Consider the following 72,089-nt stretch of genomic DNA (forward strand, 5'->3'; position numbering starts at 1 on the left):
CATATTTAGCTGATTATTGCTGGTGAAAATGGTCAATTATTGTCATGTTTTGGGCTGTTCTGGGACTGGGAAAAACATTTGGAGAACTATAGACTGCCAAAAGTTACAACAAATCAAGGAGAAGAGTGCAAAAAACTCACAAAAGGCGTTTGTGGTTGGCCAAACTGAACCAGGATTTCCAGGGCAAGAAATTTGACAAGATTCATGTTTGTTCCTATTATTTCCGATCAGGTAGGTGAAATATTAGGCTAATATTTTAATTAATACTACTCATATGTATATTTACCACCTGTTAACTTTAGTTTGTCAAAATATTGCACCTATTTATTCTCTATATGATTTAGCATGTTTTTTTCTGTGGTTCGATAGCATAAATTAGCAGAACAACAGTTCAGTAGTACATTACCATGCAATACATGTTGTTGTTTACATCCGAGTATCACCAATATGGCCATGCATCTGGGTAACTGACCAAATCGTGACATAAGTGCAAACTAACAAATTAAGATTATTAAGTTCTCTAAACTGTTATCTCAACTGTACACATTTTTATTTAGTTAATTCATTTAGTTAATTTTCAAATTCATTCACAAATTAACTTACTGTTTTGATAGTTGTACATATAGTCTTACAGAACACCCATGCTGTCTTTGCTGTCTGTCTTCATAAAGAAACAATCATCCTACAAAGCTAAGATATAGTTTTAAATGATTGAACATAATATAAACTTCGACACGTCATACGCAAACATCAAGAACTGTGACAATCACCAAATGTAAATGCAACAAATAACTAACAATATGACAAAATAACAACGAAAGTTTGAATGAAGCTAGCAAACAGCAAAACAATAATAATCTTATTACAGTAACCACAAATGAACCAAAAATGAAAATTCTGTTTCGTTTACTTACCCTCAAGTTGAGTTTCTTTCTTCTGTTAAACACAAATGAAGATATTCTGAAGAATGTTGGTAACCACACAGTTGCTAATCCTGGTATAGCCATTAACTTCCACAGTTTTTTTCCACACTGTGGAAGTCAGTGGCTATGTGCACAACGTTAGTATCATAACTGGTGAAAACTGCGGCTCGAACTTCTAAATTCTTTAATGTAGTTTTACAAGTGAGCTGCTATGAATTTAACAATGTCGTCATGTTCGCGGCACATAAACGCACATTGTTTGACCAAGCCAATAATAATAAAAGTTCCGTCAAATTGGAAAGGTTACGTTTTTATGATTCTTACTGGTTATGTAGTACTATGTTAATGTGTGTGTTTTTTGTTGTTGTTTTTTTTTTTTAGTCCTACATCCTATGTGGCAGTTTTACAGACATTCTGTGGTGGAAAATCTCGGCTTTCTATTTAATAATCCACCAGTAATGTGCAAGGTGATTGCTGAGGTAAAAAGCATGGCTCCAAAGCAGAATGTAAACACTTACTGAGTGTGTCTAGTTAAATAGTGGCAATTTATGTACTTAGTGTGAATGTTTTATCAGTTTAGTATTGATTAGAATAGGGCTGTCAAATGATTAATCGCATGCAAAATAAAAGTTTATGTTTACATACTATATCTGTGTGTACTGTGTATATTTATTATGTATACATGAATACACATACACACATGTATATATTAAGGAAAAATATGTTAGATTTATATATTAAATATTTAAATTTATTTATAATCTAAATTATATACAAGTATAAATATATATACATATAAATATTTTTTTAAATATATACATGTATGTGTGTGTATTTGTGTATGCATAATAAATATACTCAGTACACACAGATATAGTATGGAAACATAAACTTTTATTTTGCATGCGATTAATCGCGATTAATCGTTTGACAGCCCTAATTAGAATATAAAAGCATATCCCTTAAGAAAATTAATCATGGTTTTACTGTAAAACCAGAAAAAAAAACATGGTACACCATGATAACCACAAATTAACCATGGTTTTGCTAAACTAACCATAGTTTAATCATGGTATTTGTAGTACAACAGTGGTTATACAAATAGTAATTAATTGGCTATGCCAAAAACATTTTTACTATAATAAAACTATGGTTCATTTTTGTAAGGGATAAGTTTATAAGTAGTTTTATATTCCAGGAGGTTACTTTTGTATAATTTGCTTAACTTTGTGATATTGATTTGCTTTCAGTTCAATATCACATGAGTATTGTTTTTGTCCTGAATAGCAGCAAGTCAAATGTGATATTTTAGAGGCAACATTGGCTGGATTTCTTATGGCAGTAATATGACAAAATGTTCATTTTTGGGGGGATAAACTATCTCAGGAGACACCAAAATAAACATATATCCTAGTGAGACACTGCTACTAGAGTAATATCTGTATTTAGTGTGTGTGCGTGAGTGAGAAGATAAAGAGAGGCAGGCTGATACTCAATCTCCACAGAAACTTGCTTTGATTATAATGATAATGATGACCAGATGATGTCCTTTTCAGCATAATGGCTCTGTAGGCTGTTGTTGAGCTGCATTTCAAGACCACCATGGTGTTACAAAGCATGTTGATTTGGATTAATGGAAGCCAATCCTGTCACATACAGTAACAGGATGTGAAGGTGTGAAGCGCCGTCATTGTTCATTGCCCTTTTAATATACAATGAAACATAAAGAGATGCCAGAAAAAGCATGTTATCATCTTTTACCATGATTTAAAAGGGTAGGTAGTCTGTATTTCAGAAAAAATGTCCACATAGCCAGACGCTTTTGTGTTAAACAAATGCTTTGAGTTTAGTAAAAGGTGCTAAAAGCATCAGCCACATTCGTGTGTTTTGTACTCGGTTTTATTCAGACTTATTAGTGCTTCAACTAACGTCACATTCTTGTAAACATGGTGCATTTGTGGGAGGGTGACACAAACAGGACGCATTTGTAAATTAGGCATTACAAATATTAATTGCGACAACAACCCTTGACACCAATCTGCTTCGTTTGCTATAATTTTCACTTCATATTCACTGCAAAATTTAATTTTATACAGACTGTTTCGCAAATTAGCCTGGCTTTTATGTTCAATATGTACAAGATTTTAAAAATTAGTTGATTTTCAGCACAATTATCTAGCACAGGTCTTTTTTCTGTAGTTTGTACTTTCAGTTGTATCCTCAATTATGTGTTATTTACTAAGGGACATCTTGTGCAGGCAATTAATGGTTGTCAAATAACTCCTTTAATATATGCAGCACACAGCATGGGAGTTTTGACTTTTAGCTGATGTCTGTTAGCTTTTAGATATCTATATGCTAGTGTCTTTTTGTCTGGGAAAATGGACCAAAACTGAAGTAAAACAATAGAAAGTGGAAACTAAAAACTCACATTATGAAATAAATGTTGGCTACAATTGTTGTATGTTGGCTACAATTATTGGCACCCCTAGAGTAAAATATGTCTAAAGAATATTCCCATTCAAATGTACTTTTTTCAGGGTGACTAATAGCATGAAATTGTCCAGCCATGACTTCCTGTTCCACAGGGTTATAAATATGAGGAACACAAAGGCCAAATTCCCTTAACCATCCATCACGAGAAGTAAAACCAAAGAAAATAGTTCTGATGTGCAAAACAAGATTGTTGAGCTTCACAAAATAGAAAGTGGCTGTAAAAAATATCTGAAGCATTGAAAATCCCTATTTCCACCATTAGGGCAATAATTAAGCAGTTCCAATTGACTAGATGTTACAATTCTGCCTGGAAGAGGATATATGTCTATATAGTCCTAATGCATGGTGAGGAGATGAGTTTGAGTGTCCAAAGACTCTCCAAGAATAACAGCTGGAGAATCACAGAAAATAGTGGAGTCTTAGGGTCAGAAAGCCCCTACATCACCACATGTTGTCTGGGAGGGTTTCAAAATCCTTCTCACCCATCCAAAAACAAACTACAGCATGTTCAGTTTGTACCAGAGATCGTGGATATCTTGAAAAAATCTAAACCTGACTGCCTCTATTAGAAATCTTACAATTGGCCATGGCTGCATCTTCCATCAGGGCAACAATCCAAAAACAAATAAACACAAAAATGTGAAGGTTCTGCCATGACCGTCCCAGTTCCCTGAGCTGAACCCTACAGAAAGAGAAAAAGCACCAACATGGAGCTGGAAATATGAAGATCTGAAAAGATTCTGTATTAAGGAATGGTCTCTGGTGTCTTGTCAGGTGTTTTCCAAACTCATCAGCATAGGAGAAAACTCAGAGCTGTTATCTTGGGAAAACGATGTTGCAATAATTGGGTGCCAACAATTGTGGCCAACGTGAACTAGAGATAAACATTTATTTCATAATGAGATTTTCCCCTCACTTTCCATTGTTTTACTTTAGTTATAGGTTAGAATTTTGTAAATTTTTTGAATGGAAAATTAAAAAGGATGAACAAATTTATTTTCACAGCCACTTCTGCTTATATTTACCAAGGGTGCCAATATTAATGGTAGGCAATGCAATTTGTATAAGATGTACACCATATGTGACCCTGGACCACAAAACCAGTCTTAAGTAGCACGGGTATATTTGTAGCAATAGCCAAAAATACATTGTATGGGTCAAAATGATCGATGTTTCTTTTATGGCCAAAATCATCAGGATAGGATATTAAGTAAAGATATTTAGTAAGTTTCTTACCGTAAATATATATAAAACGTAAGCTTTCATTATTAATATGCATTGCTAAGAACTTTATTTGGACAACTTTAAAGGCAATTTTCTCAATATTTAGATTTTTTTTGCACCCTTAGATTTTCAAATAGTTGTATCTCAACCAAATATTGTCATATCCTAATAAGCCATACAATTGAAAGCTTATTTATTTAGCTTTCAGATGATGCATAAATCTCAATTTACCAAAAAATGTACCTTTATGACTGGTTTGGTGGTCCAGGGCACACATATTAAAGGTGTAAGGAAATTACTTCCTACTTGACGGCTACGTCATGAGGGGAAAAAGAACGTTGATGCAAAAATTACATTTGTAAAAATGTATGCACTGTTAAGCTAGATTTTTGAAGGATTCCTCCTGTTCATCATCTTAGACATCCTTATTTGTCATTGACCAGCTATACCCAATTTTCACATACCTCTTCTTCTCGTCACATTACTAAATTGTGCCACTATTTGAGACATTTCTGTGACCTGAAAGAGACAGAAAGAGAGGAGAGCTGCAGGAAAATGTCAAAGAACAGTGATGGAGTTTTCCTCGCCACTGTGAACTCATTCTCACTTATTCTCTTTCCCTCTTTTTCACTCCCTTGATCTTCCTCTATGTCTTTCATCATGAGCTCCTCCAGCGTGTCTTAACTCACTCGCGGTTGTATGTGTGAGCCGGTCCACCCGTGACCTGCTCCTCTTTCACAATCCTCCTTTTTTATCCCACTGTGTGCTGTGCTCCTGCTGGCTCTCACTTTTTGTGTATCTATTCAAGGTCCATTTCCCCTGTCACTCTTTTCTCTTCTCTTTCACTCGCTTTGCTTTCCTTTTCAATCGTTCTGTCATTCTTCTTGCTTTTTAGTACCTAATTTCTATTCCATCCAATGCTGCTTTAACCCTTCTAGCATTGCCTATATGACCAGAAGAGCACATCACATGCAGACAAGCAATGCCCATTGCTTTATGAAAAGGCTTTTGCTTTGGCGTCAGCAGGTGTCCTTATGGAGATTACAGCAGTAAATGCACTGCTTACCAGGGTGATAGGGCTTTGAAATGCTTTGTAGATAATGTAATTTCCCTTTCTCCTCCATTTGATGTATCAAGGTTAAGTATGTATCATTAAAGCACAGAACCTTTATGCAGTATGTGTTAAAATGATTATATTCGTCTGATGAAATAAGAACCATTACACTGTAAACAGAAAGCAGCTATACACAAAGATATTAAAATTAAGCTTTTACTCAATGATTAACAAGCTTTACAGAAACAAACATGGAAAAATGGTGCAAAATGGTTTATGAAAAATTCAATTTAGCTATAATGCAGCACTATAGAGAATAGCGTGATTATTTGGCTCAAGTAATTCAATTCTGATTAATAACAGTGTCAGTGTCGCAAAGATAATTAATTTTGAAAAAACTTCAAAAGCAGCTCTAGAGAAGAAAATTATGGAAGCCCGTTTCCACCACTGAATAAAAAAAAGGTAATTGCGACATTTTATCTCACAATTCTGACTTTTTTCTCGCGATTGTGACTTTACATCTCGCAATTCTGACTTTTTTTTCTCAAAACTGCATCATATAAACTTGCAATTCTGACTTTTTTTCTCAGAATTGTGAGATATAAACTCACAATTGTGAGAAATAAAGTTAGAATTGCGAGATAAAAAGTCAGAATTGCAGGATATAATCTCACATTGTGAGATATAAACTCACAATTCTGACTTTTATTCTCAGAATTGTAAGATTTAAACTTGCAATTGTGAGTTATAAAGTCAGAATTGCAGGATATAATCTCACAATTCTGAGAAATAAAGTCAGAATTGCGGGATATAATCTCATAACTGCAAGAATTGCGGAATATAATCTCACAATTGCGAGAAATAAAGTCAGAATTGTGAGATAAAGTCAGAATTGCGGGATATAATCTCATAACTGCAAGAAATAAAGTGAGAATTGCGTAATATAAACTCGCAATTCTGACTTTTTCTCGCAATTGCGAGTTTGTATCGTGCAATTCTGACATTTTTTCTCGCAATTGCGAGTTTGTATCGTGCAATTCAGACATTTTTTCTTGCAATAGCGAGTTTGTATCGTGCAATTCTGACTTTTTTCCTCAGAATTGTGAGATATAAACTCGCAATTGTGAGAAATAAAGTCAGAATTGTGAGATATAAAGTCAGAATTGCGGGATATAATCTCACAATTGCGAGAAATAACTGGACTTTATAACTCGCAATTGCGAGTTTATATCTCACAATTCTGAGAAAAAAAAGTTAAAATTGCTAGATACAAAGTCAGAATTGTAAGTTTATATATCGCAATTGTGAGAAAAAAGTCAGAATTTTGAAATACAAAGCCAGAATTGGGGGATATAAACTCACAATTGCGAGAAATAAAGTCAGAATTGTGAGATAAAGTCAGAATTGCGGGATATAATCTCACAATTGCAAGAAATAAAGTGAGAATTGCATGATATAAACTTGCAATTCTGACTTTTATCCTCAGAATTGTGAGACTTAAACTTGCAATTGCGAGAAATAAAGTCAGAATTGTGAGATATAAAGTCAGAATTGCGGGATATAATCTCATAATTGCAAGAAATAAAGTGAGAATTGCTTTTTTTCTCGCAATTGCGAGTTTGTATCGTGCAATTCTGACATTTTTTCTCGCAATTGCGAGTTTGTATCGTGCAATTCATACATTTTTTTCTTGCAATTGCGAGTTTGTATCGTGCAATTCTGACATTTTTTCTCGCAATTGTCTCGCAAAAGTCAGAATTGTGAGATAAAAGTTGCTTTTTTAATTGTTTATTTAGTGGCGGAAATGGGCTTCCATAGAAAATAGTGTCATTATCAAGCTCAATTCAATTATTTAATATTCAAAGCAGAAACATACTGAAAGCAGAAAACCAGGGCCTTTTTATTTGAGGAAATTACCAAGGTGGTCATTTTTTTCTAAGATACATCTGGGCTATAAACACCTGTACAATTTAGACCCATTTGGTTTAAAAATGGCTTGAAATGTCCCCAGGGAAAAACACACCATAGTGATTGTTATTAGCAATAACACAACTGGGAGCTTGGACTTATCTAGCCTTTGCAAAACGTTCCATCTTCCAAAATAGAGATCTTTATCTCTTTCTCTGTTTGAAACTACAAAATTGAATGGCAGGGGAGAGAAGCCGTTTTATTTATTGTCTGGGCTCCTGTGTTCGAAATTCTCCTCACAGTTTTGTTTTCTTCAGCATTAGCTGTTTTTATACATTGCTAGGGCAAACACAAAGCCATTTGTATTCCAGCCGTTCGTGTTATTAGCCTACCAGATTTGTGCTTAACATCGCATTTGCCTTTTGGATGATCAGGGGCACGAGCTGCCTAGCTCGAGCTGTGAGGAGGTGCAGGGGTTAGTGTTTTCTGTCCTCTCCTTTTCATTACTTTCTTATTTAGTTGGCATCACCATGGTCGAGTCCTACAGCAGGATGTTTGCTCTTTGTGAGCAAACAGATTGAAGTCAAAGGTGTCTCAGCGTCTGCATGTCTTCTAATTGAAGAGGGGGATGTCTGAGAGAGCTCACGGACACTCACACTCATGCATCCACAATGACATGGATGACAAATATATCTCACTTCTAATCTCTAAATCCATTTCATATCCAGGGCAAATAGGTATGCAGACACAGACAGGGACGAACAGGTGTCTAGGAATAGTTTTTTCTTAATCAGTAATTTCACCTTTTCCATTAAAACTGTGGTTACACTGTAGTACAGGGTTCAATTCTCACTATTAACTAGTTGCTTATTAGCATAACATATTGGCTGATTATCAGTACTTACAGTGCCTTGCAAAAGTATTCATACCCCTTCATTTCAGCATTATGTTAAACTGCAATTTACACTCCATACACCATAATAATGACAAAGCAAAAAACAGATTTGCAAATTTTGCAAATTTATTAAAAATAAAACACTGAAATAAGTACATTGCATAAGTATTCATACCCTTAACTCAGTACATAGTTGAAGCACCTTTACAGCCTCAAGTCTTTTTGGGTATGATGTGACAAGCTTTGCACATCTGCATTTGGCAATTATCTGCCTTTCTTTGCCTCACCTTTTCACCTCTCAAGCTCTGTCAGCTTGGATGGGGGCTGGCAGACATTTTCTAGAGTCCTAGTTGTTCCAATCGTCTTCCATTATGGATAATGGAGGCTACATGCTTCTGTGAACCTTTAATGCAGCAGATTTTTTTCTGAACTCTTCCCTAGATCATTGCCTTAACGCAAGTCTGTTACTGAGCTCTACAGGCAGTTATCTTGACCTCAGGACTTGGTTTTTGCTCTGATATGCATTTTCAACTGTTAGACCTTTTCTGAGAGGTGTGTGCCTTTCTAAATCATACTCATTCAAATGAATTTGCCACAGTTTAACTCCACTCGAAGTGTAGTAACGTACAGAAGCAATATGAATGCTTCTGAGGTAAATTTTGAGTGTCCCAGAAAAGGGTATGAATACTTATGCAACAGGATCTTTTCAGTTTTTTATTTTTAATAAATTTGCACAAATGTTAAAAACCAATTTTTTGCTTTGCCATTATGGAGTAGGGAGTGTAGACTGATGTGGGAAAAAAGTAATTTAAAGTAGTTTAAAATAAGGCAGCAACATAACAAAATGTGAAAAAAATGAAGGGGTATGAATAATTTCGCAAGGCACTGTATATAAAGCACATATTCTGCATGACCATATTCTACATCCCTAATTCTACCCGATACCTAAACTTAAAGAGAACCCCGGGTATTTAGACTTGTATGGCTTAATATAACATAAGTCTCTTACTGGAATATGTAATATAAAACCCATGAAAGATTTATGGTATTTAAAAAAAATGCATATTCCTTTATATACAGACATGTGAAAAAGTTAGGACACTATTGAATTCCATGGTTTTCCGCATCAGGGGAAAAAAAATGGTCCTTGGCTGGTCTTAAAATTTGGAAAATAAAACCTCAGATGAACACATGATAAATTGCACCGTGTCATTATTTACTGAACAAAAATTAAGCCAAAATGGAGCCATGTGTGATAAAGTTAGGACACCCTTACTGTTAACATTGGAATTAAGAGGGTAAATAACAGTCAAGCACTGCTAATCAAATACCTCTGATCATCAACAAGTCTGAGCGCTTCTATAAAAGCATAAGCTTTGGCAGTTTGCTGGTCTGGAGCCTTCAGGTGTGTGTTGACACAATGCCAAGAAGGTAAGACCTCAGCAATCATCTTAGAGACTGCCATCAATCTGAGAAGAGTAATATGGCCATTTCCAAACAATTTGAAGTTTAAAGCCATTAAAAACAGACACCTCTACTTCCAGGACATTTACCCCAAGATCAGACCGTCTAATGCTCAGAATAATGACAGACAACCCAAGAACTACACCATAGACTCAGTTAACATGTTAAATTTTGATGTTCATGAAAATATCATTAGAAAAATATGGGACAAAAACAGCATGTTTAGAAGGCTTGGCAAAAAAAAGCCTATTCTATCTTCTAAACAAACATGGCAGCACAGTTTAGGTCTGCAAAGTTGCATCGGAACAAAACAAGTCTTGAATAATGTCCTCTGAACAGACGAGAGCAAAGTGGAGATGTTTGGCCATAATGCACAGCACCAAGTTTGGTGAAAACCTAAAGAGTACCTCAGCACAAACACCTCATACCAAAAGACAAGCATGCTGGAGGAGGGCTGATCATTTTGGGCTTGTTTTGTAGCCACAGGACCTGGGCACCTCACACATCCTGACTCAAATGCTGTGGTGAGAGCTGTGCATAAGCAAATGCCCACAAACCTCAATAAACTGGAGCAACATTGAAAAGTAGAATGGTCCAAAATTCCTCCAGAACAATGTGAGAGTCTGATAAAGTCACACAGAAAATGAATGCTTCAAGTTATTGCTTTATTTGATTTATTTTCCATAATTTTTTTTATTATGTCCCGATACAGAAAACTATGGAATTCAATTGGGTGTCCTAACTTTTTTTACATGACTGTATGTTTTGGACCATGGGGGGTGCCCTGGTTGCACTCTACTGTGATCTACAGGCACTACACAACTCAAAAAAATAAAATACTGCTAAAATGACACCACATCTATTGAAATAGCTTACAGGTGGTGATGGATATAAGCATAGGCTTAAAAGAAATGCCGTACAATTGATTTTTCCCCACAAAGAGTCTTGCCCTCAGATATCGAGTGAAATTCACATTGAGAAACTCCTTTAGTGGCTGTGGTGTCATAGTGTCGACATGTGTACATTCTGTAAGCTCTTTCAGTAGCTTTGGTCAACTATAAGCCTCAAGGGCTGAATCGGAGAGTAGAAGTTTTATCCATTTACAGGCATCTTTCTATTCTTTTCACCTCTTCTTATTGCTAGGAAAGCAGTGAAATCTTACACTGCTTCTCTTGTTGCCCTTCGACTGAAAATTACAACCAAAAGCTGCATAATGTGGCATTGTATCAGTTTTTTATTTTCAGAGTTGCGGTAAAAATAGCAACAGGTAGCGCTAGTAGCTCACAGAGTATAACCATTTCATGTCATAAATTTTAACGTAAATTTTTCATGGGTTTTCTACTATATATTTCACTATGAGACATAATTTACATTATATTAAGCCATACAAGTCTTAATACCTGGAGTTCCCTTTAATAACTACCTTATTATAACTATTAATAAACAGCAAATTATGAGTTCATTGTTATTATTAGTCAATGGTTTGTTAATAGAGAGAATTAGACCTTAAAATAAAGTGATAAAGATAAAAAATGCTTAAAAATGCTTAAAAACAGATAAATGAGTATAGTAAATGATTAATTATTTACTATAAATTGGAAAAATCCTGACAAATTATTCTTTCTAACCCTTGTGCTGTTTTGAAAATTCTTTATCTGAAGGTCAAAAATGCTTGTAAATCTGTCATTATGCCTCATTATCACTAAATCTTGGATTTAATCTTTTTATGCACTTTGGTTTTTAAGTGAAAAAGCATTATTTTTGGATAATTTAAGAAATATTTACTGAAAATCTAAGGTGCATAAACTCAGTCCAGTGGGACCTACGATCAACGAACGTACCTACAACCGGGAACACCACAAGTGTAAAGGGATGGGAGGAAAATCCCTCAAAAAGTACAAAAATGATCAAAAAACTTTTAGGAAGTTATTATACCCTGTCCAATGCGATAACATTAACTAGCTTTGCAGGGACAAAGAAATCCTCTCCAGGTCAAAATGTCTGAAACACATAAGGGTTAAACAATAAAGTCAATTTATCTTTTTAAAGGGAACATCGGATGCCCATTTCCCACAGGTTGGTATGATTCTTTAGGGTCTTCATGACATGTCTGCAACGTACTTTGATTAAAAGAGGAAATGGCAGAAAATGGCACAACTAGCTGAGGGTGGACATATGCTAATACAGGACAGTCCATCAGCAGTCGTGGGCGGGGCCTTAGTAATATGACATCAGACTTCTTACAAGATCAAAATAGTTTGATGATTGAGACTGTTTTGTTTTTTTAGGGGGATTAAAAAAATTGTGAATGGATTTTTATCAGTGAAGACACATTTATATGCAAACACCAAGTAAAAGTAATTTTTGCATCTGATGTTCCCCTTAATTCCTTGCTTTAAAGATGTTTAGATTTTTTGCAGTGAGCAGACATCCCTTCAATAAACCTTCTGACTGCCATCAGTGCCTTTAACTAACATCTTTTTTTTCTTTTTATAGATCTGAACGATACCACGAACAAAGGAATACCAGCGAGACAAAGTCAACTTAATGTATTAGACCCAAACTCGTCCAGCAATCTCTCTATTATGGTGGTTCAATGGAACAGCTTCAAATCCAGATGAACTAATCTTGATTTAACAATATGCTGTGGATCGCATTCTCCACTGGGAGGCTGTTCTTGCGGTGAGAGCACACGGAGAGTAACGTGGTAATACTTTGATTCTCAGACTCAATTTCTTTTTAATGAGCTGGAATGCCTTCCCTCTGCCAAGAATGAGAAGTTGAATGATGCTTAGCGAGCCATGCCCTTCAACACCTGCACACTCTCATAGACGAGCACAGGTCTGCTTAGGAATCATAGAGGAATTCTGCAGATGCAACAATTTCGCCTTCGGATTCCAATTTTTCTGCTTATTATCTCTGAGTTCTGAAGGAAAGGGGGTCCCTAAGGAGATGGGGATGAGACCCATGTGAGGACCTGCTGATTGGTTTGGTGCAAGACATTTCAAGGACACTTGAAGGTTGAAGAAAAACAACACTAAGACATTGAGTGACATTTGGAAATCACATATCCACCTTTTTCATCTCGTAAGAGTGGGCGCCGCCATTTGTAAATTTTATGGGTCTAGCTTCCGGTCTCATCCGCATCCAGCTATTTTCAGATGTACAAAACAGCTCGTTTTGCTGTTTGATATTGCAAATTGGTGTGTCTTACCATATTATTTTAACATATTATCTTAATTATGAACACACTGGCTTGTAATCCTGCACGTTGTTATTCGTCTCATTATTTCCCTATAGTGGATAATGAACTGGAAGTCTCATTCATAGGCTTACTTCCACATTAAAGAAAAAGGTGGATAGGAAGGCCCAATTTGGGTACAACATATCAATTCAATACAACATAAAATGGCTGAACTTGCTGGATACAATGGCAGCGAGAGCTTCGTGTTCTCAACCGGTCTGCCTTTCAACTCTACTGGCGATTACGAGTACTATGATCCAGAACCCGATGCCAGCAAGATCATCATCCCCTCCATCTATGCACTTGTGTGCTGCGTCGGCGTCACAGGAAACGCTATGGTCATCTACGTCATCCTCAAGTATGCCAAGATGAAGACAGCTACCAACATCTATATTCTCAATCTTGCCATCGCGGATGAACTCTTCATGTTGAGTGTCCCCTTCCTGGCAACTTCGGCTGCAGTGCATCACTGGCCATTTGGCTCGTTAATGTGCCGCTTGGTTCTCAGCGTGGACGGCATTAACATGTTCACAAGTATCTTCTGCCTGACTGTGCTGAGCGTGGATCGTTACATCGCAGTGGTGCACCCCATCAAAGCAGCTCGCTACCGTCGCCCAACCGTTGCCAAAGTAGTTAACGTTTGCGTGTGGGGACTTTCGCTACTTGTAATTCTCCCCATCATCATCTTCGCGGACACAGTCCCGGCGCAGGACGGAGGAGTGGACTGCAACTTTCTCTGGCCTGAATCCTCCTGGTCAGAAGCGTTTGTGGTCTACACGTTCCTACTGGGTTTTTTGCTTCCAGTTGCGGCCATCTGTCTGTGCTACTGCTTGATTGTGGTGCGCATGCGAGCCGTGGGTCTGAAAGCGGGCTGGCTGCAGAGGCGGCGCTCTGAAAAGAAGATTACACGCATGGTTCTCCTGGTGGTCGCCGTTTTCGTGCTCTGCTGGATGCCGTTTTATATTGTGCAGTTGATTAGTGTGTTCCGCAAGCCGCCGGACCCCATGGTGACTCAGCTATTTGTCATTCTAAGCTATGCTAACAGCGGCGCCAACCCCATTCTCTACGGATTCGTGTCGGACAACTTCCGCCGCTCGTTTCAGCGTATCATTTGCTTTCGCTGGTTGGAGAACGGACTGGATGCCGAGCAGGTGGACTACTGTGCTGTGGCACTACGGCGTCAGACCACATGCGGCCCACCGGATTTTCCAAAGGAATGCTTGGCCTCTGACATGGTGTTTCGTAATGGAACCTGTACATCCCGTACCACCACTCTGTGAGAGGGTATTCAGTGAAAGTGAGTTTAAAGGGATAGTTGACTCAAATGAAAATTATGTTATTATTTATTCATCCTCATGTCATCCCAAACCTTTATAGATATTTTAAAGAATGCTGGGAAACAAATAGTTTTGGTTACCACTGACTTTCATTGACAAAAAACACTGAGGGGTTTCTCAGAACATCTTCTTTTATGTTCCCTAGATAAAAGCTAAACAGATTTAGAATGACGTGAGGGTAAATAATGACAACATTTTTATTTTTGAGAGAATTATTTCTTTATTGTTTCATTCACTGACATGAAGTGCTGTAACAATTGACAAATAATCGTTACACTAGCTAAAAGCTCATAGCATTCATTTTTAAAGAAAAATGAAGAGATGTAGACAAATCTGAGCAGTTGTAAACACAATTACAGTAGATTTTCATTTACATTAAGTTAAAATTGTTACTGTTCCCAATATTTCTTACATTTATTCAACATAATTCATGCATTGTTCATTCATTTCTTGTCAGATACAGTGCCTTGCTAAAGTATTTAAACCCCTTATATGAACTGACTTAAATTACCTTTTTTCCACAACAATCTACACTCCACACACCATGATGGCAAAGCAAAAAACATTATTTTTTTAAATAAAAAATAAAATGATTCTATTGCATAAGTATTTATACCCTGTATTCATCTGTGACAGTTGACATTTAGAAATTTTAGAACTAAGACGAAAGGCACACATGTCTTAATAAAAGGTCTAACAGCTGAAAAGGCATATCAGAGCAAAAACCAAGCCCTGAGGTAAAAACAAAAAAACAAAAAACTGCCTTTAGAACCCTAAAACAGGATTCCGTCAAGGCACACATCTGGGGAAGAGTTTAGAAAAAAATTGAGGGTTCACAGAAGCATGTAGTCTTCGTTACGTTAATGGAAGAAGTCTGAAACAACCAGGACACTTCCTAGAGCTGGCCTGCTGGCCAAACTGAGAAATTGATGGAGAAGGGCTTTGGTTAGAGTGGTGACCAAGAAGCTTATAGTCACTTCAGTTGACCTCCATAATCATATGTGGAGATAGGAGAAACCTACAGAAGGACAAACATCATTGCAACACTCCACCGATCTGGGTTTAATGGTGGTGTGGCAAAATTCAATCGTCATAGAAGAAAAGCTCAGTGCACCAAAATACAGAGACAGCCTTAATAAAAACCCGGTGCAGAGTATCAGAACCTCAGATTGGGCAAAAGGCTCACCTCCCAACAGGACAATGACCCTAAGCACACTGCAAGAGTGGCTTATAGACAACTCTGTGAATGTCCTTGAGTGGCCCAGCCAGAGCCTGGGCTTGAACCCACTCAAATATTTCTAAAGAAACCTGAAAATATGCATCTGCCCCCATCTAAACTGACAGAGCTTGAGAGTATTGAGTTAAGGGTATAAATACTTATGCAATGTAGTTATCAGGTTTCTTATTTTTAATACATTAACAAAGTTTGTTTTTGCTTTGTCATTATGGTGTATGGAGTGTAGATTGATGCGGAAAAAATGTAATTTAACGCAGTTTAACATAAGGCAGCAACACAAAACGTGAAAAAACGAAGGGGTATGAATGCTTTCGCAAGGCACTGTAACAAATATAGGCATCGAAAGTGACGAGGCAGTCCTGAGAGCGGAAAGTCCAGTGCATCTGTATAGATAACAACCGAAATGTTTGTTGAATCTTTAAATATTTTGTATTTCTAATTGATGTGTAGACATTATTTTAATTCAAATGTGCTTAAGGGAATGGTTAACATCAATCAAACAACATGATGTGTTAATTAGGATGCATAATGGACTCCTTATGAAAGTGCTGTCACGTTTACCATTTCCCAGCAAAATTCTAGCAAGTGACCTCTGTGTAAGTGATGTTTCATGCATCACTACACTATTGACTATTAGCCTAAGAAATTTCACTAATAGTAAGAAAAAGGTCACCAAAAGGTCAGAATATTTTGTGCTCAGGATAAAGTCATGAGAGAATAAGGATGTGTCTCAGTTTGCCTTAAAATACTACTGAATTTCCATGACAAACTCTATTCATGTGGTGAAGATTGCCCAGCAAGACCTCATTATGAACAAACAATATCCCCCATACTGTTAAATTTGTGATCTTTATGTAATAATGTTAATTGTAGATTAATTGTAGATTAATGTTTATATGAAACAAATGTTAAAATGGTTATATGATTACTTTGTGTATTCCAATTTAGTGTACTTTTGAATGCACAACATCGCCATAACAAAATACTCAATTAGCTCTTGCTTAAATCATTGTTCACTTCGTTATGTTTGTGAGCCAAATGGTTCGTACCATTTGGGCATATCAGTCAATGCCCAAATTTTGCTCAGTTCACCCTGCTTTAAACCGTGTCGTGGGTCCAAATTGTTGATATTTTAAAATAAATGAAAAAAGACAATAAAAGTTGAGTGAACCTGGTCAGGCGTCTGCTATTTGTTTGGAGCAGCACTGTTGCATCACATAGTGAAGAATTCTTTCAGCGGGAATTGTAATTAAATTTACTTGAACTTGACACAGACAGATGCTTAAGTTTCAGACAGGAGGAAAGCTAGTCTACCAGCTTACAAGCCACTGACTAAAGCCACTGTTATCTGTGCTTGTTGCATCATTCTCAATTATTTTGAAGCTCTCCATCTGCTCAACCCCTCAAATAAAAAAGCCATGGATTGGTTTCAACCTTATGACATCTGAAATGACACAGATGTGGAAGTTTGCCCATTTCTTTCCCTTAACGTTAAGATGGGTTTGCTCAGTGCATCAACTCTTTTGTGTGTGCTGCCACACACAAAAACAGAAAAACTGGAAATCCAACAAAAACAGCTGGTTTTGTTTAGCAACATGATTCATATTTATTTCCTGACAGACCAAACTGCCTGTAACTAGCAAGAAATAGACACAGAGGTGTAGTTACTTCATGCTTCTCCACCATAAGAACATTTCATGGTCAAAGCAAACACATCCTAAAGAGACTAACGTAGAAGTGGATTTGCAGGTTTTTAAGAGACTTTACCATGTGTTCAGCCAATAAATCAGGCTGGCCACAAACAAATGAATAAATCACAGTCAAGCAGAAAACACAAATAAAAAACACATGTCAGAACATGTATTGTTCCCATAATGATGAGTGTCTTTTTTTTGCATGGGCATATTTTTTTATCTACAAAGAATGTGTATTTGAACTTGCGACATCAATTTGAAGTCCTATCAAGTTGCATGCAGTGACTCATAGATATTTCTTTAGCATGCGTGGTGATGCACCCATACAAATGTATTGAGATATACAAGATATAGACAAGTTCGAATAATAACTTTTCAATGCAAACAAGCTATTCGTGCACTAAAGCATGCACAAAACATTAAACTAGCATTCTTGAAATTTAAGTCAACTCTCTGTTCACTATATTGTAGCATTGGTCTGAAAAGACTTAGTGCTCCCAAATGAACCTCTATGAGTAGAAACATATGCTTTACTGCCTCCCTGCTTTAGCCATTACGTTTCGTAAGCACATATGCCACTGTTTTAATACACTTTGTAAACACTGAACTGACCTTCACAGCCGCTAGATTAACTAATGGACCCACATCATTTGAAATCATCCACTGCAGGCGACTTAAATTGCAGTGTTAATATTACTGTCAGCACCTGCAAAGTCAGTAATGTGGACACATGGCCACAAGACCGAATAAATTAGTGGAGACGTCTGGGAGAGAGCGAGAGAGAGAGAGACGGGGGAGGGGGAAGAGAAGAATGGAAAGAAAATAATAGCAAGAAATAAAGTACATATTGAAGATGACAGAACGGAGAGATAAATAAAACTCTACATATAGAGAGAATTGTGTTATTCAGAAAAATCAGTTAATTCAGTTAATGTTACTATTAGTTAGATGACAATAACCATATGTGAACAGCTCACCATGGCTGTTTCTTCCATTTAAACATTGTCTGGACAACATTTGCTATGGTTGAAATACTAGTTTACTACACACACATTATTCCTGTGAAGGCAAAGCTGAATTTTTAGCAGCTAATATCACTTAAACATTGCTTAATCATTTTAATTTACTTAATAAAAAGTTCAAAAGAAGCATTTATTTATTTTGTAACATAAATGTATTTACTGTCATTTTAGATCATTTTGATCATCTGTGTATTCTGTGCCTACATAAAACTTGCATATACCGTTCACAGAACATATGGTACAAGATGGTGGCCAAAATTATTTGAACATTAGTATTTTCACCAGCTAAAAAATGTAGTTTCTATCATTTGCTGTAGTGTGTCAGTAGAAAACATCAGTTTACATTTTCAAACATTCATTTTGCCGTAAATTGTAATTATCAAGTGAGATTTCTGTTAGCAAAAGGAGTCTGACAACAGACAGTGCTCTAGACAGAGATCTGATCTCATCATCATCTAGTCTGTCTGGAATGACATGAACAAACAGAACAAACTGAGACAGACTAAATCCAGAAGAACTGTGGCAACGTCTCCAAGATGCTTTAAGAAACCTACCTGCAAAGCTAACCGAAAATCTATGCAAATGTGCACATAGGGCAAAAGTTGCTTTAAACACAAAGGATGGTCTCACCAAATGTTGATTTATTTTAGTTAATAGAAGTTAATTGATAAAGGAAATCTATTTATGACATTATTTTTGACAGCATCCTTATTTTACAGCATTTTTACACAAGTGCCTAAAACTTTCAACAGTACTGTAGCTTTGCAGGTAGATTTCTTAAAGCATCTTGGAGATGTTGCCACAGTTCTTCTGGATTTCGTCTGTCTCATTTTGTTGTTTCCTCATGATGATGAAATCAGATCTCTATGTGGAGCACTGGCTGTTCTGCAAACAAAAATCTCACTGGATCATTGCAATTAATGGCAAAATGAATGTTTGGAAATTTAAACTGATATTTTCTACTGACACACTACAACAAAAGATAGAAATAACTGACCTAAAACCATTTTAGCTGGGGAAAATACTAATTTTGGCCACTACTGTATTCTGCAGATAAAGCCAGGGTAGTATCTAGTATGATATTCTGAACATGGCCTTAAAACAGAAAACTCCAAATGTGCATTAAGCACTTTTCCCCACATTGTGTTCTGATTGTAATTCGCTGCCATTGTTATAATACTTTCCTCATTCATTTTCCATGCCAGTACAACCTCTGAGGCCAACCTCTGAGCAACCTCTATCAAACTTTAACAAGGTGTTCACTTTTACAATACTTTGCTTCAGATAAAAGTTTCTTTGATTCTGGTAAATTGCATAGCTAATCTACTTTTATTAAGGTGAGTTTATAAAATCAATATAATTGATTCATGTGTTGAAACCGCAAACTATTATTCATTTTTACAATACACAGCTGTCCTTGTCTCATGCATGCCAAATCCATTTGGTAGAAATTATGGGGCTTACAGTTTTGTTACAGAAACTCTCTTTCATAAAGAGTGCATATTAGGAACTTAGCTTAGACATTTAACTTTTACTTTTACACAGTCCTGATGAAACTATTGAACACAGAGTTGCAGATACACTACCAGTCAGGAGTTTTTGAACAGTAAGGTTTTTAATGTTTTTATAGGAGTCTCTTCTGCTGACCAAGCCTGTAATTATTCGATCCAAAGTACAGCAAAAAGAGTAAAATTTTTACTATTTAAAATAACTGTTTTCTATTTGAATATATGAAAATGTAATTTATTCCTGTGATTTCAAAGCTACATTTTTAAAATGATTACTTCAGTCACATGATCCTTCAGAAATCATTTTAATATTCTGATTTGCTGCTCAAAAACATTTATCATTATTATTATGTTGAAAAGAAAGGTTTCTTTAATGAACGGAAAGTTCAGAAGAACAGCATTTATCTAAAATAGAAATGTTTTGCAGCATTCTAAATGTCTTTATCATCACTTTTGATCAATTTAAAGCATTTAAAGCAAAACAATCCTGAAAAAAATGTACTCAACTGTTTTAAATATTGTTAATAATAATAATAATAATAATAATAATAAATGTTGAACTGCAAATCAACATATTAGAATGAATTCTGAAGGATCATGACTAAAGACTGGAGTAATGATACTGAAAATGTAGCTTTGATCACATAAATTACATTTTAATACACTACCGGTCAAAAGTTTGAGGTCAGTAAGAGTTGTAATGTTTTTAAAGAAAGTGTCTTATGCTCATCAGTGCTGCATTTATTTAATCAAAAATATAGAAAAAACTGTAATATTGCGAAATGTTATTACAATATAAAATAATGGTTTCTATTGTAATATACTTTAAAATTCAATTTATTCCTGTGATGTAAAGCTGAATTTTCATCAGCCATTACTTCAGTCTTAAGTGTCACATGATCCTTCAGAAATCATTCTAATATGCTGATTTATTATTAGAATGATCTATATTGGATCTATATTGGATTATATATTGCAACAGTTGCCCTGCAAATTTAGAAATTGTGATATTTTTTCAGGATTCTTTGATGAATAAAAAGCTCAAAAGAACAGCATTTATTCAAAATATAAATATTTTCAAACAATGTAAGTATTTGCTATCACTTTTTATCAATTTAACACACCCTTGGTGAATAAAAGTACTAATTTTATTATTAAAAAAGAAGAAGAAGAAAAATTTACTGACCCCAAACTTTTGACCGGTAGTGTATATATTTAAATAGAAAGGAGTTATTTTAAATAGTAATAATATTTCACAATATTACAGCTTTTGGATCAAATAAATGCAGGGTTGGTGAGCAGAAAAGAATTCTTTAAAAAACATTACAAATCTTACTGTTCAAAAACTTTTGACTAGAAGGGTGTATTTTTGCACATATTCCATAAAAATCACTTACCTACTTACATAAATTATAAAAATTTACATACCCTTAGTTAATATTTTGCATTGCGTTCTTGTGCATCCATGACCATTTATAAATGGCCTCATGTGAATAGTATCTGGTTTGTCTGATTCTTGACAAAAAGCCTCCAGGTATTGTGATTTCTTCAGTTTCTTTGCACATTAAAAATCTTCCCAGTTTGTGAATTCATATTACAAAAGGTTGCAAACAGTCCCTGATGGCCAAAAATGCAATACTTTTATATATTATGTATGTAAACTTTCAAAACGAATGTATAAATTAAGTTATTATTATTATTATTATTTTTGTATTTTGGAATATACTGCATGTAAAGAAATAGTTCACCAAAAAATGAAAGTGTATTATTTATTGTAATTTTTACTCCAGTTCTCATTCACTTTAATAATATTGAAAAGAGCTGCTAGGATATTCCTCACAAATAGTCTTTTGTCAAGTCATACAGGTTCAGAACGACATGAGGGTGAGTAAAAGATGACTCTGATTGATACAGCAGGGGGTATGTAAATATATGAGAAAAAAAAATTAAAGCTAATGAAAATTAAACAAAGTATACAAAGAAATTAATATATGAGGATGAACGCAACAGGATGCTGCTAATCATATATTCATTGCTGCCACTGAAACCTTTTACTGTTGATCAAGATGGACAGAACTACTGTAATCACACTGAATCCCCCGAAGGGCCCACAGTGAGTGACTGAATTATCTAAATAAGGCCCACAGTGCTGTGCATATATTTTGACCAACAACTTATTGCCCTCAATCACAGAGAGGTCAAGTTGGCCAAGCCTTTTAACTTCAGACCAATTATAGAAACCCTGAACATATTTTAGCGCTTAGATGTGAAAAGCAGTGTACCTTTGAGATATGGTGCAACTAAATAAGGTCTCCACAGTATCTGTGTGAATTTTTGAATCAATGCCAAAGACCATTACCAAGCAAATCTAATAGCAACTCTTAACTCCTTTGCCTTTAAGGCAAACATTAAAAGCAGTGTGAGTCAGTAAATTTCTATGCTAGCTTGTAGATGCTCAGTCCCAAGGCTACAGAATTTCTCGAAAGCTTAACTGTAATTGGAGAAATACAGACTTAATGGAGTCAAACGAGCCAGCAGCCTTCTCAATGCTATTTGTTCTGAATATTAATTGAACAGGCATAAAAATTCATAGATTCTAATGCATTAGCCCTTCATGTACCTTCAGGAGCATGTTAAATTTTCCATAGCGGGATTTCTGCAATGTTAATGCAAAACTACATTTCCCTTCAGTTGATTAAGGTGTTCTTTGTGCTATAAATTAAATGTAACACATTTAGAATTACTAAAGTACCAGAAACTGTGCATTTACACAAATTTCATTTATCTAAAATGTCAGCATAGGAGTAATTTGACTGGAAACTGTTATTTTCTATTGCAAATATTCTCTCTCTCACTGTCAATGTTAAATGAAAATCGACCACATTTTTTCATTGAATTAAAGAAACTGAAGCAGGGCTGTGAAAGAAACACAAAGTGGGACATTGTTAAAATAAATGATATTTTAAGGTAACTACTCGAAGAGCAACCTTCAATGCATTTGTAATGAGATTTCTGAGCTGGCTAGTCTCCATTTATTTCTAAAAGATCTTGACTTGACAGAAAGATTATTAAAAAAGTTATGGAGGATGCATCACATGCTACTCCAGATGTGAATAAAATAAAATCATGCAAAAAGCTTAAAAGAATAAGTTCACCCAAAAATGAATATTCTGTTATTAATTACTCACCCTCAAGTCATTCCAAAACTGTAGGATCTTTGTTCATCTTCGGAACACAAATGAATATATTTTTGATTAAATCCAAGAGCTTTTTGACTCTGCATAGAGTGCAACACAACTGAAATGTTCATGGCCCAGAATAGTAGTAAGGACGTTGATAAAATAGTCCATGTTACATCAGTGGTTCAACCGTAATGTTATTAAGCTACGAGAATACTTTTTGTGTGCAAAGAAAAAAAAAGAAAAAAAAAAGACTTTTCTAATTCAAGTGCTTAAGGATTTCAAAAGTCTGACAGTTGAGTACTGTATGATTAACCCTGCCTGGTTTAAATGTTTCAAAATGATTACCTGAAAACAAAAGTAATCAAAAAGTAATCAAATGCAATCTTTTAAATAACTTTAATAAAGCAATTAAAATAGTTACACTACTTATTACATTTAAAATACCGTAACTTATAATCTGTAACCTGTTACATCTCCAGTAACCTTCCCAACACTGTAAGTATCCAACAACTCTTTCAGTCTTTATTTAAATAGCATTTTCCCTGAAATTTCGAGTTAGAATAATTTTGAAGAGCATGAGTTTACCTGTTTGGCCTAATGTTGTTTATTATTTTCAAAAAAAAAAAACCTCTAATCCTATTTAGCCACTTGTTAGCAAATGCCTTTTTTTTCTTCCAAAAATAAATAAATAACAAGGGTGTATTGCTGATATTGAATGAAACATGAAAATATCTTGAGTTTGTGTTAATGGCAGAGGGATCATACAAAATGCATGTTATTTTTTTATTTTGTACTGACCTGAATAAGATGTTTCAATAAAAAAAGACACTTACATATATATGACAACAGAAAATAATAGTTGAATTTATAAAAATGACCTTGTTCAAAAGTTTACATACACTTAATTCTTAATACTGTGTTGTGACCTGAATGATCCACAGCTCACTGATGCAACAGAATTTAAAGAGCAGTGTAAATTTACCTTATTTTGTCTTCTGGGAAACATGTAAGTATCTTCTGTAGCTTTTGAAGGGCAGTACTAAATGAAAAAAAAAAACATAATATTGAGGCAAAATAAGAAACAATAACATATTTTCATTCTATTCAAAAGTTTTCACCCCAGACTCTTAATGCATTGTTATTCCTTCTAGAGCATCAGTGAGCGATTGAATCTTCTGTAATAGTTGCATATGAGTCCCTCAGTTGTTCTCAGTGTGAAAAGATTGATCTCACAACCATGCAGTCATTGTTGAAAAGGGTTCAAATACACAAAAATGCTGAAAAATGCCTTGAACTCATGTTCAACTATTATTTTATCTTGTGGACTATATGTAAATGTATTTTATGTGAAAAATCGTATTTAGGTCAGCACTATATAAAAAATAACATGCATTTTGTACGATCCCTCTTATTTTCTTAAAATAATTTACATTTTGTAGATTCTGCAAGGTGTATGTAAACTTCCTCAATGTAAAATGTATGTAAACTGACCTCAAATGTACGTCATCCCTGCAGCAGTTTATTTCAAGAATTTATAAAATTCACTTATTCTATAACCACTTTTCATGTTCATGAAGGCTTAGTGTTTGATGTGGTATTGTAGTGACACTGGCTTCAGTTTTAATGACTCAACAAAAATAACTGATCCGTGTTATCACAACCGAGGCAGTCATTTTAATTACTGCCCACACTAATCTTCGTCTGCCTTTATGATGCTAATGAAGTTTAAATGTGAAGCCAGATTGTTTCCTTTATAAAAAATATTGCTCAAATGTGAGGCCATTTTCTCTTTGTCCTTTTTTATTTCCAACCAGTTTTTTTCACTGGCCATGAATGAAGCAGAGCTGTAAATGAATGCTGACTGAAAATGTGCACAACCCCAAGGGGCCACATGGAGAAAACACAGGACTCAGTCAATCACAGTGACATTTTCTCAATGGTCTACAGCATGAATATAACATTACCATTAAACACCTGTCACACTGCTAAAGTCTATTGTGTGTATTCTGAAAATGACTGTCCCTAAAAATGCTTTTTATGTGCTTGTGGCAACAATTGTTATCAGCACAAATGATTAGATACGACGGCCATTTCTAAAGCTCTGGGGCGCAGTCATATTTTTCCTTGCTACATTATGACCCTTCTTCCAATGTGTCAACATGACACCATCTAAAACAGAGCAAGAACAAAAGCACCGTTCCCAGTAATATTATTAGAATAAAGGTCAAGTAGGAGCTCTTGTACTGTCTACATGTCCTTATCATTTTGTCAGAGGTATGCAGGCCAAAAAAAGCTCTCAGGCTTGGCTTTAGTCCAAAAGTCCATAAAAAAAAATTCTGCATTGCAGACCTCGCTGAGATCCCTGAGGTTAGGTGCTTGAGAGATTGATCGCAGGGAAGGTGGCAGATTATGACATTATTATTGATAGAAATGGCTAAGAATAAAACGGTGCACGAAAATGAGGGCAACAACCTCAATTTTGCTACAAGGCCCTCCTGTACTGTAAACAGGACCAATATTAAAGAAAGGGTTCACATCAATTCTCCATCATTTCGAAACTGTTAGGATAAAGACGGACCGGCCATTTGAAGCATTTTCTTGAAAAGCGAGGTCAAAGCACAGAGCGTCAGTGCCGCAGGAGAAGATTGTTTAACGAAATGGTGATTTTATGACCCTCCCACATCTGGTTTCACCTAAAGCTCTAATAACCCTCCATTATGTTCCAGTGAAGTTTCCAGAGAGTCATTTAGCAGGAATTAGTAAGACAAACTGGGGACCTCCACCAAAAGGAGTGAATCCAAATACCTGCCATAAATATAGAGTGAAGAGAATCTTTTTTTATTCATTCCTTATTTTCTGCCTCAGTGGAGTCAATTAGGAGACACGAGGATAATGTATTGTGTTTAAATCTCGGATGATAGAATTGGAAGGATGATATGATTTAAACATTCTTTCCTAGTCCAGCCAGGTGATATCTATTAGAAATGACTCACTTTACATAGTCATGGCTCACCACTCCATATTTCCACCAATAAACGGCTACATTCCAAGTGCAAACGGCTCAGATAATCAAATGATTCCTTGTGATTGTTTTACTACTCATTTCCATAGTTTCGATACTGTTTATTGTTTCACAGCTGAATGAACACTTGTCTTCCGCTATTCATTTAATCAATTGAATCTAATTTGACAAGAATTTTCTGATGACTTCCCAAACAAGAAATTTTTACAAATGACCAAGCTCAATTTTCCATACTGGCTGAGCTGCGTGCAATTTACATACACACAAAGACACCTGGTGCTATCTTTCAACCCACTGAATCTAAAACAGAGCATAATAATGATCAATAATTTGATTTCAGAAGATGCTAATTGTGCTAAAAACCTGATGGGCTGTAACTCATTTTATCAGAGTGTCTGTTTTATGCTTATTTTAGGCTGCCAAACCACACATTTCAGCAGCTGACCTTGAATCAATATACTGATGTATTTAATGAAACTGCATTCAACTGACTATAAATGAGCAATATCACACAAGTAGCAGTGCGATAGACCTGGCTGCGAGTGTGATATTGCTTTTATACAACAGTTCAACGGCACAAATGTGTAAACACATAAAAAAAAAAACAAAGAAGTGTCTTTTGTGCCAACTACTTCCTTTTGCCACTTCCTTTTGCCAGCTGAGCACACGTCACTTTACAACTAGTAACAAAGAAACATTGAGCTGCTTTATTAAAAACTTTTTGTATTACTGTATTAAGCTCACTGTATAATGTAGAGTATTATGAGAGAGAGGTGGACTTGAGCATGTGGTATTACTTGCATCTGATACAGCATTCATTCTTCAGCTCAACCTCATATTTACAACAAAGGTTAATGCACACTGAGCCCGAAAATTTCATCCGAAATTTTTGCACGTTAAAAAATAACATTGTGTCAACCACGTTTACACACTGCCTCCGAAACTTTAGTCCGCCGTAAAAAAATCTGGATCAGGTTTGATTTTTTTCTGAATTTTTGCATCCGTAGCAAGCATTTTGATAGAAAAGGATGACGAATAAAAAAAACCCCCAGAAAAAACAACGCTGCTTGCTGGCTGTGTCTTACAAGGTTTTGTTGAAAGTTAAGTATCAATCTCTTTTAATATAAACAGGGTTGCCAGGTTTTCACAACAAAATCCACCTAATTGCTACTCAAAACTAGCCCAATAAAAATAAAAATCACCTTCTAGGGAGGTAAATACACATTCTTTGGCTGGGTTCTCCTGTTAAAATTCGCATTCTAGCAAATTAATATCACATTAATTGGGCCGCTTTAACCCGTGGACATGAAAAAAAAGCCATTTAATGTTGCCATTTAATGGCGGAACAATGTAACTAAAATCACCATCACGAACACACACTGTTTCCTAATACTACTATTATAAATGCTACTATTACTTATATCAAATAACATTTATTGGATAATAATAATATTTAGTTAAAAACAGCCATCATAAAACAATTTGAGGTTCGGACTTTGCAGCAGACAGAGGCCCTTCAGCATCTCAGTAGCCGTCGGCGAAAGCTGGTGTTTGTACACATTGCCGATTTCCAGAAGTCTCTGGCGATCATAGACGTGTTTCCGCCCAATTTGCTCTGAAACAAGTAATAGATTAATGAGACAAAAAAAATTCAAATAGATGTTATCTTTATTTACAAACCACATATTTGAAGTCTAAACATATACATTCTCACCTTAAAAAATGATTAAACTACATTCCGTGATACAAAAACAGTATTATTTATAAAACAATAGTGGATTTGGGCGTCCGCCATGACACTCGCTGTGAGAAATGATCCACTTATTCAATTTTAATCTGCCAAGTTGTTGCCTGGAAACTGTAAACAGCCCACAGTTAGACTAATAAACTGAAAGAAGAATTGTTTATTATGACAATGAATAATTATAAACTTAACTGATGAGCACTGCTAAATATAATGATATAATACAATTATATAAGCAATAAATCAGCTTAATTAGGTGCTGGAAAACACACATGTAGGATAGAAAAATAACTCTTCTGATGATTTACTGAAGGAGACATATAAAAGGATTTGCACAAAACGCACTGTATTGATTTGCGCAGTTTCTTTTTAGTCACAATTTGGAATCCATCATAACTTCATTTTCTTCTCTCTTGTATGGCATCGTTTTGATTTGTAGCACAGGCTTCCTGAGGAAATGAATTCCCTAATTCTTTCTAAGAACAGCAGCTTGTCTTAGAAAAAGAATTGCTAAGGGTTCTAGGGTGTTATTCATGATATTCATGCATTAATGTGCTGCATCCTGTCTCCTTCCTTATTCATAACGACATAAATAATATAGTTTCAAAACCCTTCAATTCAGAATAAAAAAATAATCTGGGTTTGTCATTAATAAATAGAAAATGTTGTAGCTCAGACAAAAACTCCCTAGGATTCACCTCAGCACCATTTATGTGATTGTCTAGACAGGAATTGCGGGGAAGTATCTGCACAGGAAATATTACATTTCACCGCAGATGTTACTTCACTTTAACAATCGGCGTCGTAAATTATTAATATATCTTTATAAAGTTTTATAAACCAGACAAAAGCATTCAAAAAGCCAGAGACTAGCACATAATCAGATTTCTGGCAAAGTAATGACTATGGATTGTTAACTGCAGGATAGAAGAGGATCCCCTGGGCCTCATGCCAAAAGAGATGGTACTAGAATTAGAATCGAATTGATTCACAGTAGTTGGTCCCAAGGAACTCAAATCACCAAGACTGAACATTGTATGAGAACAAAAGTAATGGTGCACAATCTTAAATGCATATTTCTTGCACATTCACATTCATATCCCACATGCCATCCAGTTTATAATCTCTTGTTTTATCTATCAGATCTATTGATTTTACATTATGCTAAGGAGCTAAGCATGGTAAAATGTCACTGACATAGTCAGACCAGAAAATAGACAGAAACACAAGAGCAGAACAGTCAGTCTCACAATCTCACTATCTCTAACTGTTAAACTACAAAGGTTTGTGTTTGATGGTAGGGTCATTTGGTCACTTAACCTATTCTCTTTCAATCCAAGACTCTCCGTCCATCACTGAAGTTATATGAATAACTGTTTTAAAAAACCTGCTGCCATAGATACCTGCTACCCAAAAATGGACATTTTGAAAATTATTTACTCACCCTAATTTGTTCCAAACCTTTATGATTTTTTTTGTCATCTGCAGAACACAAAAGAAGATATTTCAAATAAGCACATAGTGCTGAAACCCTATTGTAATTGTTAGAACAACCAAGGATCAGCAATCCCCACATAAAACTGATTGTGCAGACCAAACTGTCAGTCAAAGAGACTTGAAACTTGGAAGGATAAACAAATCAGTGCACACACTCTTGGTCCAAAGTGCCACAAGCGTCTATAAAGATATTTGTGTATCTCAAAAAACATGGCCCGCATAGGCCAATTTATTTTGAGTACCTATTAGACACGGTTAACGGAAGTCGACCGGAAAGAAATTTGAAGAAAATCTAAACAATTGTATATTGCACTGTTTTTCACATATACACATGATATTCATACCAGATGATAGACCTCCTCATTCCAAACAACGTTGTCTCTAGAACCACTGCCGTCAATCAAACTCTTAGTTAAATGATTGAGAAGATGTAAAAAACTACTTTTAGAAACTAGCCCTAGCTTTTTCGCCCAATCTGGTAAAAAACACAATTCTCTGGACTCTCTACGTCAATAATTATATAAAACAAATGTTGAAAATTACCCTTTGGGAAGCTTTAACAGGGTTGTTTAGAAAAGGAGCCTTTCCAAATATACCCAAAAGCCTATAAAGCCTAAACAAAAACTTAAAACTTCGACAAAGATTCTAAACAAGCATGCAAAGTTTTAGGGACCAAAGCTGCCGCTATAACAGTCATAAACCTCAAAAACATCATATTTCTATGGTAAATGGCCTGTTTTGACAAAAATGTTTTTTAAAGGGGTCACATGATGCAGTTTCTTGTTTTCCATTCTCTTTGGAGTGTTACAAGCTGTTTCTGCATAGATAAGATCTGTAAAGTTGCAAAGCTTAAAGTCTCAAAACCAAAGAGATACTTATTATAAAAGACTCAGCCACAACCCCCCAAAATGGCTCTTTCAAACACGCCCCCACTGGTCCACGTCACGGGGTGAGTAGATAGCATAACATTGCCCATATGTATATGGAAAGAAAGAAGGTGTAACTTTTACCGGCTGTAGTAGTGTTCCAGCGGCCATGTTGTGGAGATGCAGTGTGTTTCATTGCAAAAGCGAAAGTACTTTGTTTTCATTCCAAATGGCGCAATGCAACGCATAAAAAGACAGTATGAGTCATTATAATCAGTAGTTATGTCCCCACTGGATGCAACAAATGCCTCATTTATAATGGGTTTTATTGTTTCTGTCTCGTCACGCCGAGAAACGGCATCACAACATGATAAGAGCTGTTAACATTTCTTTCACACACTTGAGGTATTCGGCTAATCACAACGCACCGTATAGCTGGCCAATCAGAGAACACCTCGGCTTCCATCAACGATGAGTTTTGTAAAGCGTTTCTATAAAAGCCTATAAAGCCTAAACAAAAACTTAAAGCTTCACGAAACCTGGTGAGCACATGCGACAATTGATTCTAAACAAGCATGCAAAGTTTACCACAGCTGCCGCTATAACAGTCATAAATCTCAAAAAACATCATATTTCTATGGTAAATGGCCTGTTTTGACAAAAATGCTTTTTTTAAAGGGGTCAAATGGTTTCTTGTTTTCCTTTGTCTTTGGAGTGTTACAAGCTGTTTGTGCATAGATAAAATCTGTAAAGTTGCAAAGTCTCAAAACCAAAGAGTTATTTATTATAAAAGTTAAGACTCTGCCACACCCCCCTAAAACGGCTCGTTAAAACACGCCCCCACTGGTTCACGAACGAGAAACGGCATCACAACATGATAAGGGGTGTAACATTTCTTTCACACACTTGAGGTATTCGGCCAATCACAACGCACCGTATAGCTGGCCAATCAAAGAACACCTCGGTTGAGTTTTGTACAAATTAAAGCATTTCAGAAAGGCGGGGCAGAGAGGAGCAACAATAATTTACAGTATGTGGAAAATATGTTTTTTGAACGTTAAACTGCATAAACACATTGCATTACAACAAATACACAAAATAATACTCTTTTTAGCAACATCATATGACCCTTTAAATCATTGATTTAGGTGGTTACAGGCTTGCTAAATAATGTTTTTTTTAAATACTTTAAAGTGCGGTAATTGCTGCTTGCAGATATATTTTTTCAAATGTTTTGGCTCATACATTGAAAGTCTATGAAGTTTTAACCAACATGGATTGACATGAGAGTGAGCAAATGATTTTACCATTGACATTTTTGGATGGCTTATCAATTTAAGGCTTAGAAAAAATCTGAAACCATTTAGGTTATTAAACTTAGATTTACTTCACATATTTCAATACAACATGGTTATATTCTGTGATATTTAAAAATCATTGCTTCCTGGACAGATGGTTGTCTATACTATAGTCATGCCCATATTTAAGGCTGTTATGACAACAATGATGTTCATATCCTGAATGAAATATTGAACCAACAACAAGTTTCTGCTGTGAGCCCTGCTGAAAAAAAAACAGCATATGCTGGTTAGGTAGGTTTTGGTGCTGGGATGCTGGTTTTAGTTGGTTTATGCTGGTCCTTTGCTGGTTTATGCTGGTCCCTTGCTGGTCCTTTGCTGGTTTATGCTGGCCATTTGCTGGTTTATGCTGGTCCTTGACCAGCAACATGACCAGCATAAACCAGCAAAGGACCAGCATTAACCAGCAAAGGACCAGCATAAACCAACTAAAACCAGCATCCCAGCACCAAAACCTACCTAACCAGCATATGCTGTTTTTTTCAGCAGGGAGAGTTCATCTCAGCTATTCACCTATAGACCTTTTTCCTGTGTAAACGATGAGCGCCGCCATTACGAATTCTAACGACTGATTGAATGTTTTTCTGTTCCGGTCTCCATAGGAACCCATTCAAATAGCGTCCATCTGTTTTTAATGTAGCTAACGTCCGCAGCTTCGTGTCATCTACACTCATTAAAGTGAGGCACTGACAACTGACGGTCATTGCCAAGTGATGGCGCTTTGGAGCCATGTGCTATTTAAAATCATTTTAATAGGTTTAACATTAGTTTATTAGCTCGGAATATACCCTAATTTGACTAGAAACAATGCAGACCGGAAATGCAAAGCATTCTTTCAGTTAAGAGTCGGACTTACTTCCGCGTTCAGGAAAAACGTCTATACAGGATGTTTTCTTATAAGACATCATTTTGTTATATAACAGTTAGGGTTGGGAATCGAAAACCGATTCCGATTCTGGAATCGGATACTTAAGATAAAGAATCGGATACTTGTTATAAAATTCAAATTTCGATTCCTGGGTGCATTTTTTCATCTAATAATCTGCCAGGACCTTCCGCACGTGCAATCTGCCAGGACCTTACGTGGTAATGTAAACATCAGTCGATAAGATGGATCGCGGTAAGCATTTAAAGGTGTGTCTATGCTTTGTAAAAACCGAAGACAAATCTACTGCTGCACGCAAACTTCATCTTAGAGATCTTCAAGGGACGGATTTTAGTCCTGCGCCCGCCCGCTCCAGAAGGAATATATGTTATTTCATCCCGCAAATGCCCACATAAAAGTAACTTCTATCCCCGCGGGAAGACAGGTATCTACTTCATCTCTTGGCTGCATGAAACAAACCCTCCCGGTAATGTAAAGGCAAAGATGACCAGAGTAATAGTAACGAATTTGATTGAAGTCGCGCAAGCCTAATGTATTCATTCTTGTCGTACATAAGGCACGCATAAGTCCGCTGGTGATTCACAAACTATTCATGCTTTCGGGGCTCTGATCCATAGTATTTTTGCGTGAAATTTCAAAATATTTGCATAGTTTTCAAAATGAATGTCCTGTGAGTTTTTTTATAATGAATGCTTACCCATAGAGGTGGATCTTGTAAGGGTCAGTGGTGTTTATGCACATATGAGCACCAGCATAAACAGATTTACTATATATTTACTATATTTTTCATTTATATGTTTATTTTATAATAAATACAAACAGTAGATATTCAGTCACTTAAGAAAGAGTACTCTGAAGTTGTGAAGAATGTCTGAATTAAATAATTTAGGTGCTTTAAATCTGTATATGTATATTCATGTTAAAAAGTTAGAGTAGAGGGTTTTCTTTTAAATTCAAAAGTATAGCTTTAATTTAAAGTTTGTTTGAATTTTTTTATAACACTCAGGAGAAAAATAAAAAGGTAAAACAAATGTTTAGGTTAATAAAAAAGGTTAAAAAATAAACACCTTTAGAGGAAATGTCAGGCATAGGGGGGCCTTGCAAAATTGACCCGAGAAGAAGGGGGCCCTGATATAAAAAAAGGTTGAGAACCCCTGTAATAAAATAATATGTTGCAAGCTAGCACTGAAAATAAACATGTTTGATATATTAATGTTTGACTTTTGTGTTTGTTGTTTTTTTACTAAATTGGAATCGAAATCGATAAGTGGAATCGTAATCGTAATTGAAATCGATACAATTCAAACGATACCCAACCCTAATAACAGTAAACCAAAAAAGATGGAAAAGAATTTTCCCATGGAGAATATTTCTCTGGCATGTTAATGGAGGGTAATAAAAAAAAAAAAAAAAAAAAAAAATTATATATATATATATATATATATATATATATATATATATATATATATATATATATATATTAGTGGTGGGCCGTTATCGGCGTTAACGTGCTGCGTTAACGTGAGACTCTTATCGGGCGATAAAAAAAATATCGCCGTTAATCTATTCTCAAAGTTGGGTTGGGAGCTGGGTCTAAACTACGCAAGCTATGATGACTTTCACCTTGATAGTTTAACGCGGATGTATACCAAGCAAAGACTATAGAATATGGTCGCGCGTTTACGTCTCCTCCGCCAAAACACAGACGGGATCTCCTCGTCCTCCATTCATAAAAACCGAATCTACTATAGCGCGAAATGCCACGTAAATTCGTCGTTTTTTGGATTCATAAATCAAATGTTGGTCTGTCACTTAATTCAAATCGCGATATGGACTAGTGTATGTGAAAACTGAAATGCAAAAAGACCGTTTTGATATGAATCCGGTATGTTCCGTTTGCCTAGCTGTATGTATGAATGATGGAGACGAGCTTTTACTACACGCATACTGAAACACACGTGACGCTCCCGGTAATTTTTGGCATTTGCATCTCACATGAACAGATAAACTCAATCTCCAAAACGGCTGTGAGTGTTTTACCGTTTCATTTGAGAAAACTCGCATCATATCATACTGTATACACAGAAACTTCACGGCAACCTGTCAAAATAAAAGTACGGTGTAACATGTAACCCCTGCCTTCAGCAGAATTCAAATTAGCCATTTTAATCTAGATTAATCTAGATTAATTCCAAGATTTAATCTAGATTAATCTAGATTAAAAAAATTAATCTATGCCCACCCCTAATATATATATATATATATATATATATACACTATAAAACTAAATAAACTATAATAAAGTGCTTATTTTTACAATTGTAAATATTCTTGCCTTGAGCTATGTTTGCTTTAATACACACAAACAAACTCTGGCATCCTCATAGTTTGTTGTTCTTTCTATTATTTACACATGAACTCTCTTGGAGATAATTTTACCTGAAGAACCTGCTTGAGCGAGTGACGTAAAATTGGATAACACACACAGCTGGTAACTAAACTACCAAGACACCTGCCAGCATTTCAAAGCACTCAAACATTTCTCAGTATCTCCAGGAGCAGAAAGTCCTTCACAATGAGAAAAACAATTTAAGCCAATGAATTCTCAAATGGCTTGCAGTAGGCTTTTTCACAAGTTTCTTTTTTCGTGAATGTTCATATGATTAGTATTCAGGTGATGTTGGCGACAATTTTAAGAGGACAAGTACTCTCCATGTACATTTTGTACAGAAAACACATTTTACATACATTTATGTGCATGTACCACTGAGATACTATTATAGTTTTTGTTAATATTTTGAAATAGTTAATATTTATTTTGCAGTTTTTCCATATTTTACTTTGCAGTTTCATTAAAGTTTTAGTAATTTAGTTGTTTGTTTTTGATTTTATATGTTTTGGTTGTTTTTTATATGCCTATAATTTGTACTAATTTTGTTACAGTTTAATTCGTTCTAGTTAGTTTAGTACATCAAGTTCTGGTTTAAGTAAAATTTTTTATATATTTTATTTCAGTTAATATTTTTTACTACATTAGACAAAATACATTCATGTCTATTGTAGTAAAATTGCTGTTGCTACAGCGTGCCATAGAAAATAAGGCTGATTTCAAGGTTGACTGACAGATCAAAGGTGTCTGCTTGGGAAAGCCCAAGATCTGCACATCTGCTCAGCAGCTTGTGAAAACAGATAGACCTTGAATCCCATGAACCATATCTTCAAAAAATCTAATTGCAGATCTTTAATCCCTCTGTCCTATAAACACAAGATATCACGAGGTGTTATTAGTATGTTAAGAAGCCAAAACTGAACAAGAAACAGGATTTGGGGTATTGGTTGACTGTAAACAAAACGCTTTGAGAAAGACAGCCCTCACTGGAGTGACTTGGAATGAGAAAGTGATGCTCGAGTTGGATCAAAGCACTACTCAAAGGGAATTTCACGATCTTTGCGAGTAATCCAAGAGCTTTGGAAAAATAGGGCATGACTGCATTTTGTCTGATCTGCTTTATTCTGAAAAGAAAATTGTAAGAGCATGCAGGGTTTCAGACATCCTACAATTGACTGATGATGTTTGTGGGCATGGCGGATATTTAGTTTAACTGCATATGAATTATGTATATTACTCCAGAAACATGGTCTGCCTTTTTGAGAGATTTGAAAAAAATTCACTTGAAAGGAGATTATAAAGTCGACTGATAAAAATTCACCATTTACTGACCAATTTCAACTCTATAGTCCTTGATGGATAGAAGTCATGGATGGATCTTAGCTCACAGACATTCAATATACACAGAGTGGCCATTTTAACAGGCAATATACAGTTAAAGTCAAAAGTTTATATACACCTTGCAGAATCTGCAAAATGTAAATTATTTTACCAAAATAAGAGGGATCGTACAAAATGCATGTTATTGTTTATTTAGTACTGACCTCAGTAAGATATTTCACATAAAATACTTTTACATATTGTCCACAAGAGAAAATAATAGTTGAATTTATAAAAACAACCCTGTTCAGAAGTTTACATACACTTGATTCTTAACACTGTGTTGTTGCCTGAATGATCCACAGCCGTGTTTTTTTTTTTTTTTTTTTTTTAGTGATAGTTGTTCATGAGTCCCTTGTTTGTCCTGAACAGTTAAACTAACCGCTGTTCTTCAGAAAAATCTTTCAGGTCCAACAAATTCTTTGGTTTTTAGCATTATTATGTATTTGAACCCTTTTCAACAATAACTGTATGATTTTGAGATCCATTTTTCACACTGAGGACAACTGAGGGACTCCTATGCAACTATTACAGAAGGTTCAAACGTTGGTTCAGAAGGAAAAATTGTGTATATATTATATATATATACTGTATATATATATATATATATATATATATATATATATATTACTGCCCTTCAGAAGCTACAGAAGATACTTAGATGTTTCCCAGAAGACAAAATAAGTTAAATTTACCCTGATCTTCAAATTTAAAAAAGTTTTCACCCCCCACTCTTAATGCATCGTGTTTCCTTCTGGAGCATCAGTAAGCGTTTGAACCTTCTGTATGAGTCCCTCAGTTGTCCTCAGTGTGAAAAGATGGCTCTCATAATCATACAGTGGGATTTCGTTGTGGGAATTATACAAGTATGTAACCTTTTGAACAGGGTAATTTATAAATTCAACTATTATTTTCTTTTGTGGACTCTTTTATGTAAAATCTTATTCAGGTCATTCCCTAATTGAAAAATAACATGCATTTTGTATGATCCTTCTTATTGTGGTAAAATAACTAACATTTTGCACATTCTGCAAGGTGTATGTAAACTTTTGACTTCAACTTTAAATAGAAAACCATTTGCTAAATTTGCAATATGTAGATCTTGCAGAGATGTTCAGCGGTTGTTGTTTTAGTCAAGTAGACAAATATTGCTGCACAGAAAAACACATCTGAATAAAAAATGTGAAGCTACAGTGGGCATAATGATGCACCTAAGTGGGCTGTTCACAATCACATGTACCTGATAAAATTGCCACTTTATGTATATTGCTGAGAAATAACTGTGAAGTCTTATCACACATTTCTTGGTATTATGAATGCACTGATCATAAACATTCACAGAGAGCTATGTCTCATTTTGTCTTATTTCTGCAATCCCTTTATAGCTACATTTACTCACTCACATGCATAATGCATGACGCTAAAAGTCCTTTGGTTAAGGGAGTATCTGCCAAAATGTAAATTTTTACATTTCTGAATAATTCACTGAAAGCTAAAGATAAAACAAAGATTCAAACCTAATATATGAAAAGCCCAGTTTGAAACGTCTGTGGTGTCGGGCATTAGATATTCAGCCTGGCTCCATATTACTGAAATTAGGGATGGAAGTGCAAAATTCACAATTCCCAGAACTCATCTCTCCATCCTTCTCTGAATCTTCTCTCGGATTCCCTGGCTACCAGATCTGCTTTTCTCTTCCCACTTTGCCTCAAATTTCTGACACATTGCATTTTCACACATGACTGACCAAAGAACAAGCATTACAGCAGGCAGCCAAGCGAGTCCATAAGGATACATGCTACGATTTGCTTACATTGGCCACAAACAGCACAGCCAAGCTTCGCCCAGACGTGATTTGTGTAAACTGCCAGCAAGTTTACAGAAAGTCCTACAGCTGAACTGAACATTCGGATATGAATCAATAAGAACTGGAATGAGGAAAATGAACAGAATGAAGAAAAACACCTTGACATCAAACACTCTTGTGAATACTTTCTTGCACAAGATTTTAAACTTCAAATACAGGGATTTTTTTTGGGTGACAACGATTGCTAGGTTTCTCTATCCTGAGAAAATAAGATAAATAAAACGTTGCTACTTTCTACCCCAATACACAAAGGTATGCCAAACACATTTGCCAATATTCCATGTCTGACAGGATATGGAACAGGGCGTTTTTAATGAGCCATATCAGCCTCCATAGGTGCTGGAAACGAGGCATAAAATGACTTCGGATCCTATACTGTGTGTGGAATGTAGGAACGGTGCTCCAATAATAATTCTTCCTTAATTAATATAGCTGACAGGTTGTTTATCGGGAAAGGCAGGAGACTAGTTGCATGCAATCAAACACACACAGACACATAGCTAAGCCAGTGATGCTGAACACTCTCTGGATTACATAACATAAATCGTCTATTCCTTCTCCTAATGCACTGCTGAATTTAAAAGAGGCGTCTTTGGAATATGGAATGAGGAGAGGCCATGATATACTCCAACATTTTCCTTTGAAGAGACTGTTGCTGAAATCTTCGCCCAGCTGCTTATCACTGGGCTGAAAGTGAGCGTGCCTGAGGGCACAAAGCAAACACAAATAATCAGCAAGCCTTTGAATTAAAACTCATTACTGTAACCATTTGTTAAACTGACATTAGTAATTATTATAGAGGGTTGATTAGAATATTTAAAGTGATTACTTGAAGAATTAGATAAATGCCTTTACGAAAGCATAATGATTTCTGGTTGTGGCTATAAATTGTTTTGTATGTTTCCTAAGAAATAATATTAGGCTTTCAAAATTAGGCTTTCTTAATTTGCATAAAGACAATTATGTGTATCAGAGACAGACATTTAGTCATAAACCTTTGCTCTTTGCAACATTTGAACAGTAGTCTTATGATCAGTTGCAGAATGTAAGTAACAGTTCAACCAAGAATAAAAATTCTGTCATTGATTAGTCACCCTCATGTCGTTCCAAACCCATACAGTAAGGCCTTTGTTCATCCTCAGAACACAAATTAAGATATTTTTGATGAAATCCAAGAGCTTTTTCACCCTGCAACACAACTGACACGTTCAAGGCCCAGAAAGGTAGCAAGGACATTGTTAAAATAGTCATAAGATTGGTTCAACCATTATGTCATGAAGCTTCGAGAATACTTTTTGTGTGCAAAGAAAAACAAAAAGTCTTTGTGCACTAAAATTATTCTTGTAGCTTCATGAAACTAAGATTAAACCACTGATGTCACATGGACTATTTTAACAATGTCCTCACTACCTTTCTGGGCCTTGAACATGTCAGTCATGTTGCTGTCTGTGCAGGGTCAGAAAACTTTGGGATGTCATCAAAAATATATATATATATTTTTTTTGTTTTGAAGATGAACGAAGGTCTTACGGGTTTGAAACTACTTTTTAATTTTTGGGAGAAATATCCCTTAAAAGACAAGTACAGTAACCCCAAAAGTATATGGACACATAAAATGTATGAATGCCATTAAATTATAAATAGCAGCATTTACTTTAAAGATAGATAGGACACACACAGACACTCTTTCTCACATGCACACACACACACACACACACACACACACACACACACACACACACACACACACACACACACACACACACACATGTTGGGTTTACATGTTTTATGGTGACTCTCTATAGATTTAATGATTTTTATACTGTACAAATTGTATGTTTTATCCACTTCCCCTAACACTGCTCCCAAACCTACCCCTCACACAAAACTTTTTGCTATTTTAGATTTTAAAAAAGTTAAGTTTACAATCTTGTTTTCTGATGGAGACCAAACATATTTCCCCACAAGGTCGGAATATGTTCAAAAACGTTTTATTATGTTTTTAAAGTCTCTTACTGTATTGTCACCAAGTCTGCACTCTAAATACTATCAGCATTTAATTTAATACTATTAGAATTGAAAATTATTATTATTATTTTAACATATTTTCAAATGTAATTTCTTCCTGTGATGCAGTCTCTAGTATTGATCCTTCAGAAATCATTCTAATAGGCTAATTTGGTCCTCATTAAACATTTTTTTTATTATTATCAATGTTGTAAATTCAGTTGTGCTTATAAGTTTAAAATACACCTTGCAGAATATGTTAAATGTTGATCATTTTAACAAAATAATAGGAATCATGAAAATTGCATGTTATGTTTTATTTAGTACTGTCCTAAATAAGCTATTTCACATAACACATGTTTTACATATAGTCCACAAGAATAATAACTACATTTATAAAAATAACTCCATTCAAAAGTTTACATGCCTGCTGTTCTTCAGATATATCCTCCAGCTCCTGCAGATTCTTTGATTTTCCAGCAGCATCTGCTTTTTTGAACCCTTTCCAAAAATGATATATGATTTTGAGATCCATCTTTTTACACTGAGGACAATTGAAGGGACTCATACATAACTATTACAAAAGATGAAAACATTTACTGATGCTCAAAAAAACAACACAATGCATTCAGAGCCGGGGGGTTTAAACTTTTTTTAATTGGATGATCAGGGTAAATTGTACTTATATTGTCTTCTGGGAGACTAAATATTTATGTAGTTTCCGAAGTGCATTACTAAATGGTAAAAAAAAAAAAAAAAAAAAGTAAACAAAGTAAGAAAAATTGACACATAATCCTGTTCAAAAGTTTACACCCCTGGCTCTTAATGCATTGTGTTGCCTTCTTAAGCATCAGTAAATGTTTCACCTTTTGTAATAGTTATGTATGAGTTCCTCAACTGTTCTCAGTGAGTGTGAAAAGAAAGATGGATCTCAAAATCCTACAGTCACTTTTGGAAAGTGTTCAAATATGCAGAAGATACTGGAAAAACCAAATTATGTGCAGGAGCAGGAAACAACAGACAGTATTGATATTCAAGGGTATGTAAACTTTTGAAAGGGACCATTTTTATAAATCCAGTTATTATTTTGTCTTGTGGAGTATATATAAACGTATGCTATGTTAACTAGTTTATTTAAGACAGTACTAAAAAATAACACAGTTTTCATGATCCTTCTTATTTTGATTTAAAATGTAAAATTATTAACATTTAGCATATTCTGCAAGGGGTGTGTAAATTTATGAGCACAACTCGTCACCTTAGAATTATAAGGTTCTATCTGCGTTCCGAGTGGTTTTGAGATATTGAGCTTCAAAGTTTTTGCATTCTATATAGTAAAAATGATATGGGGAACAAGTCTCTTTCCTACATGAGAATGACAGAGACCCTAAATGTATTCTAAATGTACAATATCAAAATCCTCTCAGATTTTTAAATGGGGATTTTGGGAACAGGTCAAATGCAGATAGAACCTTCTAATTCTAAAAAGTCGTTTTCTGCTTGGAATTATAAGGTTCTATCTTGCAAAACATTAATTAAAGCAACAATTTTCAAGAAATAAATGTAGTTTACTTATAATTTGTTTTAAAACATAAATTACTGTTCTAACAATGTGTCAACATGTATGAGAATTTAATGTTTTAATGCTTTCTTTATCACATTTATTTAATATTTTAGGACAAATATTTTTTTCTTGTTTAAGTTAGGCATAAAAGGCAGTGCTGAATATTTTGTCCAGAGCAGATGTTAATTTTATAATTATAGTGGGTAATTAAAGACATTATTGCAGAAACTGTTAAAAAAATCAGCTTCTCTAATCCATCTGACCAGGACTTTATTCCACAAAAAGCCATATTCAACCATATTCGCAAAACTATCGTTTTCAACATCTTTAATAACAACAGTTTGATCGCTATTGACCACATTCAACATCAAACGACAGTGACACTTATATTTCATTATGTACTTTACATTATGCAATTGCTCTGCAGTAAAGCCATTCAAGCCAGTTGCAGATACTATTATTTGTTTTATGCCGGTAATGTATATAATGCCGGTAGCGGTAATTATGAGTAAAAAAAATCACGCCATCATTATGTTTTAAACAGTGCCACTTTGAGGAATAAATGTGAATTGCACTCATTGATTCTTAATCTTTCCTGCTGTTATGGAGCAGTCCGGTGACATGACAAAGAAAGTTGATCCTGATTGGTCCTCTTGTTTGCATTCGAAGTGCTGATTGGCTCACAGATAGAACCTTATAGAACCAAGTTATAGTTCAACTCTGCAGATAGAACCTTTTTCTTTTCTAAATAAAAAGTCCTAAAATGTACACAACTTTAAAAAAAAACATCACATAATGTAAATAAGTTGTCACAGAATAAGAATATGTGAATAACTCAATTTTGACAAAAATGTCAGATAGAACCTTATAATTCTAAGGCGACGAACTGTATGTTTGTGGAAAGATCAATTTAATGCATTCTTGTTGAATAGTATTAATTTACAATTAATTTACTATTTACTGACCCCAGACATTTGAACAGTGGTGTATCTGACCACCCAAAGAGGAATCTAAAGTAATCTCACACAGAACCGTACCCACAACAGCAAAACATGTAGGAAGCTGTCAGTTTTCAAGCGATTACACCAGAGTGCTTTTCCTGTGATGATGTGAAGGCTGAGCACGCCAATTATCCACAACACTGCATGACAGTAAGGAGTTCTCTGATGTCTGGCCAGATTTATCTGATTGGATAATCAGCTGGTACTGAGTACAGAACAACCTACAGAACATGTGTTCTGTACTTTCATAGTACCACCGTCAATCACTGAAAATCTCTCAGTGTACATGTGGAACAAGGGAAAAGGGAAAGCATGAGATGAGAAGTATTGAAAGGACACATTAAAAATAAAACTGGGGTCTAATTACTTTTACAGACTTGAGTAAACCCTTACTTTTATCAAAGCTGCAACCTACAAATGAAACCACAACTTGCCTATTGATTTTATAGGCATGCATTACCCATAGCATAAAAAAAATAAAAAAAAAAAAATACTGCATGTCTCAAACAATGAAGACAGACCTTTAAACCTTATTGAGCACTTTAATAAAGAGTTTTTAAAAAATCAAGAAGTAGTTAGAGCAGGAAATTTTGTGGTTTGTAGTTTAAACAAGTTTATCAGTACCTTACTGTACCTTCATATAGCCTCAAGAATATCAAAACATATACTGCAAACCCCCAAGGAAAGTCACTGGTACACGATTGTCTGGCATTTCAAAATGCTTGTGAATTATGACCAACTTAACTCTCACAGTGTGGCATAATGACCAGACTGTCCACATGCACGCTGACCGCTAAAGAACTGATTTCAGAGCAATTTTTGTCAGATTACTGTCATGCTTAGAAAGCATTTTCAAATCATCTTGTTACAAGATTTGTTAGGCACAGTTTGGTAAAAAACAACATTTAACACACATGATAGAAAGCCTTTTTCTCAGTCTGGATCAGACTGAAATCACAACAGGGAATAAAAATCTTGACATTGTCAAAATGGACTGAAATTATGGCTCCTTAGAGAACAAATCTCTTAAGACTGGATGACACAGATGGAAAGTTCCTTCAAAATTAAAAATAAATAACCCACATTACTCAACCAAGTATCCTCATGTATGCAGTATGCTCTCTTGTTTGTTATGTGACTGTTGAACAACTGTTTCGCAAACTAAGAGATCAGTGTGACCAACAGTAGAACATTTATTGCCTCTTGAGGACAGCAGAGAATGAGGCTCAGTGGTTTTAGAGTCATTCCTCCTTGCCCCCCACCTCACATTTCTCACTTAGCAGATTGTCAGATAAACATCCATAAATAATCATGGATTCAAAATGTCAAAGGGAAAGGATGGGGTGCTACCCTCAATTCATCAAATTCCTCTTGAAACTCTCGCTACTGTGAAGTTACAAAACAAAGTTTATTTACAATTTCACACTGTCCTGTCATAGTCCAACTTGCTTAAACATGGGATTTAGTTACGCTACCAGATATGTCAGCAGCCGCTTTATCACCAGCACCAGCAATCCAGTGATAGCAATCGCTAGTGTTCTTGTTCTGTGGTTTATCTGTGTAGCGCGTACAATAGATAATGCCCAGGACCACCATAACCACAATGAAGATGCAAAGTGGCACTAGCAATCCGACTAGCAACCAGCTAGTTCCTTGGCTCTGGTCGCTGCTGTTGCCATCATCAATGATGACCTCCTCTATTCCTCTGGACTGCATTGGAAACAGGGTGGACATTTGTTGCCCTGGACCAAAGGTGGTTGATTCATCATCATACACGTCAACATTATCACGATCTTGTTCATAAGACTCATATTCTCCAAAAAGGTCAAGAGGGTTCTTTGCAGTTTCCTGTATCTCAGGCTTTGTTTGGGTTGAGCTGAACCAGAGCCAATTCCAAGCTCCGCCTGAAGCTGTGGAGGAAGGGTGGACTGTGGGAACCGTGGTGCTCTCATCCTCATAATAGTCTGATGTGGGCGTCAGAATTGTTGGTGGAAAAAAAGCATTATGAACTGGTTGTTCGGGATTAAGCTCACCATCAACATTAGTGACCTCAGGGGAGCTTTCAGTCGGCGTAGTTGTTTCAGGTTCCTCTTCAGTTGTCCAAATCAGGTCTGTCGGAACCGTCTCCACATTGGGCAGCTCAGTCTGCCAGTTCAAATCAGAATCAGGTGGAGTGTGCCATGGGTATACAGGATCCTCTGGTTCCCAAATGGGGTTGTGAGTAATCCATGGGTTGGAGACAGTGGTTGAAGGAGACTCTAGGTCTTCCCCCACGAGACTGCAGGAATATTGGTCAGGTTGAAGAGTGTAACCTTCTTCACAGTAGCAGTCAAAGGCTCCCGCATAATTGACGCACATCTGTTCACACATTCCTTCAATTTGACATTCGTCAATGTCATGACAGTGACTCTGGTCTTCTTGTAAAGGGGCATAACCAAGATGGCAGTGGCAAATGTGTGAGCCCAGTGTGTTCTCACACGCATGCTCACATGGATTGTCCAAACACTCATCCACATCTTCACAGGTACCATCTTCATCTTGTCGGTAGCCATCGCGGCAGTGACACTCAAAGGTTCCAGGAGCATTTTTACAGATATGCTCACAGGGACTCTGTAGGCATTCATCGACATCTACACAGCCCCGTTCATCAGGTGCCAGCATGTAGCCATCAGGACAAGCACAGCGGTAGCCATCCATCACAGGCAAGCACTCAAACTCACATGGAGCCCCATTGCAAGGGTCAGGCGGAAAGCAACTTACCCCATCCTCAGCCAGGAGAAAGCCATCATTGCAATCACAGTAGTAGTGTGAGTCATCCTCAACGCAGAAATGATGGCAACCTCCATTGTCTTTATCGCACCAGCTGGTCTTAGGCATATCAGAGCAAAAAGGTGGTTTCCTTTGCCAACCTACAGTTCCATCTTCCTTTTGTGTGCATAGAATTGACTGGTCATCTTTAGCAGGACAAGGTACAGCTGCAACCGATCCATACGGAATATGTGTTAACATAGTACTCAGCAGGTTAAAAGGTGTAGTATACAATGTATTCCCACCACCTTCACTAGCAATAGCTGTACACATGCCAGGGAAGGTGTACCTGCACAGGTAGCCATCCACTGAAACCGAACAAGGTCCGTCTTTCCATTTCAGATTATGCTCTTGCTCATGGGCCGCGGTGCTGTAAGGCATCGCCACACATCGTGGGGATGAGCAGGTACTGGCCGAGTCCTCTTGCAGCCAGTTGGTGTACTGGGTGTCCTGATCTCCAGTGATCCACGAGAAGCCACGCAGGGGTCGGGTGGGCGAACATTGTCGGGGTTGTCTCTGAAGGCCAATCCAGATATTTGCCCTGCCTCTGTGGTGTGATCTCAGTTCCACATTCAAAAAGAGCTCCTTCACCATTGCTGCTTCCTTTGGATGCCGGATGGTGGCTAGGTTTCCTCCTTGTTCCTTGCAGCTCCGCCAAGCGTCCAGGAAGATCTTGCGCTGAAAATAGAGCACGTAGCACCCATCCTCGCTGCAGAGTGCATCCTGTTCATTCAAGTCCTGAGTCTGCACCCCGCAGAGGCACAGTAGTGAGGATAGCAGAATAACACAAAGAACTGGACAGCCCATATCTCACACCTACTCTATTTTCTATTGTACTTTCCCTTTTTAAAAAGGCTTAAGCATGCTAAAATACAGTTTAATGTCTTAGTTGCCCATATTTCTTCTGCTTGTACCGGTATTACAAACTTTTCCCTTCTTCTCCTCTCTCTCCACCCTCCTCTCTCTGTCCTGTCCAGTGGTGATCTGTGCCTAAGCTGAGTACTACAATCTCACCCTTGACGTTCCAGCAAGAGAGAGAGAGAGAGAGGGAGGGTTGAAGTGATGGAAGGAGGGTAGGAGTGACTGAAGAAAAAGTGGGGAGTTGAAAAAAGATGTTTTTGGCACAGGCAGAACCAATGTGTGTGTGTATTTTGGGGGGACTGGGGGGAAGTGCAGCAGTCTCTGTGCCTCTTCACCAGAACGAAACGTATGTTTCTCATAAGAGTGCGCATGGAAATGGTTTGGGACTCTACCCCTACCCCACGACCCCCCGCAACCCAATACAACTCTCCACCCCCACCAAACTCCGAATGGTGGATAACTTATAACATACTTCTGTTTTTTACCCATGTACAAAACTAAAGAAAATTTAAACAAAGGCTGTGTCTTCTATAACATTTCCACTTGCATCTGTCAGCACTTTCATTTTGTTTGTGATGTCTTTCTGGGCATTTGGTCAGTCCTTGGATCTATTTGAGCTGTGACACTGTGGGTTATCACAACATATAAAAGCTATTGTGCTCTTAAGCAGGTCTGAATCTGGACATTTTCCAAATGTCCCCCACTTCTCTAAAACCTGGCCTATAAAAATGAAAGACAGAAACATAGTATAAAAATAAAGTATGTTACTTTACTGTACTAACACATTTTATTTGATGAATGAATTACACACAGACTGTAATGAAAAATATGCAATCACGTGTGATTAACAATGTCTTATAAACATTGTTGTGTAAATATACAAACTTGTTCAATGAAACAAGTATTGTTCATACCTGACTACTGGAGCATAGAAAAACTCAAATTACCTGAAGTCTGCCAGCTGCCTGTGAAAACACTGCAACATCAACAATCACTGTGCACCGGAACAATAATAGATCTAGTTATGCTAGAGGTTAAAGTATCCACAGCCGTAAGGAACGAAAGCAGGTCTAGCTTTGTTAAGAAAACAGAGAGGAGGAAAGACTGAGATGGGGTCTCAGGCTGTATATGGTCGTAATGGGGATAACGTTCTGTGGGGGGTTAAACAGGAGCAGCCTGAGGAGGAAATGGCTGGATTTCTCTAAAAGATCATTTAAAAAAAAAAAAAAAACACTTGTGTTAACTTCGACATTACAATGAACAGGATTTGTACAGACACTGTAAAATTAATTCCAAGGACTTTTCAAGCACTACTTTTTTGATTTTCAAGAACTTCAAACAGAGATCTTACTTATCAAACTTTTCAAATTATCAAACTGTTTATTTTCTAACTGCTTGTTTTCTTTAAAATAACAACATTCTATTCGTGTTTTTTTATTATATAATTTACAAAAAAAGGCCTCTAACACTAGCTTGCTCTATTCTTTTTCTATTCTGTTTTTCTTTTTATTTATTATATAATTAACAAACAAAAAAACACCTTGCTATATGCACTGCGTTAGGCTAACTGAGACTTGTCATAGCACTCTTTTGTTGATTTTGATTGCTTCTATTGTCCTCATTTGTAAGTCACTTCGAAATAAAAGCGTCTGCTAAATTACTAAAATGCAAATGTAATCAAACAATACTTTAAATATTTTAAAAAGATAAATAGATAAAGTCTGCAACTAATTATTCGCAAGCCATCATTTCAGATCAGGACTCCGAGACTGCAGAGCGTGAATCATTTAATTTGAATCATTCAATGATTCACAAACCCGCTCCGAAGTTCTGATCCAAAATCAAATGATTTGCGATATGCAGTCTGAATTCCCAATCTGAATCAAAAAATTCACACTCTGAAGTTCTGATCTGAAAAATGATTCACGAACCCGGTCCAAAGTTCTGATTCAAATCTAATGATTTGCAATATGCTCTCTGAATTACCGATCTGAATCAAACAATTCACACTCTGAAGTTCTGATCTGAATGATGATTTTTGAACCTGCTCCGAAGTTCTGATTCAAATCAAATGATTTGCAATATGCGCTCTGAATTCCCGATCTGAATCAAACGATTCACGAACCTCGCTGCGAAGTTCCGATCTAAATCAAATGATTTACAATCTGTGATTCGAAGTCTTGATCTGAATAATGATTCGGAAACCTTGCTGCAAAGTTCCAATCTAAATCAAATGATTCACAATCCGTGCTTCAAAGTCTTGATCTGAATAATGATTCAGATCAGGACTCGGAGCACAGATTGCAAATCATTCAATTTGAAAATTGATTCACGAACTCGCTCCGAAGTTCCAATCTAAATCAAATGATTTGCGATATACGCTCTGAATTCCCGATCTAAATCAAATGATTCATGATAGGCAAACTGAAGTCCTGATCTAAATCAAATGATTCACAAACTCGCTCTGAAGTTCCAATCTAAAGCAACAGATTCACAAACCCGCTACAAAATCAATCAAATCAAAATGATTCATGATACACAATTTGAAGTCTTGATCTAAATCAAATGATTCATGATACGCAATTTGATTGAAGCACTTCAAAACAGTGATTCATTTTGCCACACAATAGTTTAAATGATTCTGAATTTTGAAAAGCTCAGTTTCACTCATTAATATACATGCTCTTTAAAATCATTACGAGTGATGTCGATAATTTGATTTGGTTTTTGCTATTGAATCGCTTGAGCTGAATGATCACGAATCAATTGGAGCTGTTTAATGATTTACTCAATTGATTAGGTTCATCTGTTCCTCTTTTCGAGTCTTCAGCCATGTTTACACAACACTGTCAGTACTACTACTGGCTTAGCTCGCTACTTTTATGACTAACTAAAATAAGCAAAAAACAATGTTTTTTTAATTGTTGAATTTTGCGTGAAAAGATATGTGCTAATTGAAAAAAATTAAACATTTATGATAATGCCTTTCAATAATCCAAGCACTTTTCAAGTTTTCAAAAAGTCAAATTCAAGTACTTCAAGCACTTTAAGCACCCTGTATGAATTTTGAATGAAGTAGAGATGGTGTATCAGTATACAGTCGTGGCAAAAAGTTTTGAGAATGACACAAATATTAGTTTTCACAAAGTTTGCTGCTAAACTGCTTTTAGATCTTTGTTTCAGTTGTTTCTATGATGTACTGAAATATAATTACAAGCACTTCATACATTTCAAAGGCTTTTATTGACAATTACATGACATTTATGCAAAGAGTCAGTATTTGCAGTGTTGGCCCTTCTTTTTCAGAACCTCTGCAATTCGACTGGGCATGCTCTCAATCAACTTCTGGGCCAAATCCTGACTGATAGCAAACCATTCTTTCATAATCACTTCTTGGAGTTTGTCAGAATTAGTGGGTTTTTGTTTGTCCACCCACCTCTTGAGGATTGACCACAAGCTCTCAATGGGATTAAGATCTGGGGAGTTTCCAGGCCATGGACCCAAAATGCCCCAAACAATCAGAAAGAGGCTTCATCGGAGAATATGACTTTGCCCCAGTCCTCAGCAGTCCATTCGCCATACTTTTTTGCAGAAGATCAATCTGTCCCTGATGGTTTTTTTGGAGAGAAGTGGCTTCTTTGCTGCCCTTCTTGAGACCAGGCCATCTTCCAAAAGTCTTGGCCTCACTGTGCGTGCAGATGCGCTCACACCTGCCTGCTGCCATTCCTGAGCAAGCTCTGCACTGGTGGCACTCCGATCCCGCAGCTGAATCCTCTTTAGGAGACGATCCTGGCGCTTGCTGGACTTTCTTGGACGCCCTGAAGCTTTCTTAACAAGAATTGAACCTCTTTCCTTGAAGTTCTTGATGATCCTATAAATTGTTTTTTTTTTGTGCAATCTTAGTAGCCACAATATCCTTGCCTGTGAAGCCATTTTTATGCAACGCAATGATGGCTGCATGCGTTTCTTTACAGGTCACCATGGTTAACAATTGAAGAACAATGATTTCAAGCATCACCCTCCTTTTAACATGTCAAGTCTGCCATTCTAACCCAATCAGCCTGACATAATGATCTCCAGCCTTGTGCTCGTCAACATTCTCACCTGAGTTAACAAGACGATTACTGAAATGATCAATGAAATGCAGTGGAAAGTTTTTTTTGGGATTAAGTTAATTTTCATGGCAAAGAAGGACTATGCAATTCATCTGAACACTCTTCATAACATTCTGGAGTATATGCAAATTGCTATTATAAAAACTTAAGCAGCAACTTTTCCAATTTCCAATATTTATGTAATTCTCAAAACTTTTGGCCATGACTGTATTTGAGAGTTTTTATTTTACTCTTTTATGAAGGCGAAAGGATCATAAAACTTGTCACACCCTTGAACCAAGCAATTTGACTCCTGTTGTGGAGATCATTAAAAGCAAATATCACATCATAATGTTTTAGAGAGGTGTCTAAAGGTTAAGGAATCCGTAAAGAATTTTTTTTTCAGTCCATATGCACAATGATATGCATACACAATGTCAAAGTCGTTGGCAGTAAACAGAGATTCTTCTAACAATCCTAAGAGCATGGGCAAATCTAATCATGCACTGTGCAGATGTTCTATAAGAACATCAATCATTTCCATGGAAACACTCAATGTGAAAAATGCAAAGCTTCACTTGCAAGACAATTCCAGGAAGCTTTTGTTATAAGATTTCAAGAATGCACAGGCCTGCAAAGTCCTGAAAATAATATGAAAATTGTCTTTTTCAAAAATATATAAAAGCAGCCTGAAGATTGCATTGCTAGGAAAAGGGCATGTTTTAAACACCTTACTTGACTCATGTCATCTTTTTTCATCTCACCATCAGTGCTAACGTACCTGTTCATCTCACAACTCCATATCTAAGGTACAATGAGGTGAAACAGAGGTCAATCTTCAGGACAGCACAGAAGATCCTCAGGGTATTTTTTTCATTTATTTGCCTTTTTTTTTCCTGGAACCGTCCACCCACCACCTGTAAAATTCATTCGCTCTTTTCCGGCCCTCAAGATCCCTCGTTCTTAATATTGTTCTCCGGTCTCATGCTGCATCCACCAATCCTTTATATCATGCAGAACTGAATTCGGTCACCCACTAGCTGCTCTGTAAAAAGTGTCCCTAATTCTTGCATGTGATAATTATATGAATTAGAGCTGTGATTAGCACTGAGAAGAGAATGATGAGATGTTAAACGTGGAACAGACATTCATGTCTTCACATTTTAAGCTTGTTATGCTCTCATGCTGTTGGCAGTGGCCATGTACTTGGCAGAAGACATTACTGCTCATTTAGCTTTCCTCTGTAACATAATGTTATCATTTTTAAGATACTGATGCAAATGGAAGCACCATACAGACTACTAATCATTCCATAGTCTTAAGAGACACCATGTTGTATGTTACAATGACCTTACTAATCAACATTCCCAGCTGTGTTTGGAAACAAGGATCTTGATGCAGGATGTATAGTCTTATGCAGCTTTGTTTGACATTTTTAAAATTCATAATTCATTCTTTGATAGCATTTACGGAAAGCCCTCTGCCTGAACCATAAGTCGTCTCAAATCCAATTTAGCTGAAGCGGTCATCCTAAAGATACATTTCTGGGTCAGGAATTACTTCCACATATAAAGCAAACAGACACAGATGTATGTGGATCACATACATCACGTTCAGACACTGTGCATGACATCTATGTTTATGTATTAGAGCATCTGGAGATCATCTTTTGATTCAGATAAATGCTAGAAAGGCACAACAGATTTGCACATACATAAACACTGTCCTCCTATATCTTAGATAAGGATTGTCACCTGTATCGTTTTTGCTTAGGCTTACAGTGGATTCTGGAAATACTTGGAAATACTTGGAAGAATTATCTCACCAGACAATTTTACTGCCCAAAAATCTACTTGTCTTTGGGCAGATTTCCACAACATTAAACCCAGTTGGCCTATTGTTAAACTCAGCATGAAATAAGAATTCACCTCATCTGTTTTCCAAAGGCATGTTACATATCATTGTGAACAATTACTCTGTGCACATCTTTCATTTTTAGAACCTCATAATGTTCTGACCTCATAATGTAATAATAGCTTGACCTTCTGGTGAAAACAACAGACTAACCTTTAGTGACATATGCAAAACTTCTCCAATCATTTCTGCTGCCTTCACAAGCTATGTGAAATTTCCCACTTCTGAAGTCGTAATCACGAATTTGTTGCGTTCAAATGCTTGATGTCAGAAAGAACAGGAATCATGGAAGATGTCCCAATCGTGATTGCATTCTCTGGGGAAATCTTGAAGCCAAAAGATATTTAGTCAATAATCCAAGAGATTTTGTATAAAATGTAGTGTCCCATTCATTGGAAACCATGTAAACACAGCGCAATCTAGATATTTACCTTGGTCACACTTCTGAAATTTAATTCAAATAAATGCTGTTTTCACCATGTTTAATACATACAATAAGCAACAAATGATTATTTATATACAGAAATATACATGACTATAACAGCAAGAGAAAGCAATGTAGATGTTGTGGGAAAAAAACAAAACCTTACAGTACTACAGCTAGGTTTCTCCCCTCTGCCATGTTTCAAGTTGGCTCGCCCAACTCAGAAACCCTAGAATCTAAATACTCTATATAAACATTTTCCAACATACAGGAAACTTCTACTGTATTTATGAAAATTCTGATAGAATGTGAATGCAGCTTTAGTCAGCCTAAACCCACCCATGCAAATTCATGTTCATTCGCCTTCAATTTGAGCGAAATGCCCACTTCTCAAAATCCAATCAACAACTGATATATGGGCCATTCTACAGAATTGATGCAAACTGCTGTACCACAACCCAAAAACACATTTAAAAAGCATAAGTATTCAAATCTTTGATGTTTACAAAAATCCTTCTATTGCTTATTAAAACCAACAATCATTTTTAAAATATCAGTACGCTTAATATATATAAAATCATAATTTATTGGGTACTTTCAATTGGGAGATGGCTGTCCTGAACCTTAAGCACTAAAAATACCAAACACCTTTTTTCTGCAATTAAGCACACTTTTTGGGGAGTTATTCCATAAAATTTAGTTTTTATATGAGAGAACTGTGCTAGCTAACCATGTGCTGATTAGCATCTTTGAGATCCAACATTGTCAAATTCAATTGACATTTTTTCAATCACATTTTTCAAAACATTGTCAGTACTGAAACAGTCACATACCGAAATAATAATGAAAGGAAACACATAATCCTTTATTTGGGGGAAACTAACTAAATTTGAGTACATTTATGAAATTCCTTTCTTTTTTGTATTTTACTATGTTTTAGTAGGATTTAAGTATGCAAGTTAAAATTCTGTAATGTGATGTGGTTGCTACCAAAACCAAAAAATATGCAGTCACAACTGGAACATTGGATGTTTTGTCAAAAATAAAGTATACTGAATTATCAACTAAGTTTTTGGTTCAGTGTATATTCAAACTAATGAATCTTTACATTTCAAATCAGTATTATCAACTTTTTGCCTTATACAAAAGACTAAATACAACAAATCTCATAAATCATACTTGTAATATTGTAAAAAAAGTTTAACTGTTATTGATTTACCTCTAAAAATGTTAAATAAAATAGCATAACAATATATTTACAATGTAGATGTAAGCAAAATCTTAATAGGTCAACATAACCCTTCTAATTAAATTATTATTAGTGTGTTTTAGTAGTGACAAATTCGGGGAGAGGACAAATATTCCAAAACTTTCTGAAAATAAATTATGAGAATTAACTGCACAATTACTAAAAATGTGTACCTTTGATATTATACAATTTGCATACATACAATTTTTTTGGAAAAATAATTTTTTTTAAGATGTTTCCAAGAATGGCCCACATAGAACAAAGTCCCCACCCTACATTTTTTCCTTTTTGATGATGTTAAACTGTACATTACAATAAAGAAAAAAAAATATCTCTTTGTACTTCCGTTTCATTGCAAAATAAAGGTTGTGTTTGCGGGCATGTTAAATATTTTCACACGGCAAACTGTAGACAAGAACGCCCTTTAATGCTCGTCTGGGAAACCAATCCTTAGAGTTTAAAGGCACAAAACAGAGTGTGGTGGTCGAAGTTAAAAGACCATGAGTCTCTGTGAGCGCTACTTCAACAGAACACACACGAAGAAGCTAAAGCAGAGTGGCTTTGATGCAAGATGCTATACTAAGTCCACCAACTACAATCTGGCCCTGGTTACGAGAGTGAGGAGAAAGTCTGATTAACATTGGGGTGAGTGAAATGTCAGAGTATTTGTGTACCCTCCCCTACACCCCTCAGGGCCAGAGCTCTCACTATCCAGAGCAGGAAAATAGACCTAGACTGAGGCCCAAAAACAACCCCCTCCACTGCACGAGTCTCACTGTGAAACATAATGGGTGTATTGACTCAAGAGTCAAGAGCGGTATTCAGGTTCACAGTGATGGAAAGCTATATTTTGAATTGTGCAAGATGCGTTTGTGAATTTATTCAGCCTGATCTTATTGGCATTCATAGGGATTCATATGTAATGTTTGCACATACATCTGAATATGCACTGAAACATGTACTGACAGCATGTAAAACATAGAAGTTTTACTTACGCACAGCTTAAGAAATATTTAAATCTATATAGATGAATTTTTTATTTGTATTAAAAATGTATTTGATTAGTTATCATTTACTATTATACAGATATTTTTAGTTCCCTACCTTACCCCTACTCTAAGCCTAATCGCTCAATATAATAACATATTAAAGTATAGGCAGTGACAAATACTTTCATTATCAGACTAGACACACACATACACATATATAAAATGAAACATCTTAAAATTTGCGTTTCCATTGTTAAACAAGGTAAATACAGTGTGTCAGAAAATGTCATTGATTAATTACAACAAAATCAACCTATTCAATCTATGAAATCAATATTCAATATGAATTAAATGATTATTTGTACTTCTCTAAAGTTACTGTATGTTTTAGATGCTGTGAATATGTTAATGTCATACATTTCATTATCTTCGCAAATGTATGAAAATGTCTGTGTGCTAGAACCACACTTTAAATATGAATACCCATGATTGCAGATGAGATCATACTGGTTTATTTTTGGCTGCTGCTGTTGTCAATAGAAACTGTTTATATTTAATTTAACCAAATTGCTTTCGTGTTCTTTCAAAGAGCGAACATCTATTTACTAATCGAAAGAATTACTAAAAAATATGACAACCAGAAGAATAGCAGAATCAAAAACAACATCCTTAAAACAAGAAAAATGACATGCTGTTGAAGTCAAAAGTTTACATACACCTTGCAGAATCTGCAAAAAGTTAATTATTTGACCAAAATAAGAGGGATCATATAAAATGCATGTCATTTTTTTATTTAGTACTGATATGAATAAGCTATTTCACATAAAAGACATTAACATTAACATATAGTCCACAAGAGTAAATAATAGTTGAATATATAAAAATGATCTATACTGTGTTGTTAGCTGTGTTTTTTTTTGGTGATAGTTGTTCATGAATCCCTTTTTTGTCCTGAACAGTTAAACTGTTCTTCCAAAAAATCCTTTAGGTCCCACAATTTCGGTGGTTTTTCAGCATTTTTGTGTTTTTGAACCCTTTCCAACAATGACTGTATGTTTTGAGATCCATCTTTTCACATTGAGGACAACTGAGGGACTCATATGCAACTATTACAGAATGTTTAAACGCTCATTGATGCTTCAGAAGGAAAAACGATGCATTAAGAGCCAGGGGTGTAAACTTTTGAACAGAATGAAGATGTGCATTTTTCGTATTTTGCCTAAATATCTTTTTTTTTGTACTGCCCTTCAGAGGCTACAGAAAATAATTACATGTTTCCCAGAGGACAAAATAAGTTAAATTTACCCTTAAGTTAAATTTACCCTGATCTTCAAATTCAATTTGAAGTCTTGATGTATTGTGTTTTTTTTTTTTTTTTTTTTTTTTTTGAAGCATCAATGAGCGTTTGAACCTGCTGTAATAGTTGCATATGAGTGCCTAAGGATTTTTTTAAAGAATGGCTGTTCTTGACAAGGGACTCATGAACAACTATCACTGAACAAAAAAAAAAAAAAAAAACCCAGCTGTGGATCATTCAGGTAACAACACAGTGTTAAGAATCAAGTGTATTTTGAACAGGGTAATTTTTATATATTAAACTCTTATTTTCTCTTGTGGACTATATGTAAATCTCTTTTATGTGAAATGTCTTATCAGATCAGCACTAAATAAAAAAAATAACAACAATTAAGATTTTGCAGATTCTGCAAGGTGAGTGTAAACTTTTGACTTCAACTGTACTGCTGAAACTCCTAAACGTCATTTTAATCAATGCAGTTTTAAGACCATTTACTCAGATACTCTAAACATGTGTATTTTTGTTCTTGAGGTCAGTGTTTAGTCACCGGGGGAGTGGGAAAATGGATTTTCCCATGCTATCATTTCTATACATCATTACTTGTAATGAAGCTAATAGCAATGACCCTCACTAACAACTCGTTATATGTGATTGCACAAACACTTACGCCATTAATCCCAGTCAGAGAGGGGGTTTCCATCCCTGCATTTAGAATAGCAGCAGAGCCCAAACTCTTAATCTTAATTCAGAGCGGGATGCAAAACTATTTCTATAATGTGGAACAATGCCAAAGCATATTTTCAACACTATCTGTCTTTCTATGCTGCTCTCTCTCTCTTGATTAGTCTCTTCAGAAAACACTAAAGGCTACAAATCCTTCAACAAGCTCTCCAAAACGCTTCAGGCTTCACAACACACACCGCTTATAACTTTAGCTCATTCAAGATGCATTTACACACACATATACACAAACCATCACTCATCAGAACATGAACTTACTGTATATGTCTGCTCAGTATAGCAAATTCACTAAGTGTCCCGCTGACGTGTTTTGAATATTTTGTTTAAGAGTCTGTCATCCTAAATGTACTTAAACATTCATCATTCACTCAATACATCAGATAAAACAATAAATATACATGAGATCTGGTACATAGGGCCCCATTTATAAAGGGCTAAATATATGTTTTTAAGAGCTTCATGGAGACAAATGGAATCGATTTAAACAGTAATACAAAGCGATGGATTTCCAGCTTAAGCAAATAACTTTAAAAGCTGGACACAGGAGATTTTCTGCTCCTGAAAGAGCTTTTAAGAGCTAGATAGATGAGGGAAGCTATAAAATAAATATCAGACACTAAGAAGAGAGAGAATTGGTAAAGAGAAATGAGTGAAGCAAAGAGGCAAGCTGAGAATAAAGCTTTTTCTCCTTTCATCAGACATTTCGGCACAGACTTTCCTATGTTTCCCCTAGTCACAGAGTTTCACAATGCAAAAACTGAGCAGGCTTCTAAATTTGTTCTTTGGGTGCTTGCAATTTGTAATTCTATTATTTTAATGAATTCATTTTCTGGTGGGCAGCCGGCCGGCGGAAAACGTAATTCACACAGTATGCAGTTTCATTCACTGAACAGAATGCATTGTATCTGTGCCATGCACTAGATTGTGTTTGAGGCTATTAGTGGACAACAAAAGCGATTTGCTTTCATGGAGACAGACAGACCCTAAACCTAGCTTATGGCCATGATAACAAAAGCTCTTTGAAGTAACAGAAGGCCAACTCACGTCTCTTGGCGAGACTATATATATATAGTAGTCAACATTCGAGGTGGATCAAAACCTTTCATCAAATTTGTCCTAAAACCAAAAAGAATACCCGTTCTTATCTTAGGATAATATAGGACAGGGGTGCCCAACCCTGTTCCTGGAGGTCTACTATCCTACAAAGTTCAGCTCCAACCCTGAAGAATCACACCTGAACCAGCTAATTAATCTCTTAAGTAGCACTTGATAATTACAGACAGCTGTATTGGAGCAGGGTTGGAACAAAAATCTGCAGGTTGGTAGATCTCCAGGAGCAGGGTTGAGCAGCCCTGATATAGGATATATATATTCCCACTTGTGGTGCTTTCCTTGCCTTTAAAGAAATGTATGGAAAAAAAACTTCCTGTAGAAGGATGAAACTGCAAACATGTAAAAGTTAGTATAATAAGAAGTCTTTCTTGAGTAGCAAGTCAGCATATTAGTGTAATTTCTAAAGTATCATGTGTATATATATATTAGGGCTTATAAATTCAACTATTATTTTCTCTTGTGGACTATATGTAAATCTCTTTTATGTGAAATGTCTTATTCAGGTCAGTACTACATATAAAAAATAGCATGCATTTTGTATGATCCTTCTTGTTTTGGTAAAATAATTAACATTTTGCAGATTCTGCAAGGTGTATGTAAACTTGCAATTGTACTATTGAAAGTATTAAACTCCTAAAACTGCAGTTTTTACACCATTTACTCAAAGTTCTTAAATGTGTTTCTCAAATAATTGAATTATAATTGAATAATATTTGATTAACTCGAATAATTAAAAAAACTGTTTTGTGGTAATAAAAATAGACCTAAGCGAGCAATATTCTTTAAAATTACTTGAAATACATTTACAACTGCAATGAGGCAATAATAATAATTAATCAAAACCAAGTAATCATATGGTTTTATTGAACAAAACTGTTAAAATAAATAATGCATTATAAACAATAGAACTAACCTATATTTTGCATTATAACAAAAGGCTGCAGAGGGCGCCAAAGGCCTGACGATTGTTTTTACACTTTACTGCACGATCTAATTCTTGTTTAATATTGACTAAACCGCATTTAATTCAATTGTCCACTTAATCTTTAATATTTGTTAATTTCTTTATGACAGCAGTGCTAAAGCCATTATCATTTCTTGAATATGTGGACATCAAAACTTGTAAACTCAAGAGTGAGGGTTTGATGGCGCACATTCCCTGGTGAAAGCCTAGGCTGGTTGGCTGGTTTTAGCTGGTCAACCAGCCTGGTTTTAGCTGGTCATAGCTGGTCAGCAGGCTGGTTTTAGAGGGGTTTGGCCACTTTCCCAGCCTGGTCAGACTGGTCTTAGCTGGTCAGGCTGGGAAACCACCAGCTAAAACCAGCTACTTCCAGCTTAAACCAGCTACGACCAGCCAACCAGCTTAGGCTGTTTTTTTCAGCAGGGTTGGGTTCCCAGCTGAACATTATAATAAATCTGTAGATTCTCCTCCATAGAATGCGCCACTTCTAGATTTTTGCCGGTTACTAGACACAGGCAAATTGCAGTGGAGGACTTTGTATTTATAATCGAGTACTCAAATTGAATTGAGGAATCGTGACTATTTTTTATGTATTTTTTGTTTTAAAAAAGTTGTATAAGAGACTCCTTACTCCAAACTCTAGCTATTGTGGGTATACTCTTATGACTCTTATGATGGCAAATAAGCAAACACCTACCAACCACCCAGAACCAGGTTTCTACTAAAACATAATAAAGCCATAGCAACCCCCACAACAGCACTACATTATATTTAAAAAATCTATTTTTCTCCCTTGTTACATTATTAGATTTGACAAAAAACATGATGTAGCCAGTTTATAAATATATCAAATAATTATGACCATTTTAAATGTCCTCACAAGTTGGTTTTCAACATGTTTCACAATACTTGTGGGGACATTTTCAGAAATATGGCCAGAGAGTGTAATGGTTTTTGAAAAAGTGTAGCCAAACCTTTACACGCTCACACACACACACACACACACACACACACACACACACACACACACACACACACACACACACACGTTGGGTTTACATGTTTTATGGGGACATTCCATAGGCGTAATGGTTTTTATACTGTACAAACCGTACTTTCTATCGCCCTACACCTACCCTACACCTAAACCTAGCCCTCACGGGAGATTGTGCACACTTTTACTTCCTCAAAAAAACTCATTGTGCATGATTTATAAGCCTGTTTCCTCATGGGGACCTGAGAAATGTCCCCACATGGTCAAAATCTACTGGTATTCCTATCCTTGTGGGGACATTTGGTCCCCACAACGTGATGAATACCAGGTACACACACACACACACACACACACACACACACACACACACACACACACACACACACACACACACACACACACACACCACAAACATTATTGCTGTGGGGGGCTTAAACCTCATGTTTTAAAAATGAACAAAGCAATATTGTTTTATTTATGTGTTTGTTTGTCTCTCTCTCTCTCTCTCTCTCTTTCTCTCTCACACACACACACACACACAGACACTAATTTTCTTCTTCTCACCCCCATCTCTTCTCCTCTAAACCCACGTCTGGCTTTCAGATCAGCAGGCTCTGTGTGTCTGCAGCAGTTAACCCCTCCTTATCTATAGCCAAGAAGTGAGAAAGAGTGAGAGACAGAGAAGATATCCTTCTCTGTGACCTCTCCTCCTCTGTCCTCCCTTAGAGGTTCTGATGGAGATAGCGTATGTGTCTGCAATTCCCAAAAGACGACAGATCTAGAAACGCTTATGACCATCAGAACCTGCTCATGGAAGAACAATAGATGCATTTCTGGCTCTTGTTCAAGCCACGCATACCTTTGCTTCGCACTCTCTCGAAGGAGAAAAAGAAAGGAGAGGGGAAGGGTAATGGAGTTCTTCCCTGCGAGAGACTTTTGAAATGGATTTCTATAACATGATATGTTAGCGTTTGGAGACAGTGGGTGGAGGCTTTGAAAAGCAGCCATCATAAACCATATGCCTGCCTTACTTTTCTACATTATTTAGACAGACACAGCACGTATATGGGTTAAACTTGGTCATTGTATGATTATCCTTTATCTGATATCAGATCACTTACATATTGTCCCATTGTTTCTTTTTGATCTTCAGAGTAGCTACGGTAACATCTATTTATCTCATAACATGTCCAAAGGGTTTCATATTTCTTTTTGTGCACATAAAAATGATCAAAGAAGAAATAACCAACCCTGACACACTTTATCAGAGTCATGCTCGCTGTGTTTACACTCGAAAAATCCAATTCAAATGTTGTTTTGATCTGACTGTCAGACGGTCAGCTGGTTAAACAAAACAGCTGAGGCAAAGCTCTGGAAACAGGGACAAACAACTTATTTTTCTGACAATCAGATATCTACTATTGTGAAAAAGAAGTACACTTTAGCATACTTTTAAAAAGAGTACTTGTTACAGAAATAATACACTTCAAAAGAATATATGGTAACACTTTACTTAACACCTTTATGCATTATAGAAGTATTTTAATACCACAGTTTTAACCACAGTTACAATACACTGTTATGCTTGTATATTAATTGAACACTTTTAGAAACTGCAATGCATTAAAACACATGACAAACAACCAATTTTATAATCTGCAAATATGTGACCCTGGACCACAAAAAATTTTTTTTCACCCTCAGGTTTTCAAATAGTTGAATCCCGGCCAAACATTGTTCTATCCTAACAAACCATACATCAATGGAAAGTTTATTTATTCAGCTTATATAAATGTATGAATAAATAAATGTTTAAATCTCAGTTTTAAAAAATGTACCCTTATAACTGTTTTTGTGGTCCAGGGTCACATATTATAATGCATTTTAACTTTGGTTTCAAATGAATGTTTTCTGACACATTAATTGCACGTAAATGATATATAAAAATATATTATAGTTTTAATTTATATTGCAATTAATTCATATTCCTGAACTTTAGAGTGCTTTTTTGACCCATGTGGGATTTGAGTACATTTTATGTAAATAAATAATTACATTTACTAATTACTTTGTTATCCTTAAAAAAACACTGCTAAAAGCACTGACAAGCATTTATGGTAAACTAAAATATACTTCAGTGTCTTTAATATTGAAACTTTGTATGTTATGTATTTAAATATATTTGCAAATACGCAATTGTAATGGTGACGTTGCTATTTAGTGCATTTAAATAGGCGTATATTGACAAAATAAGCATACTTCTATAAAGCACAACTAAAGATTATTAAAACATAATTTACAGTGTCTACTTAAAACGTAAAACGTGACATTACAAACTGCACATTTTAAAAGTTGTCGTTTTGTAAACATGCGTATGACAGATATTATGGTTTATAAAGTTTTAAATGTGACCCTGGACCACAAAACCAGTCTTAAGTAGCACAGGTTTTTGTAGCAATAGCCAACAATACATTGTATGGGACAAAATTATTGATTTTTCTTTTATGCCAAAACTCATTAGGCTATTAAAGATCATGTTCCTATGAAGATATTTTATACATTTCCTACTGTAAATATATCAAAACTTGAGCTAAGAATGTCATTTGGACAACTTCAAAGGCTATTTTCTGAATATTTTTATACATCAGATTTTAGATTTTCAAATAGTTGTATCTGTGCCACATATTGTCCTATCCTAACAAACCATACCTCAATGAAACGATTATTTATTAAAGGTGCCATAGAATGGAAAACTGTGTTTACCTTGGCATAGCTAAATAATAACAGTTCAGTACATGAACATGACATACCATGAGTCTCAAACACCATCGTTTCCTCCTTCTTATATAAAATCTAGTGTTAGCAAAAGACCACCGAAAAATAGGTCAATTCCAACATAACACCGACTGTTACGCAATAGCCCCGGGATCGTTAATAGTTACGCCCCCAACATTTGCATCGCCCAATCATCATTAACTTCAGTACATCAGTAAAATAAGGCAAGCCACTGAAGGGACAAGGTTAGCTTAATGCTAGCGCTAGCCTGTTACATTGCCGTACAAAAGATATCACTTACCACATAAACAGAGAGATGACTGCGCTGATGATGGTGAATGATGGAGAAATAACTGCCTGATGATGGCGAATGATTTACAGATCTTGAGAATCACTGTCAAGCAGCTCAACTTGTGTGGTAAGGAAGCACTCCCTCTGCATTATAACTTTACACAGAGGAGAGCACACAGTAATCAGACTAAAATGTCGGCGATTCAAAACGGCAGATTCAACAAACCAGATATTAAAAGCGGCTAGAGCTCCTAATTAAATATATATTTTTATCCATGTGCCAGCTATAGAGATGAGCAGCTCTGTGAAACAGCCAATCAGAGCAGAGCTCATTAATATTCATGAAGCTTCCAAATAAGGCAATAACAGAGCATTTCATTCTAGGGACCTGTAAAACCATTTCTGGAGATTTTTTGCCCTTTCCTATGCCATATACCTTCTATGTAGATATCAGAGAACAATTTAAAATATTGTATAAATGCATTCTATGGCACCTTTAAGCTTTATGTATAAATGATGTATGAATCTAAATTTACCCTTGTGACATGTTTTGTTGTCCAGGGTCACAAATATGGATATTTTTCTTACATAAACACATGGATTCACTACAGGAGGACTATAATAATTCATCAGAGCCATTTGGGACACTTTTTATGATGGATGGTACACTTTCTTGGACTTCTTTTGGACTATTGAAAAATAAGTCCCATTTACTGCAATTATAAAGCTTGGAAGAGCCAGGACATTTTTTAAATATAACTCCGATTGTATTCATCTGAAAGAAGAGAGTATATAAGTCATATATAGAGTATATATATAGTCATATAGGATGCCTTGAGGGTGAGTAAAACATGGGGTAATTTTCATTTTTGGGAGAACTATCACTTTAAGAAACAGTCATAAAAGCATACTATCTTTAAGTACACTATTTAATTTCATTAAAATTATATTCACTTTCAAACACAGCTTTAAAAATATACTTACAAAATATATTCTAAAAGTGAACATTCAGTACAATTAAGCACACTTCTTTTTCACAAACCTGGATATACTGAAGATTTCAGGAGCTTTTTCAGACTAAATGGAAAGATAACTTGTAATAGCTTTTTCACTTTCAAGATAAAACAAAACCGTGCCTACTTTCCATAACAGCGTACAAACAGAGATAAATTAACTCCTGCCTTCCCTTTTTCCCACAGACCAGGTCCCGCCAAAGGTGACCTCTTAAACCCCTTCGCTTTTAGCTTTCATACCAAAGACCCATTTTTATCAGGCACACCCATTAGAAGTGTAGGAGTGCCTCCGAAAATATGAGAAACAACACAACGGCATCCACTTTAGGACTGTACAAACACTGAGCAAAGGGGAGAATGAAAGGCATAAACATCTTTCAATGTTCTCCACACACCAGTGGATGAGAACTGTAAAGCCATTACAGCTAAACTGACACTGACCAGTCCACTTTGCCAGAGTGTGGGAACCAAACAGCAGAGCGGAGACCAGTAAACCGCTGTCACGTGTCAAAGCCAGTGACCTCCCTGGGTGCTGTTATGATTGCCTTTCTGTAATTTGCTGAAGGCTTTTAGTGAGCCACTGAGAAAGGGTTGTTGCTCGAGTGGAAACATGATTTATTTGTGTGAGCGAACGTTTATTTTTAGCTTTTTGCTGTAATCAGAAGGAGCATTCTACATTTAATTACATTTCAAATTTCATTCAAGACCTTGAAATGACAGACAAAAGCTTAGCTCTTCATTTATTTAGACAACATTGTTGTTCACACTGTATTGTACATGACCTGCTTCATCAGTTTATGTCACCTCAACCCACAAATACGTCTCAGCCATTATTTAAATTATTATATTTTGGTAATGGCTTGCAGTAGATACATAATATCATTAGAAAGTTGAGATGTTGCGTGCAAAATGCATAAAACTCAGTGTGTTTCTAGGTCATTTAAGTGATTTAAAATGATGAAGACTGTCAAATATTGTTTTAAGCCAGATCAAGGATAAATCTGTCAATCTTACATTGGAAAAAGAAATACCAGAAATAAGATGAAAAACGTCAAAGCTGAGACTCAATCTTAATCCATCTGTAAACATGTTTCTAGGACAAAGTGACTGAAAATGATGGAGTAAGTCACAGATTGTTTGCTTTTATGATTGTTTCTTAACATACTTAAAGGGATACTTCACCCAAAAAAGAAAATGACGTCTTGATTTACTCACCCTCAAACCATTCTAGGAGTATATGATTTTTCTTATTTCAGACAATCAGAATTATGTTAAAAAATGTCCTTGCTCTTTTAAGCTTTATAATGGCAGCGGATGGGTGTTGATATTTTGAAGCTCAATAAAGTGCATCCATCCATTATAAAAAGTACTCCACATGGTTTTGGGGGGTTAATAATAAATAATAAATAATAAATAATAAAGTTAATCGATGCATTTGTGTAAGAAAAATATCCATATTTACAACTTTATAAACCACAATCACACGTTCACAAGAGAGTAACGTTCCAGTGGATGATGTACAGCTTGGACTATGCCTACATCCTATGTCATCTACTGGAATGCCACTCTCTCATGAACATGCTTACGACAGATAGCGGAAGCAAGAGATTACACTTTACAAAGTTAAATATTGATATTTTTCTTACACAAACACAATGATATGCTTCAAAAGGCCTTTATTAACCCTCCCAGAGTCATGTGGAGCACCTTTTATGATGGATGGATGCACTTCATTGGACTTCAAAATCTCAACAGCCATTCACTGCCATTATAAAGCTTGGAAGAGCCAGGACATTTTTAATATTACTCTGATTGTATTTGTCTGAAAGAAGGAAGTCATATACAGCCAGGCAGGATGGCATTTTTGGGTGAACTATCCCTTTAAATCTATAAATCAGGCTTTAAGATATGCAAATTACTAGCTGGTCTAATCTATTCCACTTTACTCTCTATTCTATTCTATTCTAAAGACTGACTAAGATTCATAGTAAATTCCTAATTCCAAATATGTGACCCTGGACCACAAAACCAGTCTTAAGTCGCTGGGGTATATTTGTAGCAATAGCCAAAAATACATTGAATGGGTCAAAATTTTTGATTTTTCTTTTATGCCAAAAATCATTAAGAAATTAAGTAAAGATCATGTTCCATGAAGATTTTTTGTAAAATTCCTTCTGTAAACATATCAAAATGTAATTTTTGATTTGTAATATGCATTGTTAAGAACCTAATTTGGACAACTTTAAAGGTGATTTTCTCAGTCTTTTTGATTTTTTTGCATCCTCAGATTTCTGATTTCAAATAGATGTATCTCAGCCAAATATTGTCCTATTCTAACAAACCATACATCAATAGAAAGCTTATTTATTGAGCTTTCATATGATGTATAAATCTCAGTTTTGTCAAATTTAACCTTATGACTGGTTTTGTGGTCCAGGGTCACATATACAGTGTAATTGCATGAAATGAAATGGACATCCATAAACAGAAATTCAGATTCAGATTTTTTTTTTTCATCCTGCATTTAAGTCCCACATACTCAAATCAGGTTACCACTGTCACAAAATGGCGTGAAGCGGCTAACTATTTACAAAATTAGGGTGGCATAGACAGGTCAAAGAGAGTAACTCTTGCATCACACCACCAAATTTTCCCAGAGGGTGAGAAAAAAAGTCATACTTTCATGGGAACTTTAATGTGGCAAGAAATGACCCACATCCTTGGGGATGACACTGATCTGGGATATGGGTTGTGAGAGGAAATGCCACAGAGACTTCAGAAAAAGCACATTTACCTGGATATAGAGAGGAAAAGTTAATTAATGTTAATTAATTTACCAAAATAACAGGGATCATACAAAATGCATGTTATTTTTTATTTCGGACAGACAATAATAGCTGAATTTATAAAAGTTACCCCGTTCAAAAGTTTACATATACTTCATTTATAATACTGTGTTGTTACCTGAATGATTCACAGCTGTGTATTTTTTGTTTGTTTAGTGATAGTTGTTCATGAGTCCTGAACAGTTAAACCGCTCGATGTTCTTCAGAAAAATTCTTCAGGTCCCACAAATTCTTGGATTTTTCAGCATTTCTGTGCATTTAAAACCTTTCCAACAATGGCGGCATGATTTTGAGATCCATCTTTTCACACCGAGGACAACTGAGAGACTCGTATGCAAGGGGTGTAAACTTTTAAACAGAATGAAGATGTGTACATTTTTCTTATTTAAATATTGTATCATTCTATCATATTTTTTCCATTTAGTACTGCCCTTCGGAAGCTACAGAAGATACATGTTTCCCAGAAGACAAAATAAGTTAAATTTACCCTGCTCTTCAAATTCCAAAAGTTTTCACCCCCGGCTCTTACGGCATTGTGTTTCCTTCTGAAGCATTAGTGAGCTTTTTTTTTTTTCTCTCTTATTTTGGTAAAATAATTAACATTTTGAAGATTCTGCAAGGTGTATGTAAACGTTTGAGCTCAACTGTAGCTTTGAGTGCTATTAAATCTTTGAAATGCGACTGCATACTAAGACAATCAGAGGTAGCCTACAGACAGAATTTTGCAGCTAAGACAGCACTCAAATGCATGTTAGGACAAGAAGATTTTGCTAATGAAGGGGTCCGTAATGCAGATTCAAGATCTACATCTCTTGATTTTTTTTATTAAGTAGAGCAAAAATCTTAATGCACTATGAAATCTAAAAATATTGGAGATTTCAAAAAGCATCCCTGATTTAAATGATGTCCTTTGCTTCCTCACAGAGTCTGAGAGACCCAACCCCATGCTGAATTATACCTTTGAAGATTTCCTTCTTAGTCTTTACATTAAAGCACAAAAACACTTGCCAATTTCCTTCATTACAATGATTAGCAAAGGTCAAGTCATTCATTAACGTGGTCCCTCTTAACATTCATGAATATGCAGTTCATCTTAAGGAAGATCAAAGCTAAAGTCACCACCACTATCTTTCCTGAGACTGGTATTTCAAAGCCTCATTGAAGAACCATTGATCCCACCATATTAGCCATTAGCCTAGTGTGGTTTCTTGAGGTTCAAAGTCAAAATTTCAATTTCTTGTCAACATCTGAAGACCCCAGCGCTGTCTAATACTTCACATGAGAACTAATGGATTCTTGGCAGAGAACAAACAACAAGAAAACACCACAGATTAAAAGTTTTTTTTATGGGGTTAGCCTGCTAGCTGTGTGAACATGTGTGAATGTACAAACCATCTTAATGAATGTTTACTATCCATTTTCGTTTAAGAACAGCACCAGGGATGTACTGTTTAGCTTTAAAACAAAAAAAGTAAGTCATGTGAAGTTGTGGAAGTTTAAACAGGTGTTGACTGTCAACCTCAGATGGCCTCTGCGAACATAAAGCACTCCCAGAACACCCTCCTAGTGTATCCGAACTATTCAAACAAAGCCCTGAGTCTCAAGGGAAACAAACTGGGCTACAGAACTTGTAAATCTAATTAGAACTTACAGCGGCACCCTTTTTCTTATCCACTATATGTCTAGACTAAAACACGCCTGATATTTCCAACCAAACTGTGGCTTTAGTGTTCAGCATTCCTCTGGGAATGACCCATGGTGCTCCTACATCTAGCCTCAGATAGCCCTTCTCTGGACGTTTGATCTTTGCGGAACAGAGAGGTCCTGAGATGAGACGAACATGTCATCTTGTCACATGGATGATGTTCTCCGGAGCAGCTGGACGTTCCTGTAGGTCAGCAGTTTAAATCTCACACAGAGAGGGCGAATGATTTCAGATCCCACTGTGGGTGAATGGTGCTATTGTTTCAGCTGAGCTGAAACCCAATCTCTGCCTCCCAGTACACCACAAAATATGCAGGTCTCTTCCTTTCTTCCACCTCCACTGGTCTTCCTTCTCTCTCTGCCCTTTTATTAATTCCTGTACTCTAAATGATGCTACTAAAGAAGTGCAAATCCATTAGGGCTGCACGATAGATCGTTTCAGCATCGTCATCGCGATGTACGCATGCGCGATAGTCACATAGTGGCAGTCACGATGCAGGGCAAAGAAAATGTATGTGTGTCTGATTTAAAAATGTACTTTCTATATTTCTAAACTTTCTATTCACGGATCTATATTTGTCTAAAATAAAGTAAATAACTCATGTTTAAAGGTTCTTTAAAAACTACAATGCACAAGTTGCTTCACTGCATGGCGAAATGAGCACGGGACGGGAGAAAAGCGCCGAAATGGAAGATTTGGTCGCAAAAAGAAACGCAACGTCGGTCATATGGAAGTATTTTGGATACAAAAAGGATGCTGCTGACCAAAAACAGGTGCTTTGTCGGGAGTGCCTGGCAGTTGTTGACACAACTCGCGGAAACACTACGAATTTAAGGGACCGTTCACACGTCGCGCCTAAAAACGCGTGGAAAACGCTAGGCGCGCCGCTTTCTCCTTCTTTCCAAAGCGCTCTGTAACTTGAGTGGCAGAGTGGCGTCTGCCGTTGCTAAGCAACCATGACCCGCGCTCTCCTAAAGACGCGGAAGTTTCAGCAAAGATAAATAAACAAAGATAAATGGATTTCCAAAACTAAAAATTGCTTGCAGTAACTCTGCTGCTAAAAAATGTTATCCCTGTAACAGCTATGATCAGCTGTTCCTCCATCTTGGCTAAGCTTTTAATGTTTTCCGTGAAAGGAAGAAGCTGATTTCCCTTTCATCAGGGTAAAAGCAACATTCATTATTAATTTCATATTAGAGCCTTGATTTGCCTGAATTGACAGTGAATAAGGTGAGTCAAACTGTTTATGAAACTACCCAAAATAAGCTTTAAAAAGTATTTTATTTCAGGGTTTTGATTATACTGTACTTTTACATTTTTTTATTCTTTGAAAATGCTTACAAAATTACCCCAATCATTCTTGAATTATTATTTGATTTTTAAGCAGTTCAAAACAACCTGATGAACATAAATGAATTTGTACACATCGCAATATATATCGCAAGAAAAAAATATATTGCAATGTAATTTTTTCCCAATATCGTGCAGCCCTAAAATCCATATAGAGTATTTTCATAATCTAGACTAGTTTACATCTTGCAATTCTGACGTTTTTCTCAGAATTGTGTGATACAAACGCACAATTCTGACTTTTCTCTCAGAATTGTGACATATAAACTCACAACTACAAGTCAGTATTGCATGATATACAATAAACTTGCAATTCTGAGAAATAAAGTCAGAATTGCAAAATATAAACAATTCCTCACACAATTCTGACTTTTGTCTCAGAATTGAGTGATACAAACTTGCAATTCAGGCTTTTTTTTCTCAGAACTGTGATAAACTCACAATTGCGAGTTATTAAATCACAATTACAAGATATAAACTTGACTTTTTTTCTCAGAATTGCATGATATAAACTTGCAGTCATGAGTTATAAAGTCAGCATTGCATGATATAAATTCGCAATTCTGAGAAATAAAGTCAGAATTGCAAGATATAAACAATTCAGATTTATTCTCAAAATTGAGTGATACAAACTCGCAATTCTTTTTTCATCAGAATTGACAAACTTACTATTGCGAGTTATAAAGTCAGAATTATGAGATATAAACTTGCAATTCTGACTTTTTTTTTCTTCAGAATTGTGATATAAACTTGCAGTCATGAGTTATAAAGTCAGTACTGTGTGATAGAAACAATTCCTCACACAATTATTCTCAGAACTGAGTAATACAAACTTGCAATTCTGACTTTTTTTCTCAGATTTGTGACAAAATCATAGTTGCAAGTAATGAAGTCAGAATTACAAGATATAAACTCGCAATTCAGATTTTTCTCCTTCCAAATTGCATGATATAAACTCGCAGTTGTGAGTTATAAAGTCAGTATTGCATGATAGAAACTTGCAATCCTGAGAAATAAAGTCAAAATGGCAAGATAAAAATACAATTCCTTACACAATTCTGACTTTTTTTCTCAGAATTGAGTTTATATTTCTCAATTCAAACTTTATAACGTAATCATAAGTAAAAATTTTTTTTAAAAAAGTCAGTATTGTGTAAGGAATTGTTTTTCCTCAGAATTGTGACAAATTCACAATTGCAAGTTATAAAGTCAGAATTACGAGATATAAACTTGCAATTCTGACTTTTTTTTTCTTCAGAATTGTGATATAAACTTGCAGTCATGAGTTATAAAGTCAGTACTGTGTGATAGAAACAATTCCTCACACAATTATTCTCAGAACTGAGTAATACAAACTTGCAATTCTGACTTTTTTTCTCAGATTTGTGACAAAATCATAGTTGCAAGTAATGAAGTCAGAATTACAAGATATAAACTCGCAATTCAGATTTTTCTCCTTCCAAATTGCATGATATAAACTCGCAGTTGTGAGTTATAAAGTCAGTATTGCATGATAGAAACTTGCAATCCTGAGAAATAAAGTCAAAATGGCAAGATAAAAATACAATTCCTCACACAATTCTGACTTTTTTTCTCAGAATTGAGTTTATATTTCGCAATTCAAACTTTATAACGTAATCATAAGTATAAAAAAAAAAAAAAAAAAAAAAAGGTCAGAATTGTGTAAGGAATTGTTTTTCCTCAGAATTGTGACAAATTCACAATTGCAAGTTATAAAGTCAGAATTACGAGATATAAACTTGCAATTCTGACTTTTTCTGAGAATTGCTTGCTATAAACTTGCAGTCGTGAGTTATAAAGTCAGTATTGTGTGATATAAACTCGCAATTCTGAGAAATAACGTCAGAATTGCAAGATAAAAACACAATTCCTCA

General features: G+C 35.7%; 2 protein-coding genes across 2 annotated transcripts; one reads left to right on the forward strand and one right to left on the reverse strand.

Annotated features, from left to right (window-relative positions):
* The first annotated feature begins 12,482 nt into the window (after positions 1-12,482).
* On the forward strand, positions 12,483-16,929 carry sstr1b (somatostatin receptor 1b). The gene has a single exon (XM_073837316.1). It carries the CDS (start codon positions 13,373-13,375, stop codon positions 14,486-14,488), a length of 1,116 nt encoding a protein of 371 aa, XP_073693417.1. The 5' UTR covers positions 12,483-13,372; the 3' UTR covers positions 14,489-16,929.
* A 26,428-nt stretch (positions 16,930-43,357) lies between these two features.
* On the reverse strand, positions 43,358-46,548 carry cd248a (CD248 molecule, endosialin a). Its single transcript, XM_073837317.1, has one exon. It carries the CDS (start codon positions 46,382-46,384, stop codon positions 44,219-44,221), a length of 2,166 nt encoding a protein of 721 aa, XP_073693418.1. The 5' UTR covers positions 46,385-46,548; the 3' UTR covers positions 43,358-44,218.
* Positions 46,549-72,089: the final 25,541 nt, after the last annotated feature.

Source organism: Garra rufa, chromosome 3 (assembly GCF_049309525.1).
Source record: "Garra rufa chromosome 3, GarRuf1.0, whole genome shotgun sequence".
In the NCBI taxonomy this organism is placed as follows: Eukaryota; Metazoa; Chordata; class Actinopteri; order Cypriniformes; family Cyprinidae; genus Garra; species Garra rufa.

Excerpts from the sequence above, each read along its gene's own strand:
- sstr1b (XM_073837316.1), top strand. The coding sequence starts at position 13,373 with ATGGCTGAACTTGCTGGATACAATGGCAGCGAGAGCTTCGTGTTCTCA.
- cd248a (XM_073837317.1), bottom strand. The coding sequence starts at position 46,384 with ATGGGCTGTCCAGTTCTTTGTGTTATTCTGCTATCCTCACTACTGTGC.